This window comes from Elaeis guineensis, chromosome 13 (genome assembly GCF_000442705.2).
Source record: "Elaeis guineensis isolate ETL-2024a chromosome 13, EG11, whole genome shotgun sequence".
NCBI lineage: Eukaryota > Viridiplantae > Streptophyta > Magnoliopsida > Arecales > Arecaceae > Elaeis > Elaeis guineensis.
The window spans coordinates 49,141,166-49,213,254 of record NC_026005.2 but is presented as its reverse complement, the minus strand read 5'-3'; the positions used below and the strand labels follow the sequence as shown (position 1 = coordinate 49,213,254).

At 37.7% G+C, this 72,089-nt stretch overlaps 2 protein-coding genes and 1 non-coding gene across 4 annotated transcripts; 2 read left to right on the top strand and 1 right to left on the bottom strand.

Annotated features, from left to right (window-relative positions):
• The first annotated feature begins 2,269 nt into the window (after nt 1–2,269).
• Nucleotides 2,270–2,376, top strand: LOC140853517 (small nucleolar RNA R71). Its single transcript, XR_012136587.1, has one exon. It is a non-coding gene; the product is annotated as a small nucleolar RNA R71 (small nucleolar RNA).
• A 27,660-nt stretch (nt 2,377–30,036) lies between these two features.
• Nucleotides 30,037–54,695, top strand: LOC105033600 (uncharacterized). Of its 2 annotated transcripts, XM_010908468.3 has the most exons (3): nt 30,037–30,417; nt 31,300–31,403; nt 31,544–31,771. In XM_010908468.3, exons 1-3 carry the CDS (start codon nt 30,221–30,223, stop codon nt 31,588–31,590), a joined length of 348 nt encoding a protein of 115 aa, XP_010906770.1. In that variant the 5' UTR covers nt 30,037–30,220; the 3' UTR covers nt 31,591–31,771. The 2 variants fall into 2 exon arrangements, with proteins under 2 accessions (XP_010906770.1, XP_073103667.1); XM_073247566.1 differs by lacking the exons at nt 31,300–31,403; nt 31,544–31,771 and adding an exon at nt 54,596–54,695 and having other exon boundaries at nt 30,039–30,417.
• LOC105033599 (uncharacterized) lies at nt 32,385–56,581 on the bottom strand. The gene is made up of 11 exons (XM_010908464.4): nt 56,078–56,581; nt 55,254–55,328; nt 52,492–52,545; nt 52,144–52,222; nt 51,895–52,022; nt 47,479–47,562; nt 47,194–47,277; nt 34,382–34,533; nt 33,918–34,068; nt 33,031–33,396; nt 32,385–32,910 (listed from the first exon to the last, which is right to left on the bottom strand). The coding sequence occupies exons 1-10, from the start codon at nt 56,468–56,470 to the stop codon at nt 33,109–33,111; spliced, it is 1,488 nt and encodes a 495-aa protein (XP_010906766.1). The 5' UTR covers nt 56,471–56,581; the 3' UTR covers nt 32,385–32,910; nt 33,031–33,108.
• Nucleotides 56,582–72,089: the final 15,508 nt, after the last annotated feature.

The following is a 72,089-nucleotide window of genomic DNA, read 5'->3' as shown; positions in this document are numbered from 1 at the left end:
AGTCCGGGCGGAGCTGCACTGATGTCGATAGTGGAGCTCGGCTCCCGTAGGAGTCCGGGCGGAGCTGCACTTGCTGATGACAGTGGAGCTCGGCTCCCGTAGGAGTCCGGGCGGAGCTGCACTTGCTGATGGCGGAGGAGCTCGGCTCCCGTAGGAGTCCGGGCGGAGCTGCACTTGCTGATGGCGGTGGAGCCCGGCTCCCGTAGGTGTCCGGACGGAGCTGCGCTGATGTCGACAGTGGAGCTCGGCTCCCGTAGGAGTCCGGGCGGAGCTGCACTTGCTGATGGCGGTGGAGCCCGGCTCCCGTAGGAGTCCGGGCGGAGCTGCACTGTAAACAAAGTTAAGGGTGAAATCCGGCTCTGATAGGAGTCCGGATTGAGCTTACCAGCCGCCGATACTGAGAGCGGAGCCCGGCTCCCGTGGGAGTTCGGGCGGAGCTGCGCTGATGTCGACAGTGGAGCTCGGCTCCCGTAGGAGTCCGGACGGAGCTGCACTTGCTGATGACAGTGGAGCTCGGCTCCCGTAGGAGTCCGGGCGGAGCTGCACTTGCTGATGGCGGTGGAGCCCGGCTCCCGTAGGAGTCCGGGCGGAGCTGCACTTGCTGATTGTGGTGGAGCCCGGCTCCCGTAGGAGTCCGGGCGGAGCTGCACTGTAAACAAAGTTAAGGGTGAAATCCGGCTCTGATAGGAGTCCGGATTGAGCTTACCAGCCGCCGATACTGAGAGCGGAGCCCGGCTCCCGTGGGAGTCCGGGCGGAGCTGCGCTGATGTCGACAGTGGAGCTCGGCTCCCGTAGGAGTCCGGGCGGAGCTGCACTTGCTGATGGCGGTGGAGCCCAGCTCCCGTAGGAGTCCGGGCGGAGCTGTACTCACTGATGGCGGTGGAGCCCGGCTCCCGTAGGAGTCCGGGCGGAGCTGCCGTGGGTTTCGGCTGTGGGTATTTTATACCCAATACACCGAATATGGAAGGATATTCACACTAGCTCCTAGATCTAGCAAGGCCTTTTTTATATTGGTTTCTCCAATAACATAAGAAATTGTTGGAGCTCCAGGGTCCTTATATTTAATTGGCACATGGCTAGATAGGTATGAACTGACACTTGCAGCCAAAAATACTTTCTTTGGTACATTAGTGGTCCTTTTCCTAGTGCAAAGATCTTTTAAAAATTTGGCATAAGTTGGAACCTGATGGATTATATCTAAAAGAGGAATATTAACTTGGACTTGTTTAAATACCTCTAAAATTTTATCTAAATATTCAGATTTATTGGATTTCAGTCTGTTTGGAAAAGGAGCTCTAGAACTTTTAAGTACTGGACTAGGTGAATTTTCAGTTTCTGGTGCTTGAGGTTGAAAGGTAGTAGTTTTAGAAGGTGACTCGGCAGATGAGTCCTCTATATCATCAAGTGCAACTACCTTATTGTCTATTTATTTTTTCGATCTTAAGGTATGAATGGCATTTACACCATTAACTTGGTTTCCTTGTTGGGGTCGTGGACCATTTTGGTTCCTAGGATTTGGCTCAGGTTGGCTAGGTAACCTACCATGTTCTCGTTCACTAATGATCGAAGCCAGCTGACTTCTTGCATTTTCAGACGGGCTATAGCTTGGGTGTTATTATTTATGAGTTGACCCGTGGTTTGCATAAAGCTGGTATGTGTCTTCATCATGGCTTCTAGGCTTTTCTCTAAAGAGGTAATTTTCTTGTCATTATCATGGAAGCCTGGCGGGTTATTCATCACTGGGTTGGACCTTAGATTTTGCTGATTGAAATTTAGATTGCCTACATTAGGATTCTGGGACCATGAGAAATTCGGGTGATTCCTCCAACCTGGGTTATATGTGGGTGCATAAGGATTGTTCAATGGTCCTTGATAGGTGGCATTCACCTGTGCACACTCATTCGAGTAGGAACATTCTTCTAAGACATGGTCTGGTGCATTGCACCCTTTACACATGGGTGCAGATATTTGATTTACATTGGCTAGTCTCTGTAATTCTAAGGCTTCCAATCTACGTGTTAAGGTTGCAATCTTGACCTCTGATGTTAGGGTTGGTTGAATTTGATGCATTCCTCCTCTTGAAGGTATAGCTTTATCAGGTTTCCTAGTTGTTTCCCACTGTAAATTTTTCTCGGCTAGGTCTTCTAAGAATTGCCAAGCTTCAGTAGTTTCTTTGTCCATAAATTGGCCTTGGCACATGGACTCTAGCATGGTTCTTGAGTTTGAATCTAACCCCTCATAGATGATCTGGCATAGTCTCCAAGTTTCTATTCCATGGTGTGGGCATTGGGTCAAAAGATTCTTGAAACGATCAAAGTACTTCCAAAATGATTCATCAGCTAGTTGGTAAAATTGATTTATTTCATTCCTAATCCTAGCTGCTTTATGATGGAGGAAATACTTTTTCAAAATTGTTCTCACAAAGCCCTCCCAGGTAGTGACAGAATAGTTTGGCAGACTATAAAGCCACTTCTTAGCATTATCCTTAAGGGCAAAGTTGATTAATCTAAGTTTGACCTCATCCTCTGTTAATTGCAGTTTCATGGTTGCACATACCTCCTCAAATTCTCTAATAAATATATAAGCATCCTCTAATCCTGTGAATTTTGGAAGCATATTTATGATTTGAGGTTTGATTTCAAAATTGTTAGCTGTGGGTTGTGGCAACCTGATACAAGATGGTTGGATGGAGCCAACTGGATAACACAAATCCTTAAGGGTCATAGGTTGGATTGGTTCAACCATTGGAACAACAGGAATTGACTCAATTCTAACTAGATGACCCGACACTCTTCTCCACACACGAGGTGTGCGGTTCTCGATGTTTATATAATTTTTTTATAAAATTTTTATGTATAAGAAAAAGAAAGAAAAGGAAAAAAGTTCTAAAGAAAAGATCCTAAGGAGTCCTAAATCTAAAGAAAAGTAACCAAATTAATTTAAATTTTAATAATTTTTTTTTATTTTTCAAACAAGTAAAATAATAAATTAAACTCAATCTATCCTAGGGTTAACCTAAATCTAGACAGCTCCTAACTGTTCCAAGATGACCCTTCAAGCCTTCCAAGTGGAGATTGATCAACTAGTTAGCCAGGTAAGTATAAGAGGTGGGAGGTTCACTCATCGTTGCCTTTCTAGACACCAAATGAGTTGGCCAGGCCAGCAACTGAACCAATTTAACAAACCACCCTCAGGGACTTGCCTAGACACCAACTAATCAAACAACTCAAACTTGGTAGAACTCTTAGGGTTCCTTATCCTATTGAGCTCGAATTCCTTAAGGTTGACATCTAATTGATTTTAAGATTAAAGGTCTAGGTAATGCAATATGATGGAGATGATTTTTGGGCTAAGGAAGAGTAATAAAATCTCCACCTTATCTTGTTAATGGGTTGATGCCCTTAGATTAATTATGAAAATACAAATGCAAATAAACAAGATGACCAAGAATGTAAAAGATTTTAATTTAAATTTTTTTTTTTATTTTGATATTTTACTTCACGATTATGAAATGTCTTTTGTTTTTTTTTTTTTTTTGTGATTAAGTAAATTCAAATGATTAGGTCTAAAAGGAAAAGTAATTAACTAAAAATAATAAAAGAAAAATTAGAAGCATACCTGAGTTTTCCAGCAATCACCAACTAAATCTAGAAACCTAAAGGAAAAAGAAAGAGAGTTATAAAGTACGAAGAACAAATATTTGAAAACAATTTAAAATGCCAAATCTCTGGCAACGGCGCCAAAAACTTGATGTGCAAATCTTAAAATTTGTAAATAAAACCGCAAGCGCACAGTGTGCAGAGTAGCACGACCAGCGAGTACGAGTCGATCCCACAAAGACTTGGTTTAAAAATGATTTTCAAATCTATACTCAAGCGAGCTTTAACGAAAATCGAAAATCGAAAGTTGTTTGCTAAAGACAATAAGACTAAAGATCTAGGGTTTTTGAATCCACTAGATCTAGATTAGAAAATTCTACCTAGAATTTTTCTTATTGATCCTAACGACTACTCCTCTTGTCTTTCCCAAGCATAGATTATGAAGGGACTAAGGTCCAACGATAACCCATCAAGATTCTTTACAGGGGAGTAGTAACTAGGATCCCTTAGGGTTTTCTTCTCCTATGCACTGAATCAAGCATGAACTATGAAGGGACTCTGACCCAACTGTAGTTCATCAAAAATTCTTGGCAAAAGAGGAAGAAAAAAAAACCCTAAGAAAAAGAAAGAACCCTATGTAAAACCCTACTCATGATCTAGCTTCATCGCAAATCCTAGAAGGGATGCTTAGCTAGACATGATCTAAATCTACTTGCAAAAATTAAATGCAGAAAAATAAACTACCCTAATTTCATAAATTAAACTATCCTAATTGCATAAATTTAAACTGCATAATTTAAACTAACCTAATTGCATAAAATTAAATTGCATAAATTAAACTATCCTAATTGCAAGAAAAATAAATTGCATAATTTAAACTAACCTAATTGCATAAAATTAAATTGCATAAATTAAACTATCCTAATTGTAAGAAAAATAAATTGCATAATGTAAAGAGATAAAATTACATAAAAATAAGATTTTATATAAAAAATTTATTACAAAAATCTCAAAGCTCGAGGCTTGAGAAGAAAGCTAAAAACCCCACTATCTAGGGTTACAAGCTTGATCGGAAGAAAAAGATCATTAAAACAAGGGCCTTTGGGGGCTTTTTATAGGCATTTGGGGGTTATAAGGTTTTCAAAACTTTAGATGTGGGACTAAGAGATTTTAGAGGGCTGTTAGGGAGATTTAGGGGCTCAAATCTCGCTCAAAAAGTACTTAAATCCATCAAGAAACCCTAAAAATTATTTCAACCATCCGATCTTCATCTAAAGGACCCAATTCATCTAATAAATCAAGCCGGGAGCGATTCTGGGCCGTCGGATCATGATCTGGGTGAAGCACTGCTGTTGGATCGCGCTGCAGAGATGGGATCAGGTCGGATGCATCGCGGACCGTCCGATCAAGGCGCTGGAAGATTTCGTCCGTTGGATCGCGCTGCAGAAGGATCCCGTGTTGTCCTAGTGTTTATTGATTCTTGCAATTGGCTTGATTACGGTTGGATTTTGACCGGCTGCGATGGTGGCCGTCCGATGGCACAAAAATGTGGAGTGTTGGATCTTGATCAGACCATCGAGTGATGTGAAGTTACCAGGTTGCCCTTCGGACCTTCTTCTCTCTCCTCATGAGCCCTGGACCGCGCGCGTGGACCGGGCTCGCGATGCGTTGCGGTGAGCCGAGACTCGCTGATTGGCTGGTTTATGGTGCGCCGATGGGTCCATGGTCCAAGTGCCTGTTGCTGTGGACCAGACGGCTAACCAGATCACCAAATCAGTTGATTTTTGACCAATTTTGACCTGATTTGACTCGGGTTTGATCCAATTGAGTCTTCTTTCTTCATTCTTCAATTCCTGGGTCAATTTAACTCCATTTTGCGTAAAATTTACGTCGTTGGAATCCTCTTTTTTTGTTCTTTCTATTGATGACCTCTTCTTCTGTAAAATATAATAACAAGTATCAATTTTTTAATAAAGTTAGATAATTTAGATATTAATTGATACTTTTTATGTCAATTTGTGACATAAATCAGCAAGCAAAAGACTTCTCATGATCAGATGAGTGCCGACAATCTTTCGAGGACCTGAAAAGATACTTTGTATCTCCACCATTGCTTACAAAGCCAAAAGTCAAAGAAACTTTGTATCTCTACTTGGCGACATCTACGGAGGCAGTTAGTTCGGTACTCATCCAAAAAGATAAAAATTGAATTCAACGATCGATATACTACAATAGCAAGGTGCTTCATAATACTGAAGTAAGATATTCAAGAGCAGAGAAGATGATCTAGGCTTGATCATATCATCGCAGCGACTTCATCCATACTTTCAAGCACATCCTATTGTTGTCTTAACAGATCAGCCGTAGAAGACAATCTTACATCGACCTGATACATCAGGTCGAACGGCAAAGTGGGCAATAAAGCTTGATGAATTTGATATACAATATCGCCCACGTCCATCAATAAAGGCGTAAGTTTTAGCTGACTTCATCATCGAGTGTGCAATACGTGATAATAATCTTGAGGATGAAGCTAATGACAAATAAAATAGGCCACGATCTCCAAATCTGACTCAATGTCAATATGGATGCTGCACATTGATGGAGCATCTAATGCACAGGACAGCAGAGCCGATCTCATCCTCACTAATTTAGAAGGGATTATTACTGAATATGCCCTTTGATTCAACTTTAAAGCCTCAAATAAACAAGCCGAATATGAAGCACTCTTAGTCGGTCTAAAAATTATCAAAGAGCTTGATATCGATAGCCTGAAGGTCTTCACTGACTCACAATTGATTGCTGGACAGGGTAAGAGCGAATTTGAAGCCCGAGACCCCATTATGATGAAGTATCTTCAGAAGATGAAAGATCTTATGTCAACCCTAAAATACTTTGAGATTTTTCACATCCCAAGGATGAAAAATATTTGAGTCAATGCACTTTTGCAACTCGCAATGACTTCTTTCAACTTGCTGGGTCGGACATTCATCGAATACTTTGAACAGTCGAGTATTGATAAAGTTGAAGAAGTGCTACAAATCACTGGTGAACTAAGCTGGATAGATCCGATTGTTTAGTATTTAATTGATGAAACTCTCCCTACGGATCCCTCAGAAGCCAAATGACTCAGATGAATGGCCTCGTAATACATTTTGATAAATGATCAATTATATAAGAGGTCATTCTCTCTTCCCTTACTGAAGTGTTTGGGACCAATAGATGCCGACTATGCACTTAGAGAAGTTCATGAAAAAATTTGTGAAAATCACTTGGGAGGTAAATCTCTGGCTTATAAGGTCCTACAACAAGGATATTATTGGCCCACCATGAAGAAAGATGCAGCTGAACTCGTCTACAGGTGTGAACAATATCAGAAATATGCAAATATACAACACCAACCGGCTAGTCAACTGACATCAATTGTTGCACCATGGCCCTTCGCACAATGGAGGATTGACATACTTGGTCCTTTCCCTCTGGCATCTGGTTAGAAAAAGTTGATAGTGGTCGCCATCGATTACTTCACCAAATGGGTAAAAGTTGAACCTCTGGCATAAATCACTGAGAGTAAGATGCATGAAAGACTTCATTCAGAAATCAATCATATACAGATTCGGTCTACCACACACTATCATCATTGACAATGGCTGGACAATCAAAAATTCAAAGAGTTCTGTGCAAAATTTTACATTACGTACAAACTTACATTAGTCGGCCATCCACAATCCAATGGAGAGGTGGAGGTAACAAACTGAACAATTCTGTATGGACTCAAGATCAAATTGAATGAAGCTAAAGACTTTTAGGTGGAGGAATTATATCTGATCTTATGGGCTTATCGAATAACTCCACGTTTACCAACAGAAGAATCGCCATTCAATTTGACTTATGGAACAGAAGCGATGATTCCACTTGAGATCGGACTACCACCAATAAGAGTAGGATAATACAGTGAGTCGAGTAATTTAGAATATCAGAGGCGATCTAGATCTACTTTTAGAAGTTCGACGATAAGCTCAAGTTCGAATGGCAGCTTATCGACAAAGAGTAGTCCGATATTATAATGTAAAAGTTAAGCTAAAGATCTTCCATCCAGGAGACCTAGTTTTAAGAAAAGCAAAAGTCTCAAAATTGCTAGACTAAGAAAAATTATCTCCGAATTGATAAGGACCTTATAGAATAATCGAGACACTTAGATCGGACGCATATCGATTGGAAACCTTTGAAGGAGCAGCTATTCCTCGAATGTGGAATGCTGACAACTTAAAAATATATTATCAATAAAGTTGCTCATATGTACAGTATTAAGAATGAAACATTAAATTTCAGAATCACAAGTTTCAGTCAACTATGAAGTGATAATAGACTGATAGATGGACGGTCAGTTTCTATCGACTATATTTCAGTTTTTCACTGTAAAAATTGATACATCGATGATATTTTAGCTTTCATTATAAAAGCTAAAATACCGACTGTATCTCGATACCGACTATATCTCGACTTTCTACAGTAAAAATCAACTCTAGTCGAATGACTATTATGCCGACTTAGTTTTAATTAAGCAAAATACTATGTCAATACGATCCACATCGGATTAGAATTATATCGACTTGGCTATGGTCGGTCGAAAGATATTCGGATTACTACTGATTATCAAATAACTAAACATACTAACCTGACTATGGTCGGTCGAAAGGTATTCAGCTTATTAATGTTTATCCTGATACCTACAAGGTAAAATATGTCTATCAATATTTGACTAACGGATGAATTCTACAAATACTACTGAATGTTCGGCTTGTCGATCGATATTCGGTAATCAAATAATAATTCTACAATATTGCAGAGACACAAGGAAAGAGAATCTATACTTAGAAAAATTTTCTTTCATTCATTGAAAAGAATATTACAAAATTGAACCAAAATCCAATTATAAAAGTTTTCGATTACAAAAAGAAAATAAAAAAATTACACTGATCACCAGTCATCGTCTCTGTCTCCTTGCTTCGATGCAGCATCCGACTGGAACATCTTCTGGTATGTTTGGTGCAACATCTTCAGTCGGCGCAGCTTCTTCTTCGACAGCTCCATCTTCCGTGATAGGAGGATGATGCTGCTCAAGTTCAGATCTAGGTATAACTTTTCGACCGCATCTCGACCGTCTTCATATCCGATACAATAAGAGGCTAACCCACCTTCGAGGATATCTTTCTTGAACTCTTCTGAGTTCTTGAAGTTCTCGATGGTTTGGTTCAGAGCTTCTTTCGTCGACTCTGCTTCCGCTCTTGCCAGCTCAATGTCAGCTTTCGCAGAAGCCGACTCATCATCGGTCAGTGCCAACCTTTTCAGGGTGGCCTGATGTCTTCCACGTTCGGCTTCGAGTTCTTCAATGTAGTCATCCCTTTCTTATCGAAGCTGGTGGATAGAGTGTTTCTTGCTCTTGATCTGTAGCTCAAGAGATGAAATATTTTGACAAGCCGACTCAAGTTCGGCTCCAAAAGATTATAGAACGGTGGTCAGATGGAAGACTTCTTCCTGAAGCTTCGCCTCCCACTCAGTTGCCGCCTGGAGTTGCTCAAGGACAGCCATCTTCTCAGCATTGATGGTCGTAATTTTGTCCATCCATAACCGACGAAAGTCGGCAATCTTCTGATAGCCGACTTTCAGGTCATGCATGTCATGAGCCCACTGAAAATAGAAGATGAACCAAGTCAGATTAGATCAAAAAAAAATATTAAAGAACTTACCCCGAGTATCATCGAGTAAAAGGAAGAAAATATCTCGGCTACAGTCCAATTCTTCCTTCTCTCTCGATCAGTCGGGAGAAGAGCAGCTTGGATGAGCCCCCTGGCCAATATCGGATTGGTCAAAGCTGACTCATCCTCAGAAACTCTGATGTCAAAAAGAACCGAGTGACCTGCCGATGATCCATCATTTGTCGAAGTCGCTGGCACCTTCCCTCGGTCTCCTGTCGGCAACCCCACACTTGACAATGCAGGAAAGTCGAAGCTCGATTGTGCCGGAGAGGGTTCCACTGGGGGAATGATTGGTGCAGCCATAGACTGTTCAAGCTCGACCGCAACTTCCACCACGGTCTGAACTTCTGCTGATGGAGCTATCGATGGTACTACTGCAGCTCCATCTTCTCTTGCTGCCCCACCTTCAATGGACGGCACCTCAGGGAGCATTGTCGGGGCCGACAATGCCAAAATTGGCTCAGGAACCGATGCCGACGGTACGTCAGATTTCCTCATCGGTGCAGATGAAGCAACTATCCGACCCCTCTTCAACGGTCGAAAGGGTTCAGCTTCGAATGCTGCCTTCTTCTTGGCAGCATGCTGACGAATATCTACAGCCGATACTCATGTCCTCGGCTATATAGCTACAATCAGAACAAAAAAAAAGTTAGTACAATTCAAAAATAAAAAAGTAAAAATAAAAGTGATCAACTATGCTATACCTAAGAAGATGACCGAACTAAGCCCGACATCGTAGAGAGCTTGTTCGGTCATCAGCTCTCTCTACAGTAGAACTGTCATGTCCTTTAGTCGGTGAAAATCCTTCCGATCATCGACCTCCATCCAATTATTCTCGTTGGGGCCGATCCTTGGATCACCCCAGCATGAAGGAAAGCCCCAGCGAAGAGAAGAAGAAACAAAAAAGAATTGATTCTTCCATCCATGAATAGACGATGGAAGTGAAGCGAAAATTCAGTATAGGGGCAAAATGGTAATTTTAAAACTTTTTCAAAATTACTATTTTACAGCAGAATTATTAATTAATCTCATTAATTAATACTAATTAACCCTATACTAGAATCTAAATATGATACAACGGCATGCATTTAAATTTGAAATTCAAATTTTAAACAGTAAACTTTTACTGTACTGTGTTCAGAACACATCACCTTTTGCAGATAGTCGATCACCGCAATCTGATCACTGTCGGGGGGCTCTGATCGTCATATCGCAGCCACACAAGTATCTGGCCTCTGCGGATCATCCACACGAAGCTCCCGTCTGATCGGCTCCTCACGAATGCTAGTTCGTGATTTCACCCTTTTGATGGCTGATGTTGATCGAACTCCTTCGATCGATGTGTGCCGACTCCTTGGATGCTCTGAATCATTTGCACAGTTGGTTGAGAGGCTGATGAATCTCTTCCTAAAATTTGATGGACTCACGACATTCGTGGCACACCAATCTCACTTCCCGAACCCTAGGTAGAAACCCTAGGGTACACACCAAAAACCCTGTGCCTAATTTTCTTTCTTTTCTTTCTTTTTCTCTCGGAAGGTTTTGGACCTTCACCTCATGCACAAGGCTTCCTCATGCCGCACTTTCTTTCTCAAAATTTTTCTTCGCACACCCCAGCTCCCTATCTCTTTTAAAACAGTTCAAAATATGTCTTATCCGCGTGAGAGGATAAAGATAAGTGGTTACACATTTGAATTCAAATCAAATTTGAATTCAAATGAAAACCAACTCATCCCTATCCACTTATGGTGTGAGAAGAGAAGGGCGTGGACTCTTTGTGCGTGGAAAAGTTTCACGAGAAACTCTTTCTCATGCGAATTATGTGGCGCACAAGATGGATAAGCTTGAAGGCAAAAAAGATAAGTTATCCATTCAAATTCAAACACCCTTTGAATTTGAATGGTTAACTAATCAGCTTTATCCATCCATATGGTGCACAAAAGTGGGCGTGAGAGAGCTTTGCGTGGGAGAAAATTCATGAGAAGTTTCTTCTCGTGAATTCAAATAGGCGCAGAGATTTAAGGTGGTGCAGGAATTCAAATTCAAATGGTGGTTTTGATCTTAATTGAACCAACCTAATCAAAATAGGTTAAGCACAATTAGACTAAATTAAACCTAACTTAATTAGGCTTAATTAGGCTCAATAAAATCTTAATCAAATCAAAAATTGACTAAGCCCAACCCCTGATCAAATCAGGGACCAAACCATCTCGACGAATAGGTCAACTCATAACCTAATTGGGTCAAACCCAACTGAATCCAATTCAATTGGACTTGATCCAAAAATAATTACTCAATCAAATTGAGTTAATTAGCGATCAAATCACTAATAAAACCTCTCATAATTATTGAGTCCAAATCCGATGGGTAATTAGGCATCAGAGACTATCGATATGAAACCCTGATCAAAGAGTTCAAATTTCAAATTCAAAATTTGAAATTCAAAATTTTGACCCCGGTACCCAAAATGTGTGGAACTCATGATCAGAGAATCTTAATTCTCAATCATAGAGTCCCAGACACATAAGACTCATAATCAGCCATCAGATCAGAAAGGAACCTCTAATGTGTGTGATCCCGCATGTTCGAACCTAAGCCGGTAGCACAGGAACCAATTCCTGTACTAATCGAAGTGACCATCTAGCAATGGTACCCGATGATCGGATAGGTCGAATAGTCGCAATCGCAACATTCAGAACCTACGTGAATATGGTTACCATATAATTCATCCCTTTTGACCCCTATGTTTAGGATGACTCAGGGTTAAACTGTCAACCCTGATGAGATCATCCGAATCGTGCTCAACTCAATTAGTCCTGTGACTTCTCACTAGGATTACCCTAGCCAAGATTTTGCTAAATTGAAACACGACTGTACACAGCTCCTAAACTGGAGTGGTCAATCCCATCTTGACACACGCACCGATAAGTCTAGTACTTGACTACACCCAGCAGCCTTCCATCACTGAATTAAAAATTCAGGTAGTCCAGTGCCTAAGTGCAGTGAGTTGCTTGCAAGTCAACATGGCGGTCTCAGGTCGGAGGGACATTTATACCCATATCCCATCGGAACAAATCTTGACAGTAGAAATAGCTCCGGAGTCGGTCACGTTCAGTACAGATGTACCATTACATCTCACCTGTATGCCATACCAGTGTCTCCACACTCCTTGGTTATGAGGACAACCAACCCATATGGCACACAATGACCTATGCTCGATAAACGTTGTCGTTCTTGGTAATAACGTATCATTTGGTCACGAACAGGTTTAAGGACTAAGCGACAAATCCTCCTTTGTCGAGTCTAAATAGTCCTAAGGACTTCACCACAACACAGGAGTTCATTAGAAGATGAAACATTTGTGATGAAAAAATACCAAAATAACTTTTATTTATTTATAATTCATGTACTAATACAAAAGGAGCACAACCGTCAACAGACTGACGATTGACTTTGGGACATTATTTCCAACAATCTCTCACTTGGCCTAAAGCCAATCGGTGCAGTATCTAATACCCATCTTGGACTTGTAGTCGTTGAACTCCTTCACTGCAATGGCTTTAGTGAATGGGTCGGCCAGGTTCTCCTTTCCGTCGATCTTCTGAAGGTCGACGTCACCTCTATCCATGATCTCCCGGATGAGATGGTAGCGGCACAGAATATGCTTCGTCCACTGGTGTGCCTTCAGTTCCTTCGCCTGAGCTATGGCTCCAGAGCTGTCACAGTAGAGCAAAACTAGACCAATAAGGGAGGGTGCTACTCCGAGCTCGGTGATGAATTTTCTCAGTCACACCGCTTCTTTGGCAGCATCTGATGCAGCAATATACTCTGCCTCGCATACTAAATCAGCCACAGTGTGCTACTTGGAACTCTTCCAGCAAACAACCCCACCATTAAGGGTAAAAATAAATTCTGACACACTCTTGCTGTCATCGCGATCAGACTAGAAACTAGAGTTTGTAAACCCTATAAGTCTCAAGTCTGATTCACCATATACAAGCCACTGGTCCTTAGTATTTCTTAAATACTTCAGAATGGTTTTAACAACCTTCCAGTGATTCTCCCCTGGATCAGATTGGTATCTACTCATTACCCCTAGTGAGTATGCCACATCTGGTCGTGTACATATCATGGCGTACATGATAGATCCCACTGCCGAAGCATATGGAATCCTACCCATACGCTCTCTCTCTTGAGGTGTTGTCGGACAATCTCTTTTCGAGAGAGAAATTCGATGGCCTATCGGTAGATAGCCTTTCTTGGAATTCTCCATGCTGAACCTTTTCAGCATAGTATCAATGTACGTGGACTGGGATAAGCCAAGCAACCTTTTGGATCTATCCCTATAGATCCTCATCCCTAGGATGTAGGAAGCTTCTCCCAGATCCTTCATGGAGAACTGTGACGATAGCCAAATCTTTATTTCCTATAATGCAGGGACATCATTCTCGATTAAGAGAATGTCATCCACATACAATACAAGAAATATTACTACTGGACCATTAGCCCACTTATAAATGCAGGGCTCTTCTCCGTTCTTAACGAAGCCATACGTTTTGATTGTCCTATCAAAACGTATGTTCCAACTCTGAGATGCCTGCTTAAGTCCATAAATGGACCTTTGTAGCTTGCATACCTTAGACTCATCTGTGGATGTGAACCCTTCAAGTTGTATCATATACATTTTTTCGTCCAGCTCTCCATTTAGGAAAGCTGTCTTCACATCCATCTGCCAGATTTCATAGTCGAGATGGGCAGCTATCGCAAGCATAATCTGAATGAATTTGAGCATTGTCACAGGAGAAAATGTCTCGTTATAGTCTATACCATAACGTTGACGATATCCCTTGGCAACCAGACGGGCTTTATAGGTCTCCACCTTACCGTCTGTGCCCCTCTTCCTCTTGAAGACCCACTTACACCCTATGGGTTTCACTCCTTCGGGTGAGTCAACCAATGTCCACACATCGTTGACCTTCGTGGACTCCATTTCGGATTTCATGGCCTCTAGTCATTTCTCAAAGTCAGGTCTCTACATTGCATCCATGTTGGTGATCGGATCCTCATCGTTTTCATCAAGTTAGACAGGATCGCCATCCCGAACCAAGAAACCATAGCATTTGTCTGGTTGATGTGGTACTCTACCAGAACACCTTAATGGTGCATAATCAATGGGCTCCGGATCTGATCTAATCAAATCCGGTTCAGGTTCAGTAACATGTGTCAGATTTTTCACCTGTCGAACTTCGTCAAGTTCGACCTTAGAGGCAACAGTTCCTTCACTAAGGAACTCCTTTTCTAAAAGATTGCCTTAAGGCTGACAAACACTTTTTGCTCATCAGCAAGGTAGAAATAATACCCTTTGGTTTCTTTTGGGTATCCTATAAAATTACACTTGTCAGACCTAGGTCCAAGCTTGTCTGTAATTAAATGTTTAACATAAGTCGGACATCCCCAAACCCTAAGGTGTGAGAGTACTGGCTTACGTCCTATCATATCTCATATGGCGTTTTGGCTACAGACTTACTCAGAACTCTATTTAGAAGGTAACAAGCCGATTCGAGCGCATATCCCCAGAGGAAGATCGGCAGACCAGCAAACCCCATCATGGATCGAACCATGTCCAATAAGGTCCGATTCCTCCTTTCAGACACACCATTATGCTGTGGTGTTTCAGGAGGAGTCTACTGAGAGAGAATCTCATTCTCCCCTAGATATGTCAGAAACTCATTGGAAAGGTATTCACCTCCTCGATCAGATCGAAGAATTTTAATATACTTTCCAGTTTATTTTTCTACCTCATTTCGGAATAGTTTGAACATTTCAAATGACTCCGACTTATGCTTCATTAAGTAGACATACCCATACCTCGATAGGTCGTCTGTGAAGGTTATGAAGTAGAAATATCCACCTCTTACACTTGAGCTCATAGGTCCACATACATCAGAATGTACTAGACCCAAGAGTTCACTGGCTCGCTCACCTTTTCTAGTAAAAGATGACTTGGTCATCTTTCTAAGAAGACAAGACTCACAGGTTGGAAGTGATTTACAATCACCAAGTTCAAGAATTCCTTCTTGAGCCAACCTGTTTATCCTGTTCTTATTGATATGACCTAGCCTACAGTGCCAAAGGTAGACTTCTGACACATTATTTATTCTAGGGCATTTACCGAAGTTTTGAACCACATTAACAGGCTGTGATAGTAAGTAAATTCTATTATTTAATTATCCAACAAATATTGTAACACCATTCAAAATGATATTGCAAATATTTTTTTTATTAAAAAATCATAACCGTACATGGCCAAAAGGCCTACAGAAATAATATTTAATAAAAAGCTTGGACAATAGTGATATTCACTCAGAATTACATTACGAGAATTGATTACAAGACTCATGATTCCTAAAGCTAGAACTGGAACTTTGCTTCCATCTCTAACATTCAGGAACCTCTCGCCTTCATCAAATCTCCTACTGACCTGCAGACCCTGTATCGAATTACAAATATGATAAGGGCTTCCGGTATCCAATACCCAGGCAGTAGTATCACAAATGGAAAAGTTGCAAGGAGTTATCATATAATTACCTTGCTTCTTCTTCGACCTGTTCGGATCCAGGGAGGCTATGTATTGAGGACAGTTCCTCTTCCAATGCCCCTACTTCTTGCAAAAGAAGCACTCCGTCTGGCTCTGGTTGGGCTTGCGCTTCTTGGTCTGACCCTGTGCAACCATCCCAGCATGAGGCTGCACCTTCTTGTTCTTCTTCTCCTTCCCAAAGGGTCCACGATGAGAAGAAGACCCTCCCACTACATTCACCGACTCCTTATGGAGCTGGTGATCCTTCTCAAAGTTCTGCAGCAACCCCAACAACCCGTGATAGTTTACTGCAGGCTTTGTCATTCGAAAATGAGTAAGGAATGGGAGGAAGGACTTGGGCAAAGAATTAAGGATCGCATCCTTACCGAGCTGGTCGTGCAGAGGAAAACCCAATTTGCTTAGGCGCTCAATCATCTCGATCATGTACAGTACATGATCAGTGATTGAGGCCCCATCCCTCATCCGAGCATTGAAAATGGCATAACTAGTTTTGTACCTTTCAACATCGTCAGGCATGCCAAAGGAGTCGTTCAACGTTTGAAGCATCTCCTGTGGCTGGGCATTCTCAAACCTGTGGCTGAACTTGTCATTCATTGCTGCCAGCATAATACATCGGACGGTGGTGCGGTCATTGAGTCACTTCTGGTAAGTGTCTCGGATCGCCTTACTAGCGTTCGAAGCTGGCTCCTCAGGTGCTGGATCCGTTACTACATAAAGGATCCGCTCATGCTCAAGGACGATTTTTAATTTTCGATACCAGCTATCGAAATTAGGTCCCATGAGCTTGTCATTATCTAATAATGACCGGAGCGACAGGGTAGTGGCCATAGCTGTATAAAGAAAAACCAAACCTCTATTAGTACATAAATTAATACCAAAGACTTGGACTTTAGTCTAAAGTTTTTTTTCAATATTTCTACGAACTGGTAGCCTCAACCTCCAATTCGAGGAATTACTTTAATTCCTTAATGAGTACTAGAATCCACACAGATTACACACGAGCCCAACTTTGGTTGGTCAACCCATGTGCATCTATGGGTAGGTTCTTAACCAGTTGTTTCTCTAAACAACTGCTAGTAATTGATTTTGCCCCAGAACCTAATCAGTAGGCTATGACCTCCACTGAAAAGATCTGGTTAGGTCCAACCATTAACATGACTTAATTTGGTGAATCAGACCAATAAATGATCAGGCCCGACTTTGGCCGGCCAACCTAACCACCATCAGAAAGACTCAACCAAATTATCATATTATGAATGATAATTCCATTAGCCAATGAGCACCAGGCCTTTGGGCCTCCAATGATCATTGAACTAATGGACTCATTATCACTCACTTAATGGGAGGCTTTGACTTAGTTATCATTATAACTTAATCATTTTAGGAACCTAATAATTTTTGAAGATTTTATTAAAGGATAGTAGAGAAGAAATCATCCAGCCAATTTCAATCCTCCCACTGACTTCACCAAGTCAGATTAAAAAGGATTTAATTAAAGCTGACATTAGGAGCACCTAAATCAGTCATACTGATTTACCTAATGACATGGGTGAGCTCTAATCACTAAGTGATCTAATCAAAATCTAACTTACCAGATTGGCCAGGTAAGTGAGATCAGTGGTGGAGATTTGCCATTAACTCGTCAATGATCGAATCAATGCGAGTAGCTCCCGCTTAAGAATCACTGGTCAAAACTGCCGAACTTACCTTAGACACCAACCGGTTCATTAGTTTTAATTTTGATCAACTTAGTAAATAGGGATCCATCGCGTAGCCATGAATTAAGTCCATCTTGATTTAGTTAAAGACATTGACCCATTCAACTACAACTATTGAAGTTGAGTCTAGAGTATCCTTGACCTAATCTAATTCAACTTTTGATTAGATTTGACCAATTACTCCATTTAGTCTATTTTTTAAGCTAACCTTAGGTCTAACCCAATTATGGACCTAATTCATCTAACCCATTGACCCACAAGTTTATGCGATTGTCTTAGGTCTTAATTCACAATTCTAGACCTACTAGACAACACTTAGTTCTTTTAATTAAGTACTTGGGCTGATGGGTCAGGGTTTGGCATTTCAAAAATAATTTTCAAATTTTGAAAAATTTTATTTTCTGTTCACCAAATGTGTTGACTCATTTCACAAACAGATCAGCACAATTCATAAACAGCAATCCTATTGCTCATTTCATAACAGAAAATAACTCAAAATAAATCATGAATTTTTTTTTAGATCTAATCTAACACATTCATGATAAATTTTATAATTAAGTCATTTCTTTGTTTCATCGGCATGGGATATAATTGCATCGGCACCCCTACCACCATAGAAGACCCCATCGAATGGGAAGAGAGGGCCTTTAAACCCTACTTTTCTCCTATGATCGGATGGCCATGGCAACCAACCCAATTAGATTACTTGCTACTTGGATCAAGTATATCTAAATATACCAATTTTAAAATTTAAATTTTGAATTTCAAATTTCAAATTTGAGATTTCAACCAAATTTTGAATTTTTAATCTTTGAATTTTAAATTTTGAATTTTGAATTTCAAATTTTAAATTTCAAATTTTAAATTTTAAATTTTAAATTTTAAATTTCAAATTTCAAATTTGAGATTTCAATCAAATTTCAAATTTCAAATTTTCAATCTTTGAATTTTAAATTTTGAATTTTGAATTTCAAATTTTAAATTTTGAATTTTAAATTTTAAATTTGAAATTTCAAACAAATTTCAAATTTCAAATTTTAAATTTCAAATTTTAAATTTCAAAATTCAAATTTCAAAATTCAAATTTCAAATTTCAAATTTTAAATTTTAAATTTTAAATTTTAAATTTAAATTTATAGATTACATCTTAATCTACGCATGCATATGTATATCATATTCTAGAACCATGCTCTGATACCATTTGAAGCGAAAATTCAGTGCAGGAGCAAAATGGTAATTTTAAAATTTTTTCAAAATTACTATTTTACAGTGGAATTATTAATTAATCTTATTAATTAATACTAATTAACTCTATACTAAGATCTAAATATGATACAACAGCATGCATTTAAATTTGAAATTCAAATTTTAAATAGTAAACTTTTTACTATACTGTGTTCAGAACACATCATCTTTTGCGGATAGTCGATCATCGCAATCTGATCACTGTCAGAGGGCTTTGATCATCATGTCACAGCCACACAAGTGTCTGGCCTCTACGGATCATCCACACGAAGCTCCCGTCTGATCGGCTCCTCACGAATGCTAGTTCGTGATTTCACCCTTTTGATGGCTGATGTTGATCGAACTCCTTCAATCGATGTGTGCCGACTCCTCGGATGCTCTGGATCATCTGCACGATTGGTTGAGAGGCTGATGGATCTCTTCCTAAAATTTGATAGACTCACGACACTCGTGGCACACCAATCTCACTTCCCGAACCCTAGGTAGAAATTCAAGGGTACACACCAAAAATCCTGCGCCCAATTTTCTTTCTTTTCTTTCTTTTTCTCTCGAAAGGTTTTGGACCTTCACCTCACGCATAAGGCTTCCTCACGCCCCAATTTCTTTCTCGGAATTTTTCTTCGCACGCCCCAGCTCCCTATCTCTTTTAAAACAGTTCAAAACGTGTCTTATCCGCGTGAGAGGATAAAGACAAGTGGTTACACATTTGAATTCAAATCAAATTTGAATTCAAATGAAAACCAACTCATCCCTATCCACTTATGGCGTGAGAAGAGAAGGGCGTGGACTCTTTGTGCGTGAAAAGGTTTAACGAGAAACTCTTTCTCGTGTGAATTATGTGGCGCACAAGATGGATAAGCTTGAAGGCAAAAAAGATAAGTTATCCATTCAAATTCAAACATGCTTTGAATTTGAATGGTTAACTAATCAGCTTTATCCATCCAAATGGTGCACAAAAGTGGGCGTGAGAGAGCTTTGCGTGAGAGAAAATTCATGAGAAATTTCTTCTCGTGAATTCAAATGGGCGCAGAGATTTAAGGTGGTGCAGGGATTCAAATTCAAATGGTGGTTTTGATCTTAATTGAACCAACCTAATCAAAATAGGTTAAGCACAATTAGACTAAATTAAACCTAACTTAATTAGGCTTAATTAGGCTCAATAAAATCTTAATCAAATCAGAAATTGACTAAGCCCAACCTCTGATCAAATCAGGGACCAAACCATCTCGACGATTAGGTCAACTCTTAACCTAATCGGGTCAAACCCAACTGAATCCAATTCAATTGGACTTGATCCAAAAATAATTACTCAATCAAATTGAGTTAATTAGTGATCAAATCACTAATAAAATCTCTCATAATTATTGAGTCCAAATCCGATGGGCAATTAGGCATCAGAGACCATCGATATGAAACCCTGATCAAAGAGTTCAAATTTCAAATTCAAAATTTAAAATTCAAAATTTTGACCCCGGTACCCAAAATGTGTGGAACTCATGATCAGAGAATATTAATTCTCAATCATAGAGTCTCAGACACATAAGACTCATAATCAGCCATCAGATCAGAAAGGAACCTCTAATGTGTGTGACCCCGCAGGTTCGAACCTAAGCCGATAGCATAGGAACCAATTCCTGTACTAATCGAAGTGACCATCTAGCAATGGTACCCGATGATCGGATAGATCGAATAGTCGCAATCGCAACATTCAGAACCTACGTGAATATGGTTACCGTATAATTCATCCCTTTTGACCCCTGTGTTTAGGATGACTCAGGGTTAAACTGTCAACCCTGATGAGATCATATGAATCGTGCTCAACTCAATTAGTCTTGTGACTTCTCACTAGGACTACCCTGACCAAGATTTTGCTAAATTGAAACATGACTGTACACAGCTCCTAAACTGGAGTGGTCAATCCTTCTTGACACACGCACCGACAAGTCAAGTACTTGACTACACCCAGCAGCCTTCCATCACTGAATTAGAAATTCAGGTAGTCCAGTGCCTAAGTGCAGTGATTTGCTTGCAAGTCACCGTGGCGGTCTCAGGTCGGAGGGATATTTATACCCATATCCCATCGGAGCAAATCTTGACAGCAGGAATAGCTCCGGAGTCGGTCACGTTCAGTGCAGATGTACCATTACATCTCACCTGTATGCCATACCAGTGTCTCCACACTCCTTGGTTATGAGGACAACCAACCCATATGGCACACAATGACCTATGCTCGATAAACGTTGTCGTCCTTGGTAACAACGTATCATTTGGTCGTGAACAGGTTTAAGGACTAAGCGACAAATCCTCTTTTGTCGAGTCTAAATAGTCCTAAGAACTTCACCACAACATAGGAGTTCATTAGAAGATGAAACATTTGTGATGAAAAAATATCAAAATAACTTTTATTTATTTATAATTCATGTACTAATACAAAAGGAGCACAACCGTCAACAGGCTGACGATTAGCTTTGGGACACTATTCCCAACAGGAAGATCGGTGATGAAATAAAGGCTTTTTCTCGGGTTGAAAAACTACCAATCCTTGACCTTAAGATGAGGTCGAAGAACAAAGAAAGTTCGAAAAAAGAAAGGACAAGACTCAGTCGGTATGAGCCGACACAGTAAAACAAAACTAATTTCAGTCGAATAGGGTTCGACGCTAGCTGAGCCGGATAAAGGCTGTAGTAATAGAAAAAATTTCGAACAAACTCCAAAATCGAGAACCGAAGATCGGCCCAAAGGTCTTCAATATAGAAGACAACCTGATCCGGAGGAGGGGAGTTCACTCGACCATCAGAGCCAGGAGCGAAGAGCTGATACTGCTTCGAGATACGATATTGCTCCCAGAGCCATTCAACATTAGGTCCAGATAGAGAAGAAGCTTCCACTTTCAGACTCGATGGAGATTCGTCAGTCGGATTTTCCAACCGACTATCCCGAGAAGAAGAAGCCCTAGCCATAAAGAAGAAAAACTAAAGAACTCTAAAACAAAAACCCAAAGGAGAGAGACCCAAGGAGAAGGACGAGAAAACTTGACCTGAAAACCAAAAAAGGGGGCGAAGAAGAGACCCTGGAGCTCTCTGGTACTGGGGCGACTTTCGGCAGAGCTTCCGCAGTAGAGGATGGTGACAAAATGCAAAGCAAAAGTTTGGCTGAAAGCGACCCTATATATATAGGATCCATCAACGATCCAGGTGAAATTGGTCAAATCGAAATCTCATCAGATGATGACATGTGGTAACATCTGGACCGACCATTGGTCGGACGGTTCAACACACCTGCTCCTGATCATATCACCTCATCATTATCTGTATGAACAACTCCGATCCAATGATGTTCGGACATATGGTCAAGATCTCCTAGTCAGAATCGTATCATCTGGCGTCGAATTATCTCCCTGAAATGACGTCGATGCCAAATTGTCCTGTCGAAATGACAGTCCAATTATGATTTCACAGTTATCAAAATAGCCAAACAGTCGAAGATCTCTCGTACTCCAAAAATCATAAAGACCAACAATCGAGTCGGGGTTCGAGGCAACATGTGACGACTCCCTTTCGTCCAATGCGACAGACCACGTGATAATATACATGTCGGACCACTTTGGACTTGGGAGTAGAGGGTAACTATTAGGATAAGTCAACTGACCCCCAACTCTAACTCTACATTGACCGTATGAACACATTACGTCGACTTATAATCAGTTGATCGATCTACAGTCGGCCACTATCAACCAGCAACTGACAACTTGGTTAATCGAAGACCGTCGGCATATCAGAGTTACCGATCGATGCTCATTCGGGTCTACTACCGACTTATCACTATTGGAGCATGATCCTGGCTCCTTCCACGGACCTTGGGTGCAGCGAAACCAGCAACGAACAGATCTGGAGACTTCTGGACTCGATCTAAGGCCCTTGACGAAATCAGCCTGGTTGCTGTCTTCTTCGTCAGCCTTTCGTTCCAGATGAAGAACGCCTCTGAAATCACCTCTAAAAAATCCAAGATCTGGTACCCAACCAGATCAGATCTGGATCGAGATTTTTCAATTTGTGGATCTCGAATCGAGACATTCTAGATAGGAAAGAAGGTAGATGGAGACAGACCTTATAGATCTGTCCTGCTGCAGCCTTTCCTGTAGATCTGTTGATGGAGATCTCACCCATGCCTCAAACGACCTCAGATCAACTCCAGATCTGAGAGGGACTTGTATCAACCTCTTCTCAAGAGATTTTAGATCTTGGACCTGATGTTTGGGCAGCTGCAAGAGAGGAAGAGAAGAAAATGGCTGGCGGCTGCAAGGGGGAAGGGGCTAGCGCCTCCCTTCTTTCTTTCCTTATCTGGACCTAGTGGCAAGAAACCCTAGGGTTTCTTGCTCCTGGGGCGTGGAGGATGGCTGGAGAGAGAAGGAGAAGAGAGAGAGAGACTTAGGAGAAAGAGTCATCTATTACTTGGCTTGATCAAACCTATACAAGTACATGTATATATAAACACCGGGTCAAGTGACCCAAACCCAAAACTCCCTTGACCAACTCTATGGGAGATTAGGTTAACCCAAGCCCATGTACACCCATGACTCGACCTAATCTCACCTATCCTGGGCCCAGACCTGGCCCATAAAGAGTTGGTCCCTTGAGGCCCACATAACCTAGACCTCAAGAACCCGAAGGGCCCACAGCCTTTCAACCTAGGGCCCAACTAGCCCTAGAGCCTCTATGAAGCCCTCATGAATGATGGACCTTGGCCTTAGCCTTGGTCCCCTGGGCCTTGGGCACACCACCTGGATCATAACAATCTCCACCTTGGTGTCCCAAGGCCTCAACCAGCTCCACTCTGTCCTTGCGACAGTAGACCCATTTGCAGCCAATGGGCCTCTTCCCCTATGGCAACTGCACCAATCGCCACGTCTGATTCTGGTGGAGAGACTGCATCTCCTCGGACATCACCTGGACCCACCACTCTCTGTCCTGATTTTCAATAGCCTCCTGATACGTATATGGGTCTCCATTCGCTGTCACCAGGGCATATGACAGCATCTCCTCGAAGCCATATCGATCCGATTGCCTGATGGTCCTCTTGGGCTTGTGTAGGGCAACACCGATATCAGTCCTTGGTCCAGCTCGCTCCTGCTGGACCTCTCCGCCTCGATCATCCATCCGAATCCTCTCCACCTATGGAGACACCTTAGGTAGGTGCTCCACCTGAATGTCATGTCCTCCAGTAGTACCTACAAGAGGCAAAATCAAAGAGGTTAGCTATCCAGCAGCGCCCTGCTGGACCTCCTCCTGCTCCTACTGCTCCTCCATGCCTGCTCGCCTCCGTAGGACTGACTCCTCATCAAAAGTCACATCCCGACTAATGATGACCTTCTTTTCCAAGAGATCCCACAGCCTGTATCCCTTGACTCCTCGCGGATAGCCTAGAAACACCGCCTTGCGTAATCTGGCGTCTAGCTTGCTCCGCTCACCAGCTCCAATGTGCACATAGGCCGTGCACCCAAATATCCGTAGATGGCCCAGCCAAACTGTCCTCCCAGACCACACCTCCTCTGGAAGCCTGCCATCCAACCTGGTGTGAGGTGATCGATTGACCAAGTAACCCGCTGCGTCTACTGTGTCAACCCAGAACTCCTTTGGAAGCCCTGCCTGCAGTCTCATGCATCGTGCCTTTTCCAGAAGTGTTATGTTCATCTTCTCGGCCACCCCATTCTGCTGTGGAGTCTCCTTAACTGAGAAGTGTCTCCTGATCCCACACTCCTCACAGTAGTCCTGGAACTCTCTACTGGTGTACTCCCCGCCATTGTCTGACCTCAGACACTTCACGCTCCTCCCCTGCTCCTTCTCCACCTCAGCTTTTCAGATCTTGAACTTGGTGAAGACCTCTGACTTCTCTCTCATGAAGTAAATCTAAAATTTTCTTGAGAAATCATCAATCAGGGTCATGAAGTATCTGGGCCCATTCCTAGCTAAAACTGGGGCTGGTCCCCACACATCCATGTGTACTAACTCCAGAGGGGCTGCACTGCGGGCTGTACTGATGTTGAACAGAACTCTCCTCTGCTTTTCCATCTGGCAAGGCTCATAGATCTCCCCTGTAGCTCCATCCTCCAGATCAGAGATGAGTCCTCTCCTGCTCAACTCCCTCAGCCCCCTGTCACCCATGTGGCCTAGGCGATAGTGCCACATCTTGTAAGCCCCCTGCTGGTCCTGTGCTGCAGCTGCTGCATCAAACTCTCCGGTCACCACAGATCCCTCCATGCGATAGAGGTTATTGTCCAACCTCCTGCCTCTCATCACTACCATAGCTCCATTGGAGATGTTCAGTACTCTGCTTCTAGCCCTACTGCTGAAGCTGTATCCACTGCGCTCCAAGTAGCCTAGTGACACCAGATTCTTTTCCAGCTTCGGGATGTGCTTTACATTTGTCAATGTCCTCACAATCCCATCAAACATCCTCACTCTGACTATCCCTATCCCAGCCACCTTGCAAGAATGATTGTCGCCTAGAGTCACTGATCCCTCATCTGTCTTGGTGTATGTCGCAAACTAAGACCTGTGTGGTGTGTAGTGATGTGAGCACGCAGAGTCTAATGTCCACTCCTCTGTGTAATGCTTATGACCATCTAATACCACAAGTAGATCATCCTCCACCTGCTACCCAGCAACTGCACTCACTGATTCTGAGCCACTTCTTTCTCCCTTCTTGTTCTTCCATAGTGGACATTCTCGCTTGAAGTGCCCGAACTCGTTGCACTTGAAGCATTTTACTTCTTTCTTTCCCTTCCTGGACTTGGACCGCCCCCTGGACTTGCTTCTGCCTCTGCCTCTTCCTCTGCCTGTCCTCTCCTCTACTGCCAAACCCTCCTGGGGAGCCCAATCTCTGGTCAACTTTTTCCTCTGCTCATTAGACCTCAGCACCGAGACCATGTCCTCATATTCCAGAGTCTCCTTGCCGTAGAGCAGTGTAGTCACCAAAGAATCATATGATCCTGGCAGCGAACACAAAAGCAACAGGGACTTGTCCTCCTCATCCAGCTTCACCCCGATATTCACCAACTCCGTGCACAACTGGTCGAACCTCTGAATGTGGCCAATCACATCAGATCCCTCCTGCATCCGAAGACTGTACAACCTCTTCTTCAGCATTAGCTTGTTGCACATATTCTTCTCCATATACATGGTGTGCAACTTCGACCAAAGGCCCTTCGGGGTCTTTTCTTCTAGCACCGAATACAATGCCGCATCCGCCAAACATCCTCTGATCACCGAGCATGCTTTCTTCTCCAACGATGCCCATTGTCTATCCGTCATTCCCTCAGGCTTCTCATCCAAAGCCTGATCCAGATCTACTTGCACCAGAAGATCCTCCACCCGAATTTTTCACATAAAAAAATTCTCCTTGCCATCAAACTTCTCGACATCGACCTTCATATTGCTGCCCATGACTGGATCCAAGCCAAACAAGCAATATAAAATTAAGAAGTGTAGAATATACCTTGATGGTACCTTGCTGAAAATTTTCAGCACTTGGGATCTTCAACTTCTCGTGCTTAGAACCGCTTCCTCACCACCGTGGCTCTGATACCAACTGTTGGAGCACAATCCCGGCTCCTCCCACGGACCTTGGGTGCAGCAAAACCAGCAACGAATAGATCTGGAGACTTCTGGACTCGATCTAAGGCCCTTGACGAAATCAGCCTGGTTGCTATCTTTTTTGTCAGCCTTTCGTTCCAGATGAAGAACGCATCTAAAATCACCTCTGAAAAATTCAAGATCTGGTATCCAACCAGATCAGACCTGGATCGAGGTCTTTCAATTTGTAGATCTCGAATCGGGGCATTCTAGATAGGGAAGAAGGTAGATGGAGACAGACTTTGCAGATCTGTCCTACTGCAGCCTTTCCTATAGATCTGTTGATGGAGATCTCACCCGCGCCTCAAATGACCTCAGATCAACTCCAGATCTGAGAGGGACTTGTATCAACCTCTTCTCAAGAGATTTCAGATCTTGGACCTGATGTTTGGGTGGCTGCAAGAGAGGGAGAGAAGAAAATGGCTGGCAGCTGCAAGGGGGAAGGGGCTAGCGCCTCCCTTCTTTCTTTCCTTATCTGGACCTGGCGGCAAGAAACCCTAGAGTTTCTTGCTCCTGGGGCATGGAGGATGGCTGGAGAGAGAGGGAGAAGAGAGAGAGAGAGACTTGGGAGAAAGAGTCGTCTATTACTTGGCTTGATCAAACCTATACAAGTACATGTATATATAAACACCGGGTCAAGTGACCCAAACCCAAAACTCCCTTGACCAACTCTATGGGAGATTAGGTTAATCCAAGCCCATGTACATCCATGACTCGACCTAATCTCACATATCCTGGGCCCAGACCTGGCCCATAAAGAGTTGGTCCCTTGAGGCCTATATAACCTAGACCTCAAGAACCCGAAGGGCCCACAGCCTTTCAACCTAGGGCCCAACTAGCCCTAGAGCCTCCATGAAGCCCTCATGAATGATGGACCTTGGCCTTAGCCTTGGTCGGCCTATCTTCACAACATACCTAACCGTTATAAACAGTTATTGACTACGTGTCACGATCATTAGTGGGTACAAACAATCCATTAACTCTACGATTATAGCTCGATAATTTAGCGCCATAAAAAGTGGGACCACGTGCTCGATGATTACATTAGAATCATCAATAAAAGGGAGATAAATGAGCAGCACAAGTGAGATAATTCTAAACGAAGACTGTCATTTTAAATTCTCTTTATCTGCTGTTCACCAACTCCCTCTCTGACTTAAGCATCGGAGGATTTTCGTCGGACACAATTTCGATTTGTGAGGACTTCATCTTGCAGATGCTCTTCACCGGTGACGAACGCAATAAGGGATTGGCCGCAATATATATAAAATTATAGATATCTATTATATGCTAGTAAATATCTCGCTTATATCATTCATATACTCAGTTTGCGGCATTTCAATTAATTAATCATAAAATTTATTATTTTTATTTTTAAAATATTAAATAGCAGACATCTGAAGCCGGAAATTTGTATAAAAGGCCACTCATTGTATCCTAATAAGTGGAAACTACTCGGTATCATAATAAATAAAGAAATCAAATTGCAAAAATGAATATGGCAAGGCTCCACCATAAGGTTGTTGTACAGAAAATAACATAGGTGCGTAGAGTTAAATGATATGTGGATATCAATCCAAATTAATGATATGTGGATATCAATCCAAATTTAACTCAAAACACGGTAAGAGAAATTCTCATCTAAACTGAAATCTTATTATCCTATTGGTTTTGGATTTGGATCATGCTTGGAACCTGACTTGTTATCATCCCTACGTAAGCTCCCAACAAAGCCTATGTTAACTACTTTCTCACTAATTTTTTCATCTCCTTGAGAAGAGGATGTAAGGGTTTGGGTTGTATCTTTCGCATGAACAAATGATTGATCTTTTATTGCAATGTCAATCATTAGATCGTATTTTGTGTAGATTTCAAAGTAATCCAATCTATGTATTTTATCTATCTATATAGATCTCAAAGTGAACATTGTGCAATCCAACAGTTGACATTGCAAAAAAAAGAGGAATTGTTCTTTCATCCAAACGATATAACCTGAATCCAACGATGAATGCCTTTCAAATGGATACCCCATATATATATATATATATATATATATATATATATATATATATATATATATATATATATGGTAACATATGAAACTAACAGATCTAGGGACCAAAATCTGAGTTCAAACAGTCACCCCATGTACAAGATGTGGCTTTGCTTTTCGTCGCAAAGTCAATGGTCAATGTCGAAACAAAAACACAAAAGCACGCCATTCATGTCCGTGACACATGACTGCAAGATATGAAGAATTTTCTTCAATCTTCTATTGCCAACTAACGTGAAGCTTCAGCCACCGAATGGGCCCCTTGGATTGGAAGAAGGAAAGCTTTGTAATCTAATCTCTAAAACAAAAATAAAAGATAAAAATAAATAAATAAATATTAGAGATGATAACTTACTCTGTCTCATCGATTCAAAATAAATATGAATAATAGTAAAACTCATCTTGAATTTGATATATATATATATATATATATATATATATATATATATATATATATATATATATATATATATATATATATATATGGATAGATTTGGATAAAGTCGGTTGAATTTGAGCTAGATCCGATCAGATTAAAATTGGATAATGAGGATTCTATATCAATATCCAAATCGTTAGATGTAATTTACTATCTAAAAATTAATTGCACATCAAAAATCATATTATTTGAAAATTCTTGATTTATACATCAAGTGATAAAAAAATATATCTAATTCAATTTTATTTAGATTGTCAAACTTTTGACTATTTGATGCATAAGCTTGGGGTCTCCAAATCATATGATTTTTATGTGCAAGTAATTTTGAGATAGTAGATCACATCCAATAGTTTGGATCATTAATGTAGAATCTCTATTATATAGTTTTCATCTGATCAGATCTGAATCTAAATTCGACCGATCTGATTCTAATCTGATCATATATATATATATATATATATATATATATATATATATATATATATATACTTCTTTACAAATCTCATTTTTAGATCGAGAGGCAAAAAGAATTTGGGCTTTAAAAAAAATAATTTTCACTACTTTGTCGGTACACTCTATTTAATTCTATCCATCCCACTTTGTCTCAATATTTTATCAATCTTGTTCGATTGTGAGACAAGATTGGGATAAATATGGACGATAGTTTATCTAATCCATATCTGATGCCATCTCTAAGCGATACGCATATATTCACGTTAAAAGAGAGATGTATGCTTGCTGTCACTTTGACCCTATTTCGTGCATTACTTTTGCAATTGCACTCTTATCTCATACAAACAAAAAAAGAATTATTACCAAAAGAAATACAAACCAGAAGAAATCCAGTACCATCCCAACATCTGTCGGTCAAACCTAAATTTAGATCACACCGCCAAGAAGGCTACCAAACCGACTTGAGACAAGTCTAGAACACGATGGAGAATGACTGGTATGTGAGTCCACCACACCTTTAAAACAACCATACCATTCCCTTGGATGATGTCCGCGTACGAACACCAACTGGAAGCCAAGTATTGCCGTGTCCCACCAGCCCGAGAAAGGATAGAGAGAGAAAGCCGACCCATTTTTCCGTTCCTTGGGTCCTCTCAAGGGGAGGGAGGGAGAGAGAGAGAGAGAGAGAGAGAGAGGAGGTGGTGGTGCGAGAATTGTATTATTAGATGCTGCAGTTGCTGTTCGCGGTGGCGTTCTCGGCGGCGCCGCTGACGCTGTACGTGCCGCCGGTGAGGAGCCTCAACCCGTTCTTGGAAGCGGTGGAGATGTTCGTCAGGGAGGCGGCCGTGTATACTCTCCGCGCATATCCCCGCGTCCGACTCGGCCTTCGCCGGATCTTTGCCTCCCTCAATCGTGCCCTTAGGTAGAACTATTATAATAATTTTCTTCTTTTCTTTTCTTTTGGATCCCCTTTTTTTCTTACTTATGCTGAGAGGCCTTTTTTTTTTTTTTCTTTAATAAGAAATAACACGGTGTTTGTGGTGGAGAGATTTTTGTAGAAATTACGAAAATCTAGTGGGTTTCCTTTTGACGAGGCTGATAAGCGTTCTTTGTTTCCATTAATATGTATTGGATCGATGTTGTGGGATGTGATTATGTTTTACCCCCAAAAGAGAGTGGAAATGTTTTTAAGGGGATGTTTTCTAGTTCTACAAAGAATTAAAATTAAAAATGTTTTAACGTTTTATTCTGAAAAAAAAAAAGATAAAAACAGAAGTTTTCATGTTGAGTGGATTTTGAAAAGAACATCGGCTGCTTAGGAGAATGGCAGTGGAATCTGACGGATCAAAATTTGGTTTTTCTTCTTTCTTTCTTGGATGGTGCGTAATTGAGACGTTACAAAAGAGCAGGAGGTGGACATGATGATATAAAGAATATATATTCTATTCTGATTCTCTCCCCAAATCTAGCCAGTGATTATGGAATCTACCGTAATAATAGAAGGTAAGAAGGGGAATTTTGCTCATCATCGTTGCATAGAAGGTAACGAGCGGAATTTTCCACATCATCATCCCACCAATGGAAGCAATTTTGAATTTTGAATTCCATAGATCGGCTTGTCATGTATTCGTTTGTGGGGGGTTATTTGCAATGATGTTCGGATCTCAGTTCAGATGTATGAATGAATTTTTGTTCTTCTAGCTGTGCAGTCTTAAAATAAACGAGATAAAAGAATATTTTGTTGTGTTTTCATTTGCCCCCTTTTTTTTTTTTTTGATAAATTTCATTTGCCGGTTGACTCAAGCAAATCCAAGAAGAAACGACGAAGGAAAGAAATCCAGTTGGGTGGAAGGCTCCTTGTGACGCTTTCACTAGACTGGATCTCTGGCGTTCTGAAACTAATAGGGGGTAAATATTTTAAATATTTTCTTCTGAGTCTTTAATTTTGCATGTATTTATTCGAGATTGATTTAATAATTCCGGCTTCACAAAAAATAAATAAATAAATAAAATACTAATAGAGGCAAAAGAGACCACTTCTTTTGTAGCCAAGGAAATGGGACAGCCAAAGCTCATTTGTGGCAAGAAAGCCTAACCACTCGGCCACTTGGTCAACCGAAAGGGAGAGAAAGAAACAAGCATTTTAGGCGAGCTGATATGGAGGAGGAATGGTGGGGTCTGATGTTTGGATTGGTTGGTTTAGCGGCCTGGATTCCTGTCTTATGCTACAGAAGATTAACGTTCACTGTTGCCAGAATAATAGTGAGAAGAAAGCTATGATGGCAACTCTCAAGCTCAGCCACACAAGAAATTCCCCACGAACGGGACATGAATAGAATGTGTTACGATTCTTCATGAAATGCACCAATTGCTTCATGCCATGTGGCAGAAGAAACATTTGTGTCACTGAGCAAATGAGCAGTGTTGTGTAGCATTTCCTGTCTTGGTCTATGTTTAATTCAGAATATCAGGGAGAATGACGAGTTACCAATGATAAAAGAATAGCATTACTCCTGAAAGGACATATATTTCAAGCATGTGGAAAATTGAAGGTTTATGCCTGCTATCAGTTTATTTGGTACAAATAACCTTACCTCCCAGTATCAAGCCTCCAAAATGCTGGAGTATAAGAAAAATTCAAGTTTATTTGGTACAAATAACCTTACCTCCCAGTATCAAGCCTCCAAAATGCTAGAGTATAAGAACAATTCAAAGTTTAAATGGTGAAACGTGGCGCTTGTTTCCGAGTAGCAGCATTTAAATCTCTCTTCAAAGATCACAATATATTTTGCCCTGCTTCCATGGGTATTTGGTATACAACCATGGTCGTTGAATGTTGATATTATTCCTAGATTATCAAGAGTGAAGAAAATGAAAGACTTGTGAGCATACTTAAGTCAGATTAGATAACAGAAGGATATAAAAGGAGCAGCATTAGCGCTTTTTAATAATAATTTACCCTAAATTATACACAACTACACAAGACCATATGATGGCATCCAGTAATTATAAAAATGGCATCCAATGATTATAAACCAAACATTTCTACCAGGTACCAAGAGCCTGTTTAAGTTCAGTGTAACTAATTCTTGTTCACCATTCTGTATGAGGTTGGAAGTTGCTGGTAAGATCAGCAGCTAGGTCACTCATTTGCTTCAGTGTATGGGGATCTTGCGATATTCCGGATGGGTTCTCAGTTATCCCAAAAAACTTGATGGGGAGGCAGGTATGGAGCATGAAACCATGAAAACAATAAACATTCAAAATCTTCGAACCATTTCCTCTGATGCATCACCACAGCTTCAAAAACATCCATAATTGATTTCAGCCCCACCATCACAGCATTTCAGAACAGCAACATGTAATAATACATAAAAATCCTCCATCAATCATCTGGGGAGTCTAAAGATCTTCCCTGCATTTAGTGAAATGAATCAACAAGAAACCAATGAGGTTAAAGAAAGTGCTAGAACATTCCTAACACAAACTCGGAAGATATAATGAGCTGGAGTTGTAGAGAACTAGAGACTTATACCTGTTGCTGAGTCTCAGCTGCAGTGATATGCTTAGGATGCTCAGAATGTCCATGAAGCACCAGAATTTTTCATCACTTTTAACATATTTCTAGGTTCTTTATCTTAACTGGTTTTCCAAGTTTCGACTTGTCCTCCATTTTTGCAATCTCCAAGGCCTTTGTGGAAATGCAAAAGCTCTTGTCATCCCAGGAATCCAAAATCACACCAGATCCTAAGCAGATATCGTTGCAGTAGAATGCTGCAAACTGCCCTGCAGCCAAACCCTGGTCATCTTCAGATATATGCACCTCTATAACATCTTCCTGACCATTTTTGCTAGACCATTCTGCAATGCTACAGTCATAAAAGCCAGGACCATGTCGAACCTACAATTAGGACTGCTATTGTCAGTATATGTCCATCAAGCAGATATACGATCCTCTCTCTCTCATTTCTCTTTTTAAAAAAGAAATATATAGGTGTACACCTAATGCCTGCACTTATTTTCAAGCTTAATATGAGAGTTAATTAGCAGCACAACTTATGGATCTCAAAACATGCAAAGATAGAACCACAAGCAGGTTGACCAGTAAACTCTCAAGATCTCCAAAAAACTAATCTTGAGATTTTTTTTTTCCAATAAGGCCAGTGTAAGTGCTATGAGATACTCATATAATATGATATATTACAGTCCTTAATAAACAACAAGGTTTGCATTTTTAAGTCATGTTCCATGAGTTGGCTTCATACAAACCAGCAAGAAGCTGGCTCTAAATACATGGTGATAGCATCTTAACTCTCATCAAAATTACAAATCTATGACCGATTTAATATTTTTTTTATTCAGAAAAAACTGTTATATAATACCACTGAGAATTATGTAAATACTAAGGTGACCGTTTTTTACCTTGCACTGCAGTAGCTCATTATTCGAAGGAGGTGAACCACTAAACCAATTTAATGATCCAACACAAAATGTGCGCCTCCTTTTATCCAGTGAAAAGTAGTTTCTTGATACAAAAACAACATTGTTCTGCACGTCCTTTTCAACAACATACCTGCACAACATATGGAAGGATGTTGGAGACTGAATATCTAATTGATTGACATAGTTTGCATCATAATAACCATTAGGTGCATTTTGCAGTCAAACTGGCTCTAGAACCATCAGTACTAAGTCCAAAAACTTCAGCCTGAGAAGCCATTTCATCTTTCTTGCATGCAAAGATATGTGCCAAAAACTATTCATAAGAACCACAGATTTTTATGGAGTTTGCATGCATCCTGTTGTATATGTTCAATACACTAAAACAACTAGAATGGGCACCAGATGTAAAACTAAGATAATAAAGAGAGATCAGCAGTGATTACCAGGGTCCTCCAGGAAGGCGCAGACCTTGACGCTGACCGATAGTATAGAACCAAAAGCCCTGGTGTTTTCCAAGGTAATCTCCGGTCTCAGCTTCTAAAAGTATACCCTCCATCTCCCCTATATGCTTTGCAACAAACTCACTGAACTTAACCTACATTTAGAAAGTTTTATCAAACATCCATCTCAGAGTGTACTGATTTGGAACAAAAATACTTGTAGAAAGACCGTATCAAGGACTTCACCACAGAGATATAAAAGAGTCACTAGAAACTTTAATAGAAAAATTAAAAGAATATATGTACATCATTTTGATCACTCTTCACCTTATATTTCATATATTCCAATGAAACATAAAGGAAATTTAGGTTTGCAAGTTTTAGAAATTCTGAAACTCTAACATTATGCACAGAACATGCCTGTGTTTAAAATTCAAAATCCTGACATTTACAAACCCTATGAAAACAATGGCAAAGTAATGATAATGAGGGGCATATAAATGATACTCATAAACTCAAAAACCTGACCTGATTATTTTATAATTATCAGGTATGGATCCAAATTAAGTTTTCGATGCCCTTATCAGATTGAATCAAGAATCTATACATAGGATCCGATTTCTTATCAGATCAAACTCAGATCTGATTTCTTATCGGAGAAAACTCAGGTTATCTATGTTCTAATCCAAAGGCTGATGACCCAAATACTGAAAAACTATATATATATATATATATATATATATGCAGTATATGTAAATACAGGAATATAAAGAAAATTGGCAACATGATTTGTGTTCCTTTTCTTCGTATTTGGATTTACATCCTTTTCTCAGGCATGTCCTCCTACACTCTCATTCATTGCTATTTTAGTTTTAAAATCCCAAGCCCACATTCAAATTTTGATTTAGTTTCAATCAAACTAAACATATATACAAATTAAATATCTCAAAAATGATTAGATTTTTTGAAAACCAATCATTCACTTCCTATATCATGCTCCTTTCATATTGCAATCTGCTGCAGACTGCTGTGGTAAGGGTCTTTTTAGTCTTGAAAATTATTAACCCTTGGCCAGATGGTCCACTAAAATTATGTACTAAATTGAACCTCTCAAAAACACAAATCCAAACTCGATCTTTCTAATCGAGTTTGGATGCTGATACAGCATTGACCCACTATGAATCCTATCCATTTATGGAACTAAAGAAAACTGACTGACCATCCTCCGTTGATATACACGGAATAAATAATAATACAAGGACCGTTGATATACACGGAATAAATAATAATACAAGGACCGAATTGTTAAACTACCATGTTTTACCTTTTTTTAGTTCAGCAGCAACCTATTAATGATTATGGTAATATACAAGAAAACATTTTGCTAAACAATTATAAATGTTACAATTGTAAAAGTCAAAAACCAAAGAAAGAGATGCCAAATTACAGTCCTTATAGGTATGTTTAGTCAAAATCCTTTTAAATAAATATCTTTTGAGTTTCAGTAATAGTTCTATACTAGCAACAAAATTTGACTAAGACGATCCAGTTATTCCAAAGATTGCAACTGCTTCATGCACTACTAAATCAGATGATTTGTGATGCCCATTTTTCACCAGTTATTGGAAGAATGTTCTTATCCATCAGCTATTGATGAGAAGATTATTAACCTGTCAAATGTCCCCTCTACTAGTGTCAGAGTGGTCCAAGATAAATCTTGCCCCTTCACTGCACCTATCTATGGTCCATTTATTTTTTGAAGTGGATGTCAAGCATTGATGAAGATGTTTTCAAGTGATTCGGTTGCTGCTGTTCCACAAGTGCCATTAGAGATGGGGGTAACTAGGATTGTGCAACACTCAGTCAATTAGGTGGCAGGGGCACAGTTGCTCATGCTGCTGGTGACTAATGCAAGTTCACTCAGGTTTTTAATACTAAATCTCAATGGCTTGCCAAAAGTGAAATTGGCCCGAGTCAATACCCAGGCCACAGAGTCGTCTTCGATGGGTTCAAAATTCGCCACTCTTGTTGATACGGGACAAAAAACAAAAACTGTCGAAATTCCTCCCTCTGAACAACCAAAATCAATTTCACTACGATCCACGGTTGGTTCTATTCTAAACATGGATGCTGAGATCCCACCAAAGCACCCACCCTGGTGCAAGAAATCTTGCTAGTGGCAAAGGATAGCTCTAGAGTGCACATCTTGCATGGCAAGGGCATGCCAAGAACAGTCAACACCTATAACCAAAAGGCAAAAATGAAATACCACCAAAGGAATCCGACAGAAGCACCATTAACATAGTCAACCATAACATATAACTGAAAAAAGAATTGGGAACAAAGTACTTATGAAACTTGTTGCAACCTTTAAGGTGGATATGGTGGATGAGCTTTCCATGGATAATCATATTTTGGTTGTCTACAATTCTAGTGACTCTACTGATCAACCCAAGGGCCATCTGGAGCTGGGTTTGGATAAGTTGGGCTCGACCCCATCTTTGGAATCACCTGACAAGTCATAATCCAGCTCCTCCCTCTTGTTCTCTAACCGGTCCACCACCATCCACTTTTCACCCTCTTTCTGCTTTTGACTCTATCCCTACACTACCTGTTCCCCCACATCCCCACTCTACTTTCTCAGCTTCTCCTGCTCCTACCTTGCCTGATTTGCTCTGGATGAACCTAGAAATTTGAAATCTTGACATGATGTGCAAGAGGAGTCTCACCTGGCTATTGATCACTCCTCTCATTCACCTCTTTTATCAGCTCTACAGGCTGCTCTCAAGGGTGTGAATCCATCTAAGTCGCATGGTGTTAATGCTTCCTTGGATTGGCACAATTAGGAAGACTTTGTCCCTTTGCCTACAAGAAAGGTTTGAGGTACTATAGGGTAGTAGGGCTCTTATTTCCTTCTAGAGATCCTTTTTAAAATTGTTCTCATCTATTCCACCTAAAACTTATTTTGTTGGCATCGACAAACAATTGCATGTCCTTGAAGTTATTATTTGCTACTTTAGATTGGGTCATCTTCTGTTTTTATCTTAATAATTTCCTTACATGTCATGTTGCTTTGTTGGATGTCTTTAGTTGCACATGCTTCTTTCTTTAATGTAGTAGAGTGAGGGTCCTCCTCCCCTTTACCCCCAAAAAAATATGTGCATATATATCCCATGCTAGCTGATTCAGGGCTTTAGGCAATTGGTTGGGAGAAGAGATCAACCAGTCATCTTTCCATGTTTTGACTTCTAAACCAAATGCGTTTTTTTTGTTAAAGACTTTAAACCAAATAATATTCTTTCTATAAAGGCTGATTGCTTGTTTCACTATTTTAGCCACTTCTCTCAATAAAAGCATATCAAAAAGAAAAAAATATTAAAAAATATTTTAGTAGGTCTTCCTCAAGATAAAGAACTATTTTAATAGGTAACATTGAGGTTTCCATGACACTGCATTAAAAACTAAAATGGTTATTATTTTCTGGTATAATAGAAAGTAATGACAATTGATGAAAAAAATAATGTTATTTAACCATATTGCTATTATTACATGAAATCTGTTTTGTAGCCTGTACAAAATATATTTTTAAAAATATAATTTATATAATCATGCACAATATAAATTATACAATTTTATACTTAGGATACAAGTTTAATTAAATAAACTGATAAATTTTAGTTTAACTGTATAATATATGAAAGAATAAAATTTAAATAATACATGTTATTTGGCAGTTATTTCATCATGATGGCTTCATGGATTTTATATATGAAAAAATAATGGTTATTGTTTAATATTTGTGTTATTGACCTAAGTAAGATATTGCTTTTAAAGTAGTTATATTTTCGTACTAGCTAGATGGTAGATTTTTACAATAGTATTCATTATGTTTTGTTATGCAAACAACTAATGGCCATTTTCAATTGTTATTACAATATAATAGGAACCTTGATGTACCAATTCATTTAGATTGAGGTTTGGCCTACAGTGGGACTAAGAACAGAGGTCAGGTTTTTCCATCAGCATTATGAAACTATTGCAATTCTAGAAGCCCCCGACTTAGAGACGCAGAATATCTTAAAAAGTGCCATACCCACTTCAAAATCTTTAGGAATCTAACTTGTGCATGCACTTCCTAGGTGATACTCTGACACCTTTGAGAGCTCTACTTTCCTGTTCTTGCACTCACCTGTTCCACATTTGCTTTGGATTCAAATAACTAAATTCCCGGGCATCCAACAAAAACTTCTATCAAAATTTAATTTCAAATAATTAGAGGTGCGTTATAGTAATGCAATGCTGACTTGGATCACATTAGGCCTGATTTATATTGCATAATGAATTTTGTTTAAGACAGTTCATGATTTTGCATAATCAGGAGCAAAAATGAAGCAAAGAGTATATGTATATATCTTTACTAATTTTCTTCTTTGTAAGGCATTAATGTGACTATACAACCATACCTTAAGTTCCAAATAAATATATTAGGGATTATCGTTTGAATCTCTACACCTATGTCCACTAAGTTTGCATTCCATCTGAAAATGGCATTTACAAAGGCAGACCTAATGCCTGCCCATCTAAAGAAACTGGCCAATTCCATCTTGATCATGCTACAATGGAAACGTGAAGATTAAGCAGTCTTGGGAACTGATGTATGCGAGCATCTTCAATCAAATTATGTAAACATTGCAAATATCATTTCACATGGAAATTCCAAAGAAATAGCATCTGGATGAGGAAGAGGAAAAGGCCCTGTTGCGGCCAATCCCCGTATGCGCCTGACTTCAGTGAAGAGCGACCTGCAAAACAAATCCACTGAGCAGAATTATGTCCAGCGAAGACCCTCCGATGCCTAAGTTAGTGGGGAGTAGTAAACAGAATATTGAAAGTAGAATTTGGCAGAGTTTCGCCCAATAATTGTCCTTTACCACTGTTGCCCATTTACCTTCTTTTTATAGATATTTCAGGCATAACCGTCAAACACGTGGAGCCCCGTTTATTGTGGCATGATAGGATAATTAACCCTTATTATCAAGCCATGATCATGAAGTTAGTGGGCAGTTTGTGCCCACTAATGATCATGGTCTGGAGTCGTTATCCACAATTGTAATGTCATAATTGTAGATTCTGATATCGACTGAGTATTGGTAATCTAGATGTACCGACTGTATGTCGGCGCTTTTGATGTACCGACTGTCCATTGGTCGATAGTTTTCATAAACCAACGGGCCATCGACTGTACAGTCGATCAAGTCATCGAGATGGGTTGCTGTCTGAAAAGGCGGTCAAGAGTTATTGATAAGCAACCGGCTTACCGATTGATAGTCGGCTATCTGTGTTCCGCAACACCGATAGAAAGTCGGGTGATGAACCCTGTAGATGCTACAGTCGAACCGGTAACTCTTTTGAAGGTCCTATTTTGACAGACCATCACCCGTTCCCAACACTAAGTCAGGTTGACCGACCACAAGTGAGGGGAGCTGTCATTGAATTGTGGGGGAAGCAGGTCCGATTGCCCCAACAGGCCCTAAGGGGTGAAAAATAACGAAAATTTACCCAAAGTTCAGAGAAATCATTTCATGACATTCCTATCAGTGGTTGTTGATCAGTTTAATAGTTGCAGTTGCAGTTCACCTTCTCTTCAGTCCACACTTCCTAGTTTGGCCAATCTTCCATCTTTCATGAGTCCCTTAAATTCCACTTGGTCAATAGGGAAATGGGTACTTGACAGTTGGATTAAGTGATTAACGTTAGGTGCATTGGCTGAATGGTTGTGCTCTTGTTAACCAGCAAAGTGGACAGATAAACCCACACATTTAGTTTATTTACTTCACTATCTTCTTTCTCTAAAGCATTTTTTTAGAATCAAAATGATGGTTTACTAAATTAAACCGTGTATTTATAAGCTGATTGGTTTTGCACTCCTAATTTCGATTTCTGCAATATTAGAAGATTCTCTAGAGGGCCTAAACTCATGAAAGTGCACATGGTGCTATGAATAATTAAAAACATAAATAAATAAATTGTAGGGCTGCCTGTAAGTAATGAACTGCAGTCGAAACAATAGCCTAAGCACCAAGCAAGACTTGGTTGCGTAGGTGCCAACCCAGGTGACTGGCTCAATCAAAGGAAGAGGAGGGTGCCTAGGTGATGATGCCGCCCACACACTTGTGCAAGCGACCAGCTTGTTTAAGAACCATGGTAGCAAAGGCACCAAGCTGATAGTGATGCTCAGGCATCTAATACTCACCACTGACAGCATCACTGATAAATAAATCATAAATTAAATCCTCGTCATCCTTGCCAATAAAATTAACAAAGGACCTATACAAAGGAAAGTTCCAAAGAGCACTAAATCATTTTAGTTTCATATTTCTAATTGACATATACTAAGCATGTACCATATCCCGTCATGAATACCTTAAGCCATGTTGACCATCCAAGCACCAGAGAGGATACTAGGTAAGACATGACACAAACAAATTTGAGTACATCATATAGTTCTCAAACTTCAGGGAAGCCCCAGGCAATAATGTACCTCAAGCTAGGTAATTGCCAAGGCAACTTTGTCTACAAGTCAACCAACCATCAACACTTTAGAACATTTTCAAGATGTATAGTTATCTAGCTTTAAACTTGAAAAACAATATAAGAAACAAAATACATTTATTTTTTTCCTTTAAATAGCAGAAATAGATTGCTCTTTAGTCATTTAGCTTACTGGAGTTGGATCATACACCTAGGGTTTCAAGTGAAAGTACTTTTAAGGGACTCATCTCCATTGAGATACACTAACTGGGTCCAAATGAAATACAAAATTTCAGAATACACATGCATAGAGAAACAAATACGAACATATGTAAATACCTATCTATTCACCTATTCAAATTTAAATGGGCATATACGAACACTCATATAGCAATAAGTGACTTCCCAATTTTAAAGGGGGGACATGTTGCCTAAAATCACTCATGGCCCATGAACCAAGGTGGGACCCCAAATGCATGGGAGGCATCCATATAATGCTGGCTTAGGCAAGGCTCACTAAGGCATTCCACGGTCCATCCACCACCTAAGCAAAAATCTATAACAATGACAGTAGCTGGTATTGCTGAAGTCATTAAAATATTCAATAAAACTAATCAAAACTAACTGAAAAAAGCATGAGTTATGAGAAAAATGGAAATGGAACTATAAAGATGCCAATATGACCTGAATCCAGATCAAAAAAAAAAAATCTCATATTTAGATAGAGAAAATCAATTTTGAGACCACAACTTGCTCTCAATTAACCTAGCTAATACATCTCCATATTCAACTCAATTGTAAAATCTAGATCTCAGGACCTAAGACAGATAACAAGATTAAATTCATATTATTATTGATTCTCAAGATCTTTTGTCCTACACTCCTACTAGACTTTTAGGCACAACAATTGGTAGTAGCCAAGTAATGATGATCTGACGCAGCCTAGGCCACGTTTCGATAGAAAAGAGAGAAGAAAGACGCATGAAACAAAGAGAACAGCAAAAGTAATTAGAAACTCTCTTCTAGAATTTTGATTCAATAACAGAAAAAATAGACCAACTGCAACGTTAGCCAGAAGGGCCATATTTATAGATGAAAAAATCTTAACTAAATGCATAAACAATCCGAAACAAAATAGAGAAAAATCAAGACTTCCAATTCGTCTAAGATCCTCTGGTTACCATTGACCAGTCAAATGATAAAATCTAATCCCAAAATTGGCTGTGACGGCGAAACAGTCAGGCTCATAGAGCACAGAAAGAGCTTTTCGAATTGGGGTCTTATAAGCGATTCTGACTCCGGATGAGAGAATTATGTCTGTTTTTGCACGGTAGGGTCAAAACCTGGCAAGGTCTATCGCAATCAGATTGATTTCTTGCCCTTTAGGGTCTGATCCATCAAATTAAGAAATTTACCAGCTAAGATATCTACGTCATACTCCCCAGGCTGAAACAACTCAGCCTCGAGTTAAAAGTCTCCATTGTTTCCTTCAAATAAGAATAATTCGTCAGAAGGTTGATGCTGATCTCTGACTTTGATTTAGGAGATCCTCCTTCATCAGTGCCAAAGTAATCTTCTGATTGTCCTTTTAGAATGAGTAGGTATTCCGACGACCATCATAAGTGACGCTGCAATCATACTGCCACAGTCTCTCCAAAAGCAGATGGCACACATCTATGGCAACGGCGTTACACCAAACTTCATTGAAGTACTTTTGTCTGATAGAAAATGACACAAGATAGCGACTATCGACAACTATCTTACTCTCTTTCCGAAATCATGACAGCTTATAAGGTCGAGGATGCTTTTCAGTAGTCAGGTTCAGCTTGATGATGCCCTCCTGCGAGATGACATTCTCACAGCTACCTCCATTGATGGTGATTTTACAAATCTTTCTTCAAATGGTGCAGCAAGTATTGACAATATTGATCCACCTCCAGTCTTTTTTCTCCTTTTTGAGAGCAAGCAGGCTTTTTCGAACAACTAGAGCCTCTCTTTTATCTCCAAACAGTAGAGAATCATCCTTCCTTTCACCTCCATCATAGATAGGCTCTCGATCATGGTCAGATAGCTCGTCTCCTTCTATTAATAACTACTTTTCGGACCGACTAGCAAGCTTCTTATGCTTGTTTCACGTGTGCTTGATCTTGCCATAGTTGTAGCACCGTGGGATAGAAAAACTAACCGATCTGACTTAGAGGATCTCGCATCAACAACGCTACGAATAGGAGGGGTAGAACTAGATTGCACCGCATGTCTCCCTGATTTTCGAATGCTTGATTGCTCTACAAGGAGATTAGACCTGGGCACAAGCCTTCATCGCTGTTGCTCCTTAGCAACTACAACACGATGGTAAGCCTCTTTGACCGTCCACAACGAGTGGAGTTTCAAGACATCTTGGATCGACTACCTTAGTCCACCATGATATCTCGCAACTATCTGTTCCTCGCTCTCTGTCAAGTCATTTCTAGCGATCAATTGGTAGAACTCTTCCATATATTTGTCCACAGACCTAGTTTTTTGTCAGAAATTTTGTAGATGCTAATACAGGGACTGCAAGTAATTGAAGGGCAAGAATTATTTCTTCCACATCTTCTTTATCTTTTTCCAGTCCTAGATCTTCGGCTTGCCTCTGTGCTCTCTGATCTTCTTCAGCTACCGCCACCAGACAGAAGCCCGACCTATCAATTTCAGGATGACAAATTTGACCTTCTTATCGTCAGGCACCTCTTTGTACTCGAAGATGCATTCGATCTAATCAGCCAATCAAGAAATACCTTCATTTGTAAACTATCCGAATATCCAAACAGATCTATCCTGATGGTATCATACCAGCAGATTAGTTATTCAAACGAATCGCCTCAACATTCACACCAGCGGATGAGAGTACCTCTATGGAAGAGGTTCTCGAAATTTGAAACTTCTCCATCACATCTGCGGTTTTCTGGTTCCACCTCAAATCTCGCATCTCAATTTTCTAACTGCGTAAGACGCTCAGTCAATTCCATCATCTGTCTCTTCAAATCTTCACATTATCAACAAATCCCGCTCCTGCTACATGATTTCTTCAAGAGCTACCGCCGCCTGAGTTGCAGGTTCGTTCCACTTACGGCCACCAGCACCATCCACCATTTCGACTGCAGTGAAAAACTCCACTCAAGGATTGGTTGGGCTCTGATACCAACTGAAGCAATCTAGACCACATTTTGATGGAAAAGAGAGAAGAAAAATGCACGAAACAAAAAGAACAAAAGTAAGAAGAAATTCTCTTCTGGAGTTTTGATTCAATAATAGAAAATAGACTAACTACAACGTCGGCTAAAAGAGCCATATTTATAAATGAAAAAACTCTAGCTAAACACATAAACAAGCTGAAACAAAATGAGAAAAAATTAAAACTTCCAATTCGTCTAGGATCCTCCAACTTCCATTGACCTGTCAAATGATAGAATCTGACCCCAAAACTGACTGTGATGGTGAAGTGGTCAGGCTCATAGAGCATTGAAAGAGCTTTCCGAATTGGGATCTTATAAACGATTCTGACTCCGGATGAAAGAGTTATGCCTGTTCTAGTACGGCAGGGTCAAAACCTGACAAGATCTATCACAATCAGGTTGATTTCTTATCCTTTCGGGCCTGATCCATCCATCAAATCAAGAGATTTACCAACTAAGGCATCTACGTCATAATCATAAAGAGCATGATAGAAGGGTACAAGTTGGAAGAATCGTTACTAAAAGGCATGCCGATCGGCAACCAGTATGGTATGGTTATGGTATCTGTCCATACTCCATATCATACCAAACCATGGCATATCGGAACCATGGGGAGAGAGAGGGAGAGAGCCGAAGATGAAGGAGAGGGAGGTGGAGGAGAAGGAGATGGGGGGAGAGAGGGAAAGGGAGAGAGAGAGGGGATGGGGGACTCATCTAGAGGCTTGGATCCATGAAGAGAACAGATGCCTAAAGATGCAAGGATAATCTGCGAGCTTGCTCAAGAAAAGGTTGGATCTGCCAAAGCTCCTTGCTTGAAGATAGCACGATCAAATGATAACACTGATGGGAGAAGATGGCAGAACAATTCAGGAACTAAGAAGAAATCAGTAGACGAAGATGGCTGTTACAACTTTACATGATATCTGGCTCCATCCACACCCACCACCTTAGGCTAACTAGATCCGACCATGGTCCAACAATATCATCTCAAGACTCAGGTGACGACACATGGCTATAGATCCAAGATGGAAATCTATAAAGGCAAGGCGAAGGGAGATTGCACACCAAGAAGAGGGCAGTGGCAAGGGGCTGGCACTCCGCTGCGAAGGTATACATGGTAGAAATGCCTGACAAGCGGAGGGAGGTGGCAGAGCAAGGGGAGGGATGCACAGTGGAGTGCATGGAAGAAGAAATGATACAAAGGCTGAGTTGAGAGGTCGAATGAGGAGGCGAGAGTGGGGGATAAAGGTGAGACAACGGTTTTTTTGTGAAAAGGCAAGGGTTTTGAAGTGTTGGAGGGAAGGAGGTATCATTTCGAAGAGAACTCGTGAACCATACTGGGAACAAACTAATTCAGTTGGATACATCCCGAACCAACCAATTCGAGATGGTTTGCCAAACCTTGGTACCAAGTGTTTAAGCATTAAAATACAATAATGATAATAGTGAAAAATAAGGCTCAAAAGTGAATTAATAATAATAAGAGACGTACCTAGAAATTATCACACTCACCCCTCGTCAATCACCAATAGCTAACTATAGGTTTGTCAAGAATCTGCTTGTCGGACTCTGAAATATCATATCACAAACATTGTTGGGAACCTAAGAAAATGAAAAGGCATCCTCCAATAAAGGAGCTATAGCAAACATATATAGGGACATACGGTCCCTTTATGCTATTAGAACTAGTTCAAAGGCTTCATACTCCAAATAGGACTCCAACATCTAGAGAAGGAATGAGAAGGCTAGAGAATTCTGCTGCTCCTGCTCAAATAAGAACTGGTATAACAGTTTGACCTAGGGCATCATAGCATTTATGGAGCAACCTATCCAGATAAATGCAGAATTTCTTCAGATGTTGGGACAGGAACATTGAGTCCAAACTATGATCATGAAATAACAGTTCTAATCAACTCATATTTAGGACTGAATGCACTTCTTGGAAGCAACTCCGAATATTTACAGGACTTCAACACACAAATTAAACTGACTCAAGGCCTCATGATGCAGTCCTCACATCATCTGGATATTGATGCAGATAGGTGCATCAGACCTACCAGAGATATCTTTAATAGTTTGAAATCTTAGAGATCTTATTCCCTGTGATATCATGGTTGAATGGCTTCAAGTCCTCTAGTGGACTAGGGGCAGAGTTCAGGTATCTGTGCCTCCTCAGGCCTCCATCTGTAGGCATGATTTTAATATGTGAAGCAAGGATTGCAAAGTTATGGGACTGAACCTATTCCAAAACCAACTTTCTGCTTCCTTCAAGGTCCATTTCCATGCCACTTTAAACAATGATCAAAACATAGTTTGCCACTTATCTCATTGAATCTCATCATGGCTTCTAGCTGTCATATTGTCTTATATGCAACGATGCAAATATGGTAAAACAAATAAACAAAACATGAATTCATACCTTAAGTAATTCAGTTTCAAAATTATCAGGCTATATTTAAATGTCATTCAAGGGTTGTTGTGAGGTTTAAATTCAGGTTCATTAAACAACTTTTTTTTTCGGGTTTGTATTAGAAAATAAATCTCAATCTAACCAATTCAAGACCTAAAATTAGAATGAAACATAATTTTCGTGATTATTTCTTACCATACATTTGGAAGAGCAGAGAAAGTAGGAGTTTGAAACTTACAAGAATTTATATTGAAAATTAAATGGCATTTAGAAATAAAGACATGATTTAAGAACCACAAACAAAATGTTTAAACATGAAATATCACAACCAGAGGGTGGCATTTCTACTGCATGTTCAACTTTTCTGATTCCAAGAATGTCACAGAAATTAAGAACTTGAGACAGCTGACCGTAGAAATGCCCTCGGCCTTCTTAAAGAAATCTCTAATGACTCCTATATCTTAATATTTTTCCTTTTCTTGCCAAATTCAGACTCCATTTCATCCAGTACTAATATTGTGAAAGGGATGATAAAATCACCACAGAGAAATTGAAAAATTAATTTGCATACTGACATTGCTAAATGTGAATTATAAGTTATATGATGTTTGCACATACGACATATATTCATTACCGTATAAAATAAGGAAGGAATCTACCTTTCCAAGGAAACATATTCCTTGAGAGTCTTTCCTATCTTTGTTTGGAAGATCCATTAAACTAGCGAGCCAACGCACTTCGTCCTGTATACAATAATGCAAGATAATAGATATATTAAAAGCCTGCAAGGTGATTATCTTATTTAAAAAACAGTATACAAATTTTTGCTTTGGACCTTAATCATATAAACAAGTTAACTGCTGAATCATGTACTGTAAGTGAATTTAGGCTGGCACAAGAGAGACAAGTGCATGGACAAACCATCTTTACATCCACGAACTCACCTTTGGTATACAACCAAGAGGAAAAAGAAGCCTCCTAAGCTGAAACTGTGATAAATGAGAGAGAAAATAGGTTTGATCCTTCACCTGCAATATAAATGCTAGTAATCTGAATTATCACTAACAAAACTACAATTGTAACACAAAATGGAAATAAAAGAGCTCTGTTAAGACAATTTTACTATCCATTGGTAATCCAGTGATATAATTTATTTTCAAAACTCGCATGGTTTGAACAGAATCTACCTAAATGAGAATTTTTTGTCTCATGTGTTTATTATATCTTTTCATGATTTCACACTCCCTCAAGTCCACAAGTTAAAAATCTAGTTATTTAAAGGCGCACAAAAACAAATAGCGACTTCAGGAAACAGAAGAGTTTGGGTGCTTTATGTCATGCATTTTTCCCCAGTTCATTTCTTCACTGAACCACTTCACCAGCTAGCAAGAAAACCACTGAAAAGACCAGTATCAATATTACAGATTTTGTTATTGTCCATTGCAGGCAAATAACCCTCGCTGAACCAACAACAACTGATCAGTTAGGACTTAGAACTTCTAAGCCACTAACAATCTTAGTTACATAGCACAGAACCACAAAGTCTTCATCAAATTATTTTGCATCCATAGATCACAACTTAGAGATGAATTGGTGGATAGTACATGAAAGATGTGGAATCGTCCCTGGTGTGCACTTACATAAAGCCCTTAAATGTATTCCTTTTACACTCGAAGCAGTAACAGAATGATGTAATGATCATTTCAAAATCTGACTGCCAGGTTCCAGTCACAAATAATGCACTTTGAAACAGTAGCTTGCAAAGCAGAGGAAAAAATAAACTATTACTAAACTACAGAGTTTAACATTGTACCTCAGTGATCTTAAAGAATAGAATCATGTTCAGCCCTTGTTTTATTGGTCCAATAAGGCTTAATGACCAACTAGAATCATTTATAATTAGAAGAGCTGCTGTTGGCAAAGTTAGCTGGAGATAATCTCATCTGATACTCATACAGGCACCGGTGTCTGATCCTCTTTCACTCACGAAACTTCCGCTACTTGGCATGCAAATCTGATTTCCAAATTTTTAATGACTTAGCTAGGAGAAATATTAATGTTTCCCTAATGTTCCGGCTGGTGCTAAACATTAATGGTGCCCAAATGTTCTGGCTGGTGGTAATGCTCAGAGTTTTCAGTGTCAACTAAAAATCCAAAGCAAAAAACAATTTGGCAAACTGCGCTTTAAAGCTTAGAATTTACACCAAAAAAAAAAAAAGAAAAAAAAGAAAAAGAAGAAGAAGGAATGGTTAGATGCCACAGCCAACACCTGAATGAATATAGCTCAACAATCCAAGCCAGATTGAAAGCTAGAACTTTTTATAAAACCAGAGGGACCAAATAGAACACTCTTTTTACAATTCCATGGTTAGAGGAAATGACTTTAATTTTTAAATTATCAGGCCAAATAGTGAGATACCTATCATGACAAATTTGGGTAGTGCTCCATGAATTACTTGTATGATATCTCTCCTTAGAATGATCCAACATGTTGGCTCGCAATATGAGTAATTTAAAGTCCACCAAGAAAACTCCTTCCAACTAATTCTCAAATCATCATCATCATCATCATCCAAGCACTTATCCATCCAAGTATCCAACTGTGCTTGGCTAATAGCACTACCCAAAATAAATGCCCCATGAAAGGATTCAGCAATTAAAACCAGCTATCTTCTTGACATCAACCTTCAAATTTGTATCAATTTCCTAGCTAAAGCAACTTTAGGCAAGCAAGAGGCTTGCAATGAAATATAAAATGCTAGTGGAGTGACCAAGCTCATTAATTGTAGTTTAAATATTTTCCTAATCATGATGAAAGATGGAAAAGTTTGATATAAGAACCTGCGACCATTTCTTAGGCACAAATCTCCTTGTACTGATGGATTCACTCAAAGCCCTTTCAGTTATGGTCTGGCAAACTCTTACAAAATGTCAAACAGACCATTCTCTCCTGTCACTTTAAAAAATTGACATTTGTAATACTATTGAACATCTTAGACCAATATTTCTGTACTGTGTTGAAATGCAGCCTAGCTTCATCACAAAAAAAAAAGCAGCCGGTTCTTCCTAAAACGAGGAAATTTCAAAACTGTACTCTTCTTGTTTATGAATTTTTGAGGAACTTCACCTCTCTTCCAGCCTACCAAAGTCTATCTAAGGAAACACTCCCATAAAACCTCAGTTCCTTATTGTGCTCTTCTCTCTTGCCAAACACTATCTATATAACCAAAATAATTCTTTACCATAACCCAAAAATAATAGGGTTTTTCTTAATTTCTCTCTCCCATTGTGTACTCTCAAATGGGATCCTCAAAGAACACCAAAGCACTGATATGCCTGACAATGTTACCGGGTTGATTTTAATGCTCAAATATTAACATATTCTTACTTTTGAAATTTAGCGGACGGTTGGATCATTGGATGGGAATGGATTGGTGCTTTGTGGTTAACAAATTGGATCCGAATCATTATAATCTAATAAAAGCTTGTTCCATTTCACAAGCATAGCATACATAAAGATCCAAACTTTTAAATATTGTGTTGCCATGGTCAATTGTTTGGTAGCAGTAGCTACAAAAGATACCAAGGTTGAATCTCCCATTTCATGAAAGGCCACTAACTTCGTATCAACCTTCTAATGGTCAATATTTCCCTCCATCATGGTAAGATTACATGTATACTAAGATAAGCATGGATCTGCAGCAATATCAATTAAAAAGATATCTGTTTATTTAAATGAAACCTTTAAAAAGTATTCCTTTATGGAATACTTAGGTGCTGAAACAGTGTTACTTCATAATTTGGAGTTGTTTTAGTATGACATATCTACGGTAAACAAGCTAAGCTTAAGCATGTTACAGCCAGCTTAAGCTTGCCTCTTATTTGAGATGAATTGAAGTTGTTCAACCTCCAATGGAATCTGGAAAGCTTAAGCTGAACTTCTTAGGTTCATTGCAAGCTTAACCTGACTCTGCCAGGATAAATTAGAGGCTCTAGTGACAAAGGTGGAGCTTGGATTAGTCACACAAAGTGATCAGTCGGCTAACTGGTAACTTGATGCAGAGTGGGGCAAAGAATTGTCTCCATCACAGGGAGAGAATAGAAGGGCTAAGTTGGGGGAAGGGGCCCACCGATGTTACGTGAGAAATTCAATTATAAGGAATTGTGAGGGCATTAGCAAACTTAGATTCTTGCTCACAATAAGACACTCCTAGGCATAGCCGCTGCTGCAAGTTATGGCGGTGAGTAAGTGTTTGAGGACATGTGAACACTTCTTTTGTAGTTCCATCCACTTTTCTGTTTTTTATTAATATAGCAACATAAGAAATGTAAGTTACTTTGACAAGAAATTCCAAGGACTAGTCAACTCAATCTGAGGCACACACACAATTTAGGCCTTTCAATGGTTGAAGTGTAACATATTTATATTTTACAAAAGTTCTCCAATGTTAGGGCACTAGGAGGAGTTACTATAGACAGCTAGAAACAGTGTGGACTGGAGCCTAAGAACCATGGTGGATGCATATACAAAACACACAATATTAGGTGTTTCAAGGTTGAAGTATTGCATGCACACACATTTAGTTTTTACAAAAGTAATGTCAAGGCACTGGGAGTAGTGACAAGTGGCAGGGAGACAATGTGGGCTGGAGCCTAAGAATCATGGTGGCAGGATCACTTAGGAAACCATGATGGCTAACAGGTGGAGAAAGAAGGATATATGCTGAAAGGACAGTTTCTTGAGAGATGAGAGTTGGGCAAGGGTTAAGGTGTTGAGAATTTGTAAATCCTGGATATCTTTTAAACTTAGTCATTACAAACGATCTTTTATTTCTAAAATATTAATAAAAACATCAAAAAACTTTCACTGACAAAATAAATGTACCGTATATAATTTCTATTTATATTGAGCTCACCTAAGCTGAACACTAGCAAGCCAAGCAAATCAAAAGGCTCGACTTAAGTTTTTGCTCCAAGCTAAAGCTCCACTCACTATCAACTGGGCCAGCTGAACGAGAGCTGCCAGTGAACAACTTGTTAAATTGGCACAGTCACATGTATGTTCTTGATGATATTATCAGCAAATAATGCACCAATGAAGACAATGTGATTGTAAGAGCAGTTATATTCAAGTCCAGGTGGGACTTTTGATTAGTGTATCCTTTCATGAAAGAGGGTATCTTTCCATGCACTGACAAATTTTAGCATGACACATGAAATTTGAAAACTCAAGTTTTATATCAATATGCTTAGTCAAGATTAAACACTGCAGATAAATGAATAGCTTACAACTTGACAAAGAAATTAAAAATAGACTAAGGAACAAAGATATAAGGTTGAAAGATATATAACTCAAGTACCATGTCTTTTGATAATTTTAGGATAGAAGGCCCATCTCTTTGTTCTGATGATGAGTGAATAACATATGCATAATGTCCTGAAGCAACATAATCAAACTCCATACTTCCAATGGCTTCTAGAAAAGCACCTAACCCAAAAGAAATGAAATAAAATGTCATTAATGGATTTCAATTACAACAAGCAAAGTAAATGATATGAAAAATCAATACAGGCAACTATAATCAAGTAGATTTTACGGTAAAACATACCAAATTTGATTCTTGTATTACAAAGAACATCAGGATTTGGAGTGCGGCCACTACGATATTCACTAATAATGTGAGATACCTAAGAAATCATATTTCAAAAGATTCCAAATGAATAGAATATATCAATAGATTTAGTGAAGCATAATATTTACAAAGAGTATTTGTTAGTATAGTATGATCAATTCTTTAAGCCTTCTCAATAAATCATGAGGGTTGGGTTGAGAAAAATATGAATTATGATTACTTTAAATATGTGGCATTTCTAGATTACTTTCAAGAAATAGAGAGTATGCGCAAATCACAAATTCATAGTGGAAACATAGTAACTCAGAGGAGAGGCAGTTTTACCACATTTTTCCAATATTCATCTGATAAATGAACAACCTCCAAAGGCACATCAACCTACACCACAAAGATGACAATATGATTGCAAGGGCTCTCTTTCTGAAGTCATTCAAAGAACAATATAATTATTATACACTTCATCATGATTAGGTGAAGCATATATCTAACTAGAATTGGGGCGAAAACAAGAAAAGACTATGTGAAGCAATAATCTGCAATATAATAACAAAATAAATGACATAATGAAAAGAGATCAAATTTGAAAATTGATTATTTATAAAATCCTATAAATCCATTAGTTGGATTAGTCCATGGATTAGTTTCTGGAATTCTTAACAAAAAAGCCTGTGAATTGTTAGCTGATCAAAATCCGTCTTATCACAATGTATTAAACCATATGCATAGTTATTTCACCATTTTTTAGCACAAAAGGCATCATAGAATAAAACCAATTTAGATATTGAACATTCTTGGATCCATTAACAAATTTGCATCGGAACTATACCGATGACAAGATTGAAAACATGAGGAAATGAAACATCTTTTCTGCTTTTTCCCTAAAACTGCACAAAATTATAACAAATAATAAAAATAATGATATCCCACCCAAAAGCTTCAAAGTAAAACTTACTGTATTATTGCATTACATATGAATACCAATTCAAATAATTACCCATATTTTTTGAAAAAATATAGTAAACTGCGGAAAGAAATAACAGCAGTATCTTTAAACTATTCATGGTTGATTGTCAGCCAGTTAGATGAAAGGATACGTAAGTGGATTTAGCACATCTAATATAACTATGCTTTTTTATCAAATGAATATCTATATCTTTAATGATGCAGTAATATTTTCATATTGTGGAAAAAACTCATTGCAAAAAAAAAAAAAAAAGAAAGAAACTTTGAATACTAGTAGGTTCTTTATTCAACAGTTTGATTGATAAGTTATACCATTAGTCTTCCTAATTATGGTTTTATGCTCAAGTCTCAATTAGGTATTTCACATAAGCAAATGACATGCAAGAGTTATTTATGTATTTCCAGGTTCATGCTTAGGATTAGAAACTTGATATTCCAAATGGCTTTGCCTTTGGGCTAAGAACCATCATGAGTTATGAATTTTGTCCTGGCAAAACATGCATATTGTTCGCAATTTAATCAAGCTCATAACCTTGAAAATAATAACATCAATGATTAAAATAATAACAATAATAATAGTAATAATAATAATAATAATAATTTTTGAATACTGATGACTATTTGATTCATGACAGTCCTATACTGAGCAAAAGTGTTTTTCTACATTTATGAAAAAGTATGATGGGGATGACCATTAAAGTAGCTATCCTAGGGTTAGTTGAAGCTTTAACCAAAGTTTGGGGTTAAGAATTTTCATAGCTGCAACACTTGAAAAATATGTGGAAGATATGTTCCACACCCCTTTGTTTGGCAAGATACAAAATATAATGCCACAATGCATATGGATGTTGTGTCCTGATAGAAAATAATGTTAGAAAACAAAAGAAAACAGATAATATAATGAAGATATTGACAAGAAAATTCTAAGTCAGAGATAATGGATTAGAAAAAAAGGTTGAATAAGGTATAAAAGAAGAAAAGTGAAGATTTTGACACCATAAGCAAATAATGGATGGAATTATCAACTTATGTGAAAATCAACATTATGGATGCTTTTCATTATTGCACACCTTAACCTTTTGATAAGCATTAATTGATGTCGAAGGAAATAAAGCATTCAATTCCTTTATCAAGATTCACAATCTTGGTACCAAATTCCATATGGGTACCATACAATGGTCAATTCAGTATACTACATACTCGATATGCCTCCCATACTGCGTACCAGCTCGGTAACAGTATGGTACAATATGCATCAATACCGACCACTATGGTGTACCACGGTTTTAATTGAAACTCTTTGCCGAAGTCATTTTATACATATAAAGTTAGAAAGCATAATTTAAGACAAAAAGTTGTCTTTATCAACCATGGGTAATGACTGTCTTCAGCTACTTAAAGAGAAAATATTTATGTCTGTCTAAATACTGCAATCACATAATAACTTCCAGTTGAACATCTACAGGCATCAACTGATGGGCCAAGATATGCAATTGGATCCAAGACCTCTGGATATCACCTTTGCAGAAATCAAAATGTTTATCTTGTAGTTAATTACCAATTTATATATTCGTGTTTTCATCTTAGATGATTTATTCAACTATTTTCCAATTATTTAAAAGATGGTCATGCAAATTATCATCCATGTTTTAATCTTGCATTCTGTTTTTTTATTTGTTTAACTTTTATCATTATTGCCTATTGTAGGCTTAACTCCTTGAGACATTGCATAAGAACTCTGACCTTGTTAGACGTAGTGTCTAACTCTGTTATTTTAAACTTCAGTCAGATCATCTATAGAACAATTCAAAATCAGTTTTATGTCAAAAAGGGCAATGCCCATGCAAATCTACCAGCTTCTAGGATTCTTCTTCGATGAATGCCAAAAGGTTGATACTTTTTTGGTCAAGAAATTCTTTACTTCCAATTTGAAAAACAAATTTCTTGCTACCATGATTGACCTTGTATGATAATAGCGTTAAGTCTGGGTTGTGTCCTAGAGATGTTGTGCACATTTCCAGCAAGAAAGGCTTATCATTCAATAGGCGTAAGCTGTCCACTTTTTAATATTCAATGGGATAATGATAGCCAAATCATAGCTATCTCTTACCATCTTTTTTTACCTGATCACATACAGCTCTTGCATACTTCAAATCTTCATCCCAAGGGCATTCAGACCAAAAGTTCTCAAAATCTTCCTACAAATGGTCAAGTATCAGAAACCCAAATAAATTCTTATATCAACTAGAACCCTTAACATAAATAAAAGTTATTATAAACTATGAAGCAGCAATGGTACAGAAAAATGAAAATTACAAAAGCCCATGGATTTTGTGTCATATACCGGTGGGAGTGTATGTAAAATCTCATAAAATTTTTTATCTCATATTCAAAATAGCTATAAGGAGAAACTCAACTTTAACAATCCTATAATAGAATCCTATAAAATCTCATAAAAATTCCTATCTCATACTTGGTAATTTACAGGATATTACTCTGCATTTATGCTCCAAGCCAAATGTGGTCTTAGAAATTTCAGACCATCGTCTAAACTTGGAGTGGAACACGAGCTGCTGGCTGACAGCTTGCTTATTTGACAGCCCTAGGAAAGAAAGTGATTAAATATTCAAATCCTCTGAGAAAAGTGACACTATAGCTTATTTTCCCCATATTATTATTATTATAGATATCCAAAATGTATTCCAAATGATTTACAGCCATTACGACTGAGTGAGACAGTCCACATAAATCTAAGCCAAAACCAGCAATAAAATTCAAAATTAGAAATAAAATGCTATTTTCCGTAGCAAAAATGACAGAGGAAAAAGATGAACGCTTTCTACTTCATAAACATCACCCACGAACGCGAACCCCGTAGAGACTTAATCAGAGGAAAGCAGTTGGGAAAAATCTTCAAACAGCTAGAAGAAAGGAGGAAAGGGATTACCTGAAACCAAATCTTGAGGTAGAAAGCCGTACAGTCGTGGCCAGCGGCGTGGAGGAGGCGGAGGGCGACGCTGCTGTCGACGCCGCCGCTGAGAAGAACAGCGACCTTGAGGTGCCTCCCCGGCATGGAGCAACCGAGGTAGGGCTCGAGATGAACGGCATTAGAGGAGATCGAGGGGAACAGAGGAGGTGGACAAGGGGGTGGCGACGAGAGCGCCGGAGAAGAAGAAGAGCTAGTTGTCAGAGGCCTCGTGGAAGTCGGACGAGATATGGAGAGAAGTCGAAGAGAAGAAGAAGAAGAAGAAGGAGCGAAGAGAGGGGGTCGTTTGAGATAAAGATTTGGTTTTGGGAGGGAGAGCAAGAAGGGAGAGAGAGCGGCCATGGCTCTCCGCATGTTCGGTTCCACCGCCGGGTTGGGCAGGAAATCGTACCTCGAGGATGTTCCGACTAAAGGAGAGGATGAAGGCAACGAAGAGGAGAAAAAAATTGGGCAAGCCAAGGCTCGGCCAATCCTGAATCCCAGCCCAAACTGATCTGGCTCGCGTTCGAAATCAGAATCGATCGATCGGAATGGGAATCAAAAAATATTTGAATTGTGATTTGGAATCGGAATAAATGATTTATATTATTGTTATTTAAAAATAAAAATTAAAATCAATTCAAATTTTCATTTTTTTCTTTAAATTTAAAATTTTTAAAAATTAATTATTTTTATCTATCTTAATATTTTTAATAAATTTACAAGAAATGATATCAAAACTCACGTAGAAGAAAAAAAGCCATTGAAGATAAGCTAATATAAATAAATAATATAAATAGATATCTAAGCATACGCATCATAAGTTTTTCATAGATATTTCTTTTTACATCTATTCTTTCTATTTAGAGATAGGAGAGAGGCAAAGAGGTCATAGGAGATAAATGTAGGCACACCCTTCCTCATGAAGAGTAGGAGAAATGGAGTCACGATGGTGGTGAGCCAACTCTTAGAGCACTAATATGAATATGAGGAAGGGATTGACAGGAAAAAAGATTTTTGTCGTCGAAGTGAGAGGAAAGAGACCGTAAGATCCTAGAACTAAGCTAGGATTTTCATGTTTTTTTTTCTTTTTTTTTTTTTTGATGGGAACCTCTCATTTTTTATGATGCTGTCAGGAGAGGATAGATATGTATGGGTGATGGGTTTTTCTTTTTGCAAAACAACTAATCATAAGGGATACTTTTGAAAAATAAATTTTTAAATGGTGGAATGAGATTTGAATCCTTAGAACAGAGTTTGAATTAGATTTTGAGAAGATTGAATCATTCTTATTCTCCAAAATTAAAATCAGAATGTGACTCTTTCCAACCAAACGGCTAAAATAGGAGTCATCCATAGCCATTCCCATTCTAGCACCCAACTCTTTCCAATCAAATATCCCATATAAGTAGTAGTAAATTTTAGAAATGAGTATGACTTGCAATCTATTGAGCCTCCCACTTTTTTGGATAAGATATAGACTTTTTTTTTGAGGATACGAAAAAGTTAATAGCAAAGATATTAATTTATACCAATAAAAATAGATAAAATTTTATTTTCTATGTTAGTAAAAATAGTGTTACTAATTGTGATTACACCTATAATCAATTTGGATAGTCAAAAAGAGTAAGAAACACTATTTAGATGTTCCTTCCAAAAAAAAAAAGAAAACTATTTGGATGTTATTTCTTATCCAGAGATTAGTGGATATAAAAATATTTTTTTCAACTCATTATTATCTATAATATAATAATATATAATATAATAATAATATGATAATATTATATAGAGTAAATTATCCTTCGAGATTACAAATTCTCACCCAATGTTTACCAATATGCAATATCCCTCTTTAACCCATTAAAGCAGGCTTTATCTTTTGCTCAACTTCCACTCCCAACTAATCTATCCTTGCCTTGAGACTTTTCTATTATCTACTAACTCATCATTTGAGAGAGAGAGGAAGAGGGAGAGAAGAACAAAAGTGGTGGTGATATTGTGGAATTCAATGCCTTTCTTACACTCTGACTATAATTTGAGATTTTAAATGCTCTCCTTTGAAGTCTTCGTTGGATTTTTTTTCTTTTTTGATTTGAGAGGTGAACATCAAAAATTTGATCTCTTCTATTTTTAGGTGATTTATTGACAATTTTTGAGTTTTTAGATGGCCTTGAGTGGGATCTTAAGAAGTGCTTTTTTTTTTTTTGCTTTTTGACAAAATCATCATAAATTTGTGATTTAAAGTGTCTCTTTTATCATTCCTTTGTGAAGATTATCAAAGTTTGGATTCTTGGGTAGGTGGCATTTGAGTTCCAAGTTCTTTTAGACAATATTGTATTTTTTGGAGAGAGTTTCCATATGAATCTCCATAAAGATCTAGGATTTTTTTTTGAAAAATTTCTATGTGAATCTTTTTAGATATATTGGTGTCTTTTTGGAGATTTTTTTCTAATTTTTTATGATTAATGGTAAAAATGTCTTATATATTTTGTTTTTGAGTTTCCATGGTAAATCCTTCTAATACTTGGAACCCCTTTGATATTGGATCGGTGTCATTTTGTCAGTCTAGTTCGAGGTGTGGACTTGATGGTTGGGGGTCTAATATGGCTGTTAAGAAAGACATCAAGGAGGGTAGTGGATTGGGTATTAGGGTTAATATAGATGATAGTCTAGAACATAATTCTTTATATGATTGTGATGATGACTCATTTAAAGTAATTGATGATGAAGGGAATAGACAACTAGATGGGTCAAAATGAATCGTTGATTCTGCTTTTGATGCTAACTTATCAAACTTAGAGAAAAAAATACTAATGAGTTGTCTGGCTATGATAAAGAGCATTGGTTAGAGGGATAAAATTTTGATGAGAAGCCTATGTATATAAATTACGCAATGAATGGGATGCCCATTACTCCTTCAGAAGGATGGCCTATTAGGTTTGAAAGAAGCATGATGTTTCCTAGTGTTTATGCTTTTAGATAAATATTAAAGGATTTCATTATACAAGAAGGTTTTGATATAGGTAGAATCAAGAATGACGAAGAAAAGACTAGTGCAAAATGTGTTGCAAATGGACATATAGCTTTTCAAGATTTATGCTTCCAAAATTATGGACTATGTAGCTTTTCAAGTCAAGGTGATTGCACTTGGCCATAACTTTGTTAGGACAACAAAGCATTCAAACGTAACATCTTCATGGATTGCTTTAAAGCTATCTAGATAGCTTAATGCTATTCTAAACTCAAATTTGATGACATGAGGTCTAAGTTGCTTAAGACATATAGATTGCAAGTTAATAACATGTAACTATATAGAGTATGTAAGAAGACAACAAAGAGAACGAGGGTTCCATTGCTTTGCCATATAGTAAATTTTCAAAGTATACTAAAATAGTAAGGCAGACTAATTATGGAAGGTTGAGATCTCTATTGACAAAGGTTACATAGATAGAGACCCTATCTTGAAGAGATTTTTTCTTTATTTTGATGTAATGAAGAATGGTTTTAGTGAAGGTTATAGGCCATTCTTAGGCTTAAATGGGTGTCATCTGAAAGCTACTTATGGTGGTATTCTACTTTCTGCTATAGCTATGAATGGCAGTAAAGGACATATATGTTGGTAGTTGCTATAGTTGATATAGAAAATATAGATAGCTGGAGCTAATTCATCATCTGCTTGGATATTATATTGGGACCTTATGATAATAGTGTCACTCCTTTGAAAATCATGTCATAAAAAAAAAAAGGTTGGTACATATTTCCCAACATAAATTGCCATTTATTTATATTGCACATTATTTGATTATTTGATAATAATTTAATTGCGCACGAGATCTATATACATATTGGATTTTTATGGTTTGTTCACTATTATTTAATTATATTGATTACTACTTAATTATGCTAAAGATTGTTCAACCATTTAAGTATCAAATCTTTTGTGAAATTCATGTATAACAAGGTTTGGCTCAAGCAATTTCTAAGATATTGCCTTTTATTGTACACTAATGCTATTGTGGATATTTCTATAAAAATTTTAAGTCCAAATTCCTTGAATTAGTTTTAGAAGCATATTTTCAGAGGAGTAGTGAAAGCTTATGATGAATGACTTTTTTAATGATGCTACAAAGAATATTCAAAAGCTTGACTAAACTGCTTATCAATCCACATGTGGGCAAGACACATGTATGAGCTATTAGAGCAAAAAGTGATCATATTATAAATAATATAGCTGAAAACTTCAACCAGTGGATTGATGACCTCAGGAATAAACCATTAATAACTTTGCTTGAAGGTTTGAAAGTGAAACTGATGAATAAAATTTATAAAGATATGAAAAATATTGCAGTTGAGAGGATGATCTGACACCAAAAATCAAAAAAAAAAAATTGACCTCATCAAATAAGCGATTCAAGTTTTTGCTCTTTAGTTGCTATAGGTCAAAATGAGCTTGAAGTCAAGGATGATTTTCCATGATATGTGGTTAACCTAAACCATAGAACTTATCCATATGGTTACTAGCAAACTAGTGGTCTCCCTTATAAATATGATGTTGCATGTATCAACCATAACAGAGAAAAAATATAACATTACTCTAACTAGTTCATTAGCAAGACTTTCTACAACAGAACATATGGAGGTATAATCTACCCTATACATGATTAGAATTTGGTCCTATATCACATTAGTGAAGTTATTATGAAAACACTGCAATAAATAAAGTTTATAGCGATGAAATTTTAGTGACACTTAGGAAACTATGTTACTATAAATACTTGCTGGTAATAGTTTTAACAAATATTACAAAAGATACCTAATGTTGTGATGGGTTGTTAGAACTATTAGTAAAAGTTATTATATAGTGACAAAATCTCATAACCGTTACAAAAAAAATATATTCTACGATAATAGTTTTAAAAGGTATCATAAAAGATATATAATATTATAATAGCTATTTATAAATCTTGCTAAAATATTTTATATTGCAGTAATACCTTATAGCCATCGCAAAAGATAATGTTATATAACAATTAGTTTTAGAAACTATTGCAACAGTTTTATACAAGTATTACTAAATATTCCTTTATTACAATGGTACAATATAATTATAATAGAAGATGGCAATTTATAGTAATAATGTTGAAAGCTAATACAATAAATTTATGATTTTGTGGTAGTTATTCATAGTTATTTCAAAATATTATTTAAAATTATTAATTATATTGGTACTTCATTCTATCGATAGAATACTACATTTTATCTTACAATATTTTTTCAAAATAGTTAAAATATAAAAATATATATGATATTGTAGCAATCAAAATTATGACCAAAAATAGAAAAAATCAATATTCAGCAAATAATATATGCATCCAAATATCATAAAGGGAGAATATATTGAAATTAATCATATTTTATAAAATAACCTATTAACTTTAATATCTGTTTATATATAAGTATGCCTATAAATAGATATATACATATAGGTATGTACGTATGTATGTATGTATGTATGTATATTTACATGGATGAATGGATTAGATCTATACCCTACTCCTAAATCAAAAAAAAAAGATCTAATTGAGTTCCCAAAAACCTGAATCAAATAGACTTAATTATATATTTGCTAAAATGATATCCACTCAAGAAGAAAGAAGATTTCTATCAATCTATTCAACTTGAATCTCATAAAAGAAAATTAGAAGAAGAGAGAAGAACTATAAAAACAGATCTCAAGTTTCATTTTTTGCTTAATTGATTTAAAATGAGGGTACATAGCCTACATAACCTCTATTTATAATAGCGAGATCCATCCTTGCATAATTTGGATTGGATTTCTCTTCTTAGTTATACTTGGACTCTTTTACCTAAAATATATATATATCTAATAGAATTAATCTAAAAAAAATCAAAAATTCTTTGTAAGATAAATTTTGAAATTTACATCAACTTTATCTTCTATCACTCCATTGAATTTTTTTTAGATTGAAAGCTACACCCAATCAAAATTATATCTGAAAATTTTTTTTTTGATTTTGTTGATCTATTTAGAGATCCAATTGAAAGAATTTGGATTCAATCACTAGGGATGCTATCCCCTTAGTATTGGAATTTTAATGTCGGGGCATGCATGTATGTTTCAAAATTTTTTTTTTCTAAACATCACAGTGGAATAGAAGATTAAAATATCTTTTAATCTACATCATACATGCATAAAATATAAAGTACTAGGATTTACTTCATATGCTAAAATTGAATATATATTGAAATTGAATATGTGATCGAATCACATACCTGTTTCGCAAATCCTTTCTTCAAATCTGGATCTGAAAGAGAATAGGTTCTCCTTTAGCCGTGCAAGTATCCCACCTCTACAGGTATCCACTCAGGATTAGTCTGGAACAATCCTCTTTGGTATTGATTTTTCTTCTCTAAGAAAAATCAGCTTGTGAATTTGAACGAAGTCTGGATCACGATCAACTCTTTAATCCTTTTCTTGATCTTCTTCTTCTCTTTTTCTCTTGATTTTCTTCCCTAAATTATGGAGCAACCAGGAGCTAAAAATCAGCAAGGAATATGGGATGTCCAAACACCTTTGGGCGTTGAAGATGGAGGATGCTCAAGCTTGGGTGTTGGATCTCCAAGAGAAGCATAGGGCTGTTGGTTGAATTACCTAAAGGCCTTAGGGAAGGTCTCTTTAAATAGACATAAGGTTTAAATCCTATTCAAAACCAAACAACCATTTAATACAACTCTTACTTGCATTAGGAATCTTTATTTCTTTAGTTATTTGACTCCCTTTAGGAGATCCTTTAGGCGCCAACTATTAGAGCCTTTGCACCCATAAAAACACACACCATATGGCACCCATGGGATGCCCCATGCTAGTCCCACACATCCTCTAATGGGTGGGCATACCCAACTTGATCAAATCAAGTGGTGTCCAATTAAAACTATCAAAAAAATTAATTAAGAACTTAAACCCTTAATTCATTTAATCTAAAACTTTAGACACCCAACAATTGGAGCCCAATTAATCTAATTCATTTAGGTTATTAGCGGGTAATTAAATTTGAATTAATCTTATCACATAAGAAATTCAAACGTAAAGAGAAAATTGGGTCCAACCATATGCTAGCAAGGTTATCCTGAATTCAATAGGATTTCTCTAAACCCAGTTGAGACTTCATAAACTCAATTGCTTATTCCAGGTCTAATCTCTTTATTATGTAACCCCATAGGTTCAATTCTATCTGGTAGTGAAATATACAATGATCTTTATCATAGTATCATTAAAACTCTTTTCAATGGATCAAAATAATTTCACTCTAACTCATCAAGAATTATCGATCCTGAGCAATCTTAGGAGCTCTCACAATCCACCAGTGACACCTAGCAGTATGTAGTAGCAATCCAGTAAAACCAAAAAAGAACCTCAAGATGTAGTTCATATATGATTCAGTTCCTTTATCGTGAGTTCCGACTAGATGGCAGGTTATAGATAAATAGTCAAACCTCATCATCAGTCATATGATCAATTCGATCAGCTCAACTCCAATTGTGATCGTTATGGAAACTCTTTTTTATCAATCACACTGTTGTGGCCACAGACTCTCAGACTTAGCCTCTCAAATTTTATAAGACTACTCTTTTTTATCAAGATCGATAGATTCTATCTTGATGCACCCCTACTCCTACAATGGATCAACTATTGCCAACATCCACTATAAGGGCTCATTGAGACTATGTTTATGTGTCAATCAAACTTCAACAGTCTCACTGTGAGCAGTCATACCATCGCAGGTCAAAAGACCATTCACACAACTATGACATCGAGATAATTACTGACGATCAAGTAGAAATCTAAGTGATCTCTCGTATGGTCACGTTCAGTACTAGTTGTTAGAGAACAACCACTCGCAGTCATCACTTAGTGTCTCTACACTGTAGACTAGAGACTCATCTACCTCGAAGGAAGCAATCTATGTGTCAGTCTATCCGGATCGATCACCATCCTCATGATGATGCTATGATCGAAAGTATTTAAAAATTAAATACATGTCTCTAATTCTAAACACATTGAGAATATATATTGAAATATTAATTCCATGGACGATTCAAGAACACATCACACTTGAATGAAAAATAAATTTGTTCCTTTATTGATCAAATCAATGTATTAAGTATAAAATTATATCTTAGCTGTATCTCAATGTCTCAGCCATATTGGCTTCTAGGACATACATCTAACAATCTTTCACTTGGACTAAAGCCAGTTGGTCACTAATCTAAGTCCCATCTTCTCAAGATGAATTTTTATTTTTGACTGGCTTAATTATTTAGTCAGCGGATCTGTCATATTATCCGTAGAGTCTACTCTTTGTACCTCGATATGTTTCTTTTCGAGGTAGTCGCGTATGATATGATATCATTGTTCGATGTACTTTGATTTTTGATAAGACTTCGGCTCCTTAGCAAGTGTTATGGCTTCATTATTGTCGCAGTAAAGTGGTATGGCATCTGATATCATAACCCCAAATTTTGTAATAAATTTTTTGAACTAGAAGCCTTCCTTTGCAATATCCGAAGTAGTGACATATTCAGCCTCTGTGGTCAAATCCGCTATGATGAGTTGTTTGAAACTCTTCCAACTGACTGCACCATCATTGCATACGAACACATATCCTGATGTAGACTTTCTATCATCAGGATCAGACATGAGTCTGAATCAGTATATCCCTTGACTCACAACTCAGAACGTCCTCCAAAGACTAAGAACAAATCCTTAATTCTTCTCAAGTACTTAAGGATATTTTTTATAGTTATTTAGTGCTCTTCGTCTAGATTCGACTGATACCTGCTCGTGACACTCACAGCAAGGATATTATCGGGTCGAGTACATAATATGGCATACATGAGGCTCCCTATGGTTGAGGCATAAAGAATTCTACTAATGTGCTGAATTTCCTCGGATGTGGTCGGACACATCATCTTGGAAAGATGAATACCATGCTTAAGAGATAAAAATCTTCTTTTAGAGTTTTTCATGCTGAACCTCTTCAGTACTTTCTCTATGTACAGCTTTTGTGACAGGCCTAGCATCCTTTTAGATCTATCCCTATAGACCTTTATTTCAAGAATATATGATGCTTCCTCAAGATCTTTCATGAAAAATTTCTTGGACAACCATCTTTTGATCGTGGTCAATATAGGAATATCATTCTCAATGAGGAGAATATCATCTACGTACAATACAAGAATTGTTATTACGCTCTCACTGACTCTTTTGTATACACAAAGTTCCTCTTCATTCTTGATGAAGTCAAATAATTTGATCGCATCATCAAAACAATAATTCCAACTCCAAGAAGCTTGCTTTAATCTATATATAGACCTTTGCAGCTTGCAGACTCTGTGATCACTATTATCAGATGTGAAACCCAAAGACTGCTCTATATAGATATTTTCCTCAAGATATCCATTCAAGAAGACAGTTTTCACATCCATCTATCAGATTTTATAATCATTATAAGCTACAATAGTAAGCAGAGTGAGGATAGATTTCAGCATGACTATGGATGAAAAAAATTTTTAATAGTTAATATCCTCGCGCTGGCTATAATCTTTTACCATAAGCCTAGCTTTATAGGTCTCTACCTTACCATCGGCATCTATTTTTTTTATAGATCCATTTACACCCAATGGGTACTATATCCTCGGATGGATCCATTAAGATCCATACTTGGTTCGAATGTATTGAGTCAATTTCTAACTTCATTGCATCTAACCATTTCTCAAAATCGATGTCAGACATCACCTCGTCAAAGATATTAGGATCATCACCATGATCCTTATCTCCCATGAAGAATATTTTTTTTACTTCCTCCATAAGCATACTCATATACCTTTCAGGAGGTCGGAAGATCCTGCTAGATTTATGAGGTGGTAGAGGAACGTCAATTATTGGCTTATGAATAATGGATTCTTGAGGATCTATAGCTCTTTGCTCTTTAGAGATCTTCTCTTCAAGCTCAACTAAACTCTCACTGCCACCATCCTGAATAAACTATTTTTTTAGGAATATGACATTCTGACTCATAATCATATTGTGATCTTGTAGAAAGTAGAAGTAGTATTCTATTGATTCTTTTGGATATCCTATAAAACGAGCTATTATAGATCTATCCTCCAATTTATCAGCCATCTATCTCTTGACATAGGTAAGATATCCCCAAGTCTTAAGATAATTTAGACTCGACTTCTTACCATACCATCTCTCATAAGGTGTGATCGGAATGAATTTTGATGGAACTCTATCAATAGATGAATTGCAGTTAATAAGGAATATCCTCAAAGATATAAGGGTATATCAGTGAAGCTCATCATAGATCTGACCATATCTAATAGGATCTTATTCCTCCTTTCAGATATCCCATTGAGCTGAGATGTTTCGAAAGGAGTCCATTGAGAGACTATGCCATTATTTTTGAGATATCTCAAAAATTTTTGACTAAGATATTCTTCTCCTCGATCAGATCGAAGAATCTTAATGGACTTATCTGTTTGTTTTTCTACTTCATTTCTAAATTTCTTGAACTTTTTAAAAGCTTCAGATTTATATTTCATAAGATACATATATCCATACCTAGATGGATCATCGATAAAGATAATGAAGTAGCTATAACCATCCCTGACTTACATATCAAATAGCCTACACCATTTGTATGTACCAGGATAAGTAACTTAATGGCCCTTTTTCCATGTCCTATAAAGGATAACTTGGCCATTTTTTCTCAAAGATAAGATTCACAAGCTGAATATGACTCTGGATGAAAAGAGCTAAGGATCCCATCCTTTTTCTGTTTGTTTATCCTATCTTCTCCAATATGACATAGTCTATGATGCCACAAGTCCTTCTGATTAATTTCATCTCTGGATCTCTTTTAACCTACGGCACTCACTATTTATTCGCTCAATTTCACATTGCATAAAGATGAAAGTGATACAGACTGTTAATTAAAAGATCACGTGCAATCAATTTATTTCATAAATAAATAAAATAAAATTTTTATTAAAATTAAATTCAAAACCTTCCTGTGCTAGCATAGATACAGAAATCAACTTTCGACTAGCTACAGGAATAAAATAACAGTCTTTTAAATCTAATCTAAAATCTGACGGTAATCGAAGAGGATAAGTATCAATAATTTTTGTAGCAACTTTTACTCCATTGCCGATTCGAAGGATCATATCACCTTTTCTCAACCTCCTACTTTCTATTAGATCCTGCATTGAGGTACATATATAAGCACTCGAATCAGAGTCCAACACCCAACTAGAAGTAGAAGAAATTGTAAGGTTAGATTCAATTATGAGCATACCTTCTGAAGGTTTATCATCCTTCTTAATTTTTAAGGCTCTCCAGATAGAGTAGACAGTTCCTCCTCCAGTGGTCTTAAGTATCACAGTGGAAACACTTTTCTTTTGCTTCAGCCTTCTTTGAAACATCCTTCTTTGGCTTACTCTCTTTTTTTTATTTTTTAGCAGATTTTATCTTCTTCTTCCAATTAAACTTTCTCTTAGAAGAAGTTTACTCCACAGTGAGAATAGTGCCCCTTGAAGTCTTCAAGGTTCCTTCCGTAGTAACCAACATATTGATCAGTTCGGGTATAGCGCAATCGAATTTATTCATATAAAAATTTATAATAAATTAACTATATGAACTTGTAAGGGATTGAAGGATCAAATCCATCTGCAATTCTTTTTGCATATTAAGTCTGAGTTTTCTAAGCTTTTTAATATCTTTGATTACTAACATACAGTGCTCATGGACTGTCTGCCCTTCACGTATCTTTAAATTGAAGAGTCTCTTGGATACTTTGAAGTATGCTTTATGGCTCTACTCACCATACAACTCTTGTAGGTGAGTGATCATAGTCCTGACAGTGGACATATGCTCATACTGACTCTGCAACTCATTTGACATGGATGCCAGCATATAGCACTTGACCCAACTATCTTCATCCATCCACTTTTCATAAGCAGTTCTTTACTCGACAGTAGAATGATTTGGTAACACTAAGAGTTTTTGGTCGAGTACATAACTTAGTTTTTCAAAAGTCAGGTCAATTCTGAGGTTTCTTAGCTAATCTTTATAGTTTATTCTGATCAAATGATTGGATTCAAGGATGCGGGCTAAATGGTTTGAGGCTGATATTGTTTAACTACGAGAGTAGAGATTCAAGTTAGACTTTTGTACTTTAAAATTATACTTGTTTCTAGAAACTTTAAAATACAAATAATGACTCTCACTAATTTTTCGGATCCCTCCACTCTCCGAATGGAAAATAAAAATCTTAATGTGATAAATAAATTTCTAGTGGGTGCTACGGTCTCACTGATATCATGTACCTCACCTCATAGTTATTTATATCATACACATCGATGCGTGGATAACTCTTTGCCCAGATGCTGCTCTAAGCATGTTGCAGCGACTTGGTCTCTAAGTTATGTAGGTTCACCTAATGGTTATTGACCACACTCCTTAGTTAAGCCTGATCCATCATTCACAAGTAGGTGCAAGACCGTCATTGAGTCCCTCACCTAACAGTTATTAGGGCCCAATCTCATTCTTACCCTGAAGCAACTCTTTGCTAATAGAGTGGTTGCGTGTTTTCACTATAACTGAATCACTGTAATCAGTCGAGAACAATCAATACCAGTAGCACATCCGCACATCTACAATGATGGAAGACCTATGAACTTAATATTTGTAGAGAGATTTAGGTTTAGATCTCATCTAATCAGTCATCATATGATCGATCTAATTGGTATGGGCTAAACCAAAACACCAAGCAACCTAATTCAAGACTCAATCTTTCAAATTGGCCAAGTAAGTGGAGATCGATGGGGATTTCTCTGTTGCTTTCCTTAGACACCAATAAATTGGCCAGATCAGCTAACAGAATCAATTAAATAACCATCTCTCAATTACTTACCTGAGACACTAATAGGTCAATTGATCCAAACAAGTTAGCTCAAGTGAATTATTCTCAAGCCATCGAACCGAATTAGATCCTTAGATTAATCGATTCTATATATGGGATTCAATCGATTTGATCAACAATAATTGTATGATCATACAACTCAATTGATCTAGCTTTACTCAACACTTAACTCAGTTTGATCAATTACTTAGTCAAATTAAACCCATAATATTCAAATAAAAAATCTTAAATACAATCTAATTACATGATCTAATTTTTGATTTTCTTATAACCATAACCCTTATGTATAAACACAACTTTCAAATTCTAAAACTAAATTTTAGATCTAAATTCTTTACATGAAAGATAAATTTAAAATTATGAAACTAATTTTCAGATTTAACATACAAACATATATCTCATATATGTGTGTAAAATTCAGATCTAAACAAAATTTAGATCATAACATGATATCATATATCTCATATACAAATCATGAATTATATTAAAAATATTTTTTTGATCTAAATATGTAATTATATATCTCATATATGAATCATGAATCAGGTCAAATTAAATTTTAGATTTACATATGCATCTACATATCACATGATTATGAACTAAAAATCATTCTAGAATAAAATTTAGATATATGCATGCTTTCACATATCAACTATATATTCTAAAATTAAATCTAAAATAAAATTTAAATTTAAAATATTCATCTATACACCTCATGTATTAAGAAAAAAATTAGATTTTAAAATATTTTTTAAAATATGTGTATCAATTTCATGCATATAAAACTCGTGGCTCTGATACCACTATTAGAATTTTAATATCGGGGTATCATGTATGTTTCAAATTTTTTTTTTATAAACATCATAGCGGAATAGAAGATTAAAATATCTTTTAATCTACATCATGCATGTATAAAATATAAAGCACTAGGATCTACTTAATATACTGAAATTAAACATATACTGAAATTGAATATATGATCGAATCACATACCTATTTCGCAAATTCTTTCTTCAAATCTGGATCTGAAAGAGAATAGATTCTTCCTTAGCCGTGAAAGTATCTGACCTCTACAGGTATCCACTTAGGATCAGTCTAAAATAATCTTCTTTGGTATTGATTTTTTTTCTCTAAGAAAAATTAGCCTACAAATCTGAATGAAGCCTGTATCACGATCAACTCTTTGATTCTTTCCTTGATCTTTTTTTTCTTTTCTTCTCTTGCTTTTCTTCCCTAGATTATGAAAAAATCAGAGACTAAAAGCCAGCAAGGAATATGGGACGCCCAAACACCTTTGGGCATTGAAGATGGAGGATGCCCAAGCTTGGGTGTTGGATCTCCAAGGGAGAAGAGAGGGAGAAGAGAAAGAGGGGGCATGGGCTCTTCAAGGGAGGCATGGGGCTACTGGTTGAATTACCTAGAGGTCTTAGAAAAGATTCTTTTAAATAAGCATAAGATTTGAATCCTATTCAAAACCAAACAATCACTTAATACAACTCCTACTTGCATTTAGAATCCTGATTTCTTTAGTTATTTAACTCCCTTTAGGAGATCCTTTAAGCGCCAACTATTGAAGCCTTTGCACCTACAAAAACACATGCCACATGGCACCCATGGGATGCCCCATGCTAGTCCCACACGTCCTCTAATGTGTGGGCACATCCAATTTGATCAAATCAAGTGGCGTCCAATCAAAACTATCAAGGAAATTAATTCAGGACTTGAACCCTTAATTCATTTGATCCAAAATCTTAGGCACCCAACAATTGAAGCCCAATAAATCTAATTCATTTAGATTATTAGTAGGTAATTAAATTTAAATTAATCTTATCAAATAAAAAATTCAAACATAAAAAAAAATAGATCCAATCATGTGCTAGCAAGGTTATCCTGAACCCAATAAGATTTCTCTAAATCTAATTGAGACTTCATAAGTTCAATTACTTATTTCAGGTCCAATTCTTTTATTGTGTGACTCTATAGATTTAATTCTATCTAATAGTGAGATATACAATGATCTTTATCATAGTACCATTGAAATTCTTTTCAATGGATCGAAACAATTTCATTCTAACTTATCAAGGATTGTCGATCTGGAGCAATCCTGATGAACTCTCACAATCCACCAGTGATACCTACCAGTATGTAGTGACAACCTAGTATTATCGAAAAAGAACCTTAAGATGTAGATCACATGTAATTCAGTCCCTCTATCGTGAATCCTGATTAAATGGCAGATAATGGATAAATCGTCAAACCTCATCATCAGTCATATGATAGATTCGATCAGCTCAAGTTCAATTATGATTATTATGAAAAATTTTTTTCATCAATCACACTGCTGTGGCCACAGACTCTCGGACTTAACTTTTGAAATCCCATAGGACTAATCCTTTCTATCTAAGTTGATAGATTCCATCTTGATGTGCATCCTATTCCTACAGTGGATCAACTATCGTCAACATCCACTATAAGGGCTCATTGAGATCATATTTATGTGTCAGTTAAATTTCAGCAATCTCACCATGAGCAGTCATACCATCGTAGGTCAAAAAATTATTTACACAACTACAGCATCAAGATAATCACTGACAATCGAGTAGAAATCCAAGTGATCTCTCATATAGTCACGCTTAGTACTAGTTATTCTCTAACAACTACCCACACTCATCGCTTAGTATCTCTACACTGTAGACCAGAGACTCATCTACTCCGAAAGAAGCGATGTGCGTCGATCTATTCGGATCGATCGTCATCCTCATGATGATATTATGGTCGAAAATATTTAAGAATTAAATATATATCTCTAATTCTCAATACTTAAAAAATATATATCGAAATATTAATTCTATGGACGATTCAAGGATGCATCACACTTGAATAAAAAATAAACTTATCTTTTTATTGATCAAATCAATGTATTAAATACAAAATTGTATCCTAACTATATCTCATGTCAGCTATATTGGCTTCTAGGACATACATCT

What these genes read in the sequence shown, in the direction of transcription:
- LOC105033600 (XM_010908468.3), top strand. Translation starts at nt 30,221, where the DNA reads ATGCTGCAGTTGCTGTTCGCGGTGGCGTTCTCGGCGGCGCCGCTGACG. An exon ending in TCCCTCAATCGTGCCCTTAG is followed by an intron (nt 30,418 to 31,299) that starts GTAGAACTATTA and finishes GGTTGACTCAAG; the next exon opens with CAAATCCAAGAAGAAACGAC. An exon ending in CGTTCTGAAACTAATAGGGG is followed by an intron (nt 31,404 to 31,543) that starts GTAAATATTTTA and finishes CTTCTTTTGTAG; the next exon opens with CCAAGGAAATGGGACAGCCA.
- LOC105033599 (XM_010908464.4), bottom strand. Translation starts at nt 56,470, where the DNA reads ATGCGGAGAGCCATGGCCGCTCTCTCTCCCTTCTTGCTCTCCCTCCCA. An exon ending in ATGAATATTGGAAAAATGTG is followed by an intron (nt 52,223 to 52,491) that starts GTAAAACTGCCT and finishes ATGATTTCTTAG; the next exon opens with GTATCTCACATTATTAGTGA. An exon ending in ATGAGCTACTGCAGTGCAAG is followed by an intron (nt 33,397 to 33,917) that starts GTAAAAAACGGT and finishes TCCTAATTGTAG; the next exon opens with GTTCGACATGGTCCTGGCTT.